Here is a 72,089-nt window from a genome sequence, read left to right as displayed (position 1 = left end):
GTGCCACCTCTCGGGGTTCCACACCCCTTCATCAAGGCAGGCCCTTGAGATCGTATTGGGCCATGCCTGCGCGATGGGGGAGTCGCGCAGGGCCAGCAGTTCCCTCCTGGAATACAAGCCTAGTTCACATCAGGAGGTCCAGCAGCAGAGTAGGGGAGGGGGGGAAGTCCTCGTGATGGTAATCCTAGTCAGGGGCTTAGATGGATCACAAGAAAGCAGCATAGTTCATTGTTCTTCTTAACCCCCATAAAGGGGGGGAAATTGCAGTCAGAGTCAGCCAAGCCCCCAACCGCGCAGGCCTCCAGGCACGCCAGACCCCAGTCGCACAAGCCTCCAGGTCCACTCCAGGCACTCACCGCCAGGCCCTGGGTCCTCCATCAGGCCGTGTCCCTCAGGCAAACTCATCCTTTGGGCCACGGCCCCCGCCCGGGCCGCCAGACCCGACCGCCAGGCCGCATCCTTCACCTGGGCTACCAGGCCGGACCGCCAGGCCGTCGAGCTGACTCCCTCGCATCTCCCACTGGGCCCTGTCCTCCGCCCGGGCCATTATTCCGCCCGGGCCGCTGTGCCGCAGCACCGGTGTGTCCTCCGGGCCGTTGTACGTTGTGCTGCTGGGTCGCTTCCCCCTGGGCCGCCGGGCTGCCAGATCGCCTAGGCCGTCAGGCCGTTAGGCCACCAGATCGCTTAGGCCGTCAGGCCGCTGGATCGCTTAGGCCGTCAGGCCGTCAGGCCGCCAGGCCGCAGATTTTCGTCAGGCCGTCAGATTTTTCGCTTAGGCCGTCAGGCCGCTGGATCGCCAGATCGCCGGATCGCCGGATCGCCGGATCACTTAGGCCGTCAGGCCGTCAGGCCGCTAGACCGCAGATTTTCGTCAGGCCGCCAGGCCGCTAGACCGCGAATTTCCACCGCGTTAGGCCTCTCTGAGCCGGGGCCGCCACCCACGGCTCCGCCCGTGGCTCCACCCAGCCTGAGCCAGGTGGTCACGCGGCTCGTCGCCAGCCTTCTTCGCTCGCCAGCCCTCTCCTCTCATTGAACCCAGGCCGGCAAGCACCTCCGACCTTCCGGAGGCTCCCCATCTCCGCCGAGGACCCCGCGGAGGCTACGGAGCCGAAACCGGTAGGTCTGCCATCAGCAAAATAACCTTTCATACTTTGCTGCTAGCTTCTAACAAAGGACGAAGTCAATGGAAAAGCCAGCAGTAAAATCATAAGTTGCAGTGACATGATGACTTGCTTAACAACTGTTTACCAGTGGAATTGCTGGTCCCAATTGTAGGGGTTGAGTGAGGTCTACCTATATAAAAGTTACTTTGTGTTCAATGACTTTGTAGTCATCTTAGTGACTATCCCAATTGTTTTTTGCGCAGTTATGGGCTACCACTGATTGGGTCACCTTGGCTCTAGTTACATTCAGTCAAACCCACACAGCTCCTTTGCCAATCATTCAGCTATAAGCATGAAATTTTTTTACAAACAGGTGGACAATGTAGGACATTGGAACAGGACTTAATTTTTACACCCAGATTTTTTCCCTCCACTTTAGGCCTACTTCTGACCCTTTTATGAGCTAGCAAAATAGTTTGTTTAGAAATGTTTGCATGTGTGCAGGGGGGAAAAAACAGAAAAGATCACACTTTGGTGAAACATGTAATCTGCACTCAGAACAAATTCTTGGCAGGCTTAAATTCTCAGAGTGGCAAGAAAGTGGGAAGAGCCAGAAACAGTTATTTAGGCCCCAGGAAACCAGCTGCAGCTGTTATTTATCCCAAGCAGGAGGTAGAAAGGACTCTCTTGAAGGAAGTGATGCAACCCAGCAACTAACGGAAGTCCGTCTAATTGAGTTGCAGCCAAGATGAGGTCAAGGGAGACAACCGGAACAATTCTTAAAGCTGCCAAATTCCCCATATGGTAATTTCTGGCTTTCTTGAAATTGCACAAGAAAGGGCAAAATCTTTCCTATGTTGTCCATATTTTCTGAGACATTGAGATTTCAGCTGCAGACCATCACCAAAGAACAAGCGACAAATAGATAGGACTAGGTATAGGATGAACTGCTCGGTTGTTTCATTGGAAGCCAATGTACTGTAACTGAAGTTGTTACAGAAGTTGCTAAAGATAAGAACTTTGTGAAGCTCAAAGACAAGTCTACACTACATGATACTCTAGCTAACCCCTCTGTTCAACTTTCTCAAACCTTAATTGCAATCAGTCAGTGTAAATGGATAAGTGAAGAAGATGTTTTACTATCAATTTTCTACACATAGAATTGTTTCTTGGAGATGTAAGATGCTACTAACTGAATGCTAGAAGAAAGAAAAGAAAAAAAGAAAAGAAAAGAAAAGAGAAAAGAAAAAGAAAGAAAGAAAGAAAGAAAGAAAGAAAGAAAGAAAGAAAGAAAGAAAGAAAGAAAGAAAGAAAGAAAGAAAGAAAGAAAGAAAAGATGCCTGCAGTTAGCAGAGCCATTTGTTCTTTCAATAAGCAAAGGCTGCACTGGAAATTGAAGCTAATTTTACTCCTGGCTCAGTTTCTGCACCAGACTAAACTCTGAAAGTACTGCTTTGCAACATGTTCCTCTCCAGCTATGGGGCAAGCAATTAGTGGAAATGCATTGATTGTCCTGTCACCTGGGATTCCTCCCCCCCCAAGCCTAAGCCCCCCATGTAAACTTGCTGCCATCTCCCCTGCATTTTCTCTGGCCATTCTGAGGAATGGCATAACTATTAGGACAAGGGTGCGGTGTCATTTTATACCTTCCCAGTGACCAGCAGAAGAGGATACACAATAACAACATGAAGGAATTGAACAGAATGATGGCGACTGTGGTACAGCAGCAGAAAGTTACTAACATGAAACTGTTTGTTACCTCTTTAAACAAATCATGAAAAAAGAATAGCTCTATATAGATGCATATATCAAAGATACAGAGACAAGTGAGACTGTTTTCCTAAATGTTTTGTGAGCAAAAATTAGACTTTTTTGTAGCCTTTCTGCTCAAAGTTTTCCTTTGTGCACACTGGACAGAGAACTTGTTGTATGCCTCAGGCTTATGAACAAGATAGCTGTTTTGGCACAGTGAAGTGGAAAGCAGAGCCCTTTGAAATGGCAGAGACCTTTGCCCACACCCTGAAGAAGGGCTACGAGTTATAATTCCCATCTCCATTCCAGCTGTGACCAGCCAATCTGTGGTTTTGTGGTTTTTTTGTCTGAGGTAACAGCTGCATACAAGCTAGAAAAAAACCCCTCTTGGGATCTCCTTTTCCCAGTCCAATTTTGCAACTGGACCTCCAGTAAAATCAGGGAAATCCAACACTGGATAATTAATGCTGATCTAGTAATTGTATCTATTGGTTAGATACAAGGAGATATAAAGAGACTGATTCCCATATTCTGTAATTTGCAGAACTTCTGAATATATAGAACTTCTTTCTTGTCTGCAATAAGGTATTGATTTGTGAGATTTCTGCTGTTAATTGTTTACCGAAAGCAGGTTCAATTTCTGATGCATCAAAATGCCTGGCATGAGGCCTGACAATAGGTGGAGGAGGCTGGCTAAATGGATCCTGCAATGTTTCTTATCTTGGACAGCTGCATCTAGACCTCTATTTTTCCTTCTGTCTCAACCACCACTTCCATCAGATCAGTCAAACATAGAAGAGTATCCTAGGTGGGAGTAGTCTATGATCAATCCATATCACTCTTCAGTACTAGCTTGGCCTAAAAAAATGGGCCTGCTACAAAAATTTCATGGTACGCTCAAAAATAATGCATTCAAATAATTACAGATGCATATTTGGATACAACCAGAAAATATAGATATTTAGTTTCTGGATTCTTGCAAAGTCAGCAGTTATACCACATGCTCTTAGTGCTCTAAACTAGGTTGGTCAGCCATGAAGTACTATCTTTTGCCTCCAATTTCTTCCTTTGGGTATTTTTTTAAAGCAGAAAAAATATATAATTTCAATACCTTCATTTAAATAGAGAATATTTCTGCTGTCAGCATCCAACTAGGAAGAATTTGGAGAGGTGGGGGAATCCCATATTAGAATGCCCTAAAAAGGAAAGAGAGCCCTGAATATTTTGTCCAAATTGTGAACATGATTCAAACCTGCCTAGTTTAGATCTTTCTGAATCACGTTGTTTCTTGTTGGCATCTTTGAGCAACAATTCCACTTGTGTCCTGTAACTTCCTGTATTTCCGATTCTCCCCATCTCCTTTAGTACACAAGCAAAGCAGTAGCATGAAAACAGGATCTGAGCTTTTTGAGAAGTCTCCTGCTGCTAATCTACTGTCTCAAGGTCATGAATAGCGATGATATTACAGTCATCTCTGTGGATGCCAGATGTTTGCAGATCCACACGGATGCCCTCAGTAATTTTGCAGAGGAGAAAAGATGGCTGAAATTTAAAGAATCAATGTCCAAATACTCTTCTACTTAGCAACGCAATAACAGGACAGAGCTGTGCCTGGAGAGAATTTTCCTCTCCGAGTACTGGAAAGCAGTAGAGCAGCAACTATAAAGTGCATACTGTTTGACTCTTCTTCATAGCTTCATAGCTCAACCTTATGGGAATACTAAAACTGCAGGAAAATCCATTGTCCATGCATGACGATACACTAGGCAACTCTCTTCTATGAATAATAGAAGTGGATGTGAAGCACAATTCTGTTCCCGTAAAAATATGGAATAAATTAATCTTAGAAACAAATAATATTTAACATTTGTGTTCTAGGGTTGGAACTTTACAACATAGGGTTGGTTTTTTTTTTTGCCCTAAAAGCAGAGACTGAAGAGAATAAATGTGGAAGTTTTGTTCCCCTGATAGGATGAATACTAACAATAATAACTAGTGTTCATTTTTCACTAATATATTAAACATGGACTTATTTTTAACATGCCTAAATTGTTCTTAGCATCTTTCATTCATCTTACCTTATTCTGAGCTTCAGCTTTGCTGACACAATCTTGATAGATCCAGGTATCTCTACAAGTATGTAGCTCTTTAGTAACTAATTTTGCTTTCGAACTCCTATTTGTGTTATCTTTTGTTTGGGAATCTTCATTAAGATTTTATTGTAGTCATATTGGTTTCTGCTTTCCTCCTTTTTCCTCTTATTAAAATGTTTGCTGTTGTCATTTTAATATTTTTTAAATTAACTTCTTTCCCAGTGTTGACTTCCTGCTCCCATTAATTTATTCTCCATACAATGCAACTTATGATTGTTGTGAGCTTATCAAAATTTGATTTTGTTCCTTTAAAGTTCAAGATGCAGACATGATAACATGGCTTCATTTTCCTTTAAAAATCAAGAACTTCAGCAATCATCACTTTTCTTCAATGTTTCTACTACCTCGACTTCCTCAACAATGTAAACTTTCCCCATTAATCCATGTGAAATCAAGGATGGCTGAGCCTTTTATATTTTTCCCCATCTCTGAAAGCAAGACAAATCAGAAATTTCTTCAAACTACCATGCTTGATAGTATTTGCTTCCCAATAATTTTTTATTCTTAAAGACCCCTAGCATTTTTACTTTATGCTTCTTTTTAAAAATTCCATTTTGCTTTTGGAAAGCATTATTTACAAGTTCTCCTTGACTAGATAGGCAATAATTAATGCAACATAATACACTTTTATTTGTTTGTTCATTTATTTATTAAGGAGCCCTGGTGGCACAGTGGGTAAAATGCAATATTGCAGGCTACCTTTGCCCACAGCCTGGAATTCGATCCTGATGGGACTCGAGGTCAGTCAAATGGGGACCCAGATTGTTGGAGGCAATATGCTGACTCTGGAAACTGCTTACAGAGGGCTGTAAAGCAGCAGCCCCCAACCTTTTGGGTACCAGGGACCGGTTCCACAGAGAGAGGTTCTTCCATGGATTGGAGGAGGTGTGCTTTCGTATACTGCCTGCATTCCACAGATGGGGCTTCGCTTGTTTGCATAGCCATGGCCCAGTGCCGGTTCACGGACCAGGGGGTTGGGAACCTCTGATATAAAGTACTATGGAATGGTATGTAAGTCCAAGTGCTATTGCTATTTTAACCAAATTGCTGTCTACGATATTACCATGTTCATTCACTTAGATTTCTAAGCAAGTTTCGGTGCTTAGAACATGCAATACAATTTCTCCTTTCTTTGTCTTACTTCTGTTCTAGTTGAACAAATTGTATATAGAATTGGAATATTCCTGTAGTGAGATGTATCCCAGCAGATCTCACTTAAGCACCTATTCCAATAGTTCAAGTTAATTTTATGTATTTACTAGATAGATAGATGATAGATAGATAGATAGATAGATAGATAGATAGATAGATAGATAGATAGATAGATAGATAGATAGATAGATAGATTATAGTCAGACAGACAGATAGTAGATGATAGATAGATACGCAGGCAGGCAGATACCAAAGCCCAAGTAATTTTATGAAATTTATATGATTGGTTGCATAGTCATCCAGATGTTTAGACTGGATCTGGCATTTTTATCCACCCATTGAGTCTTTCCCAAGGATCTGGGAGAGGCAGATGTTATTTGATGGTGTTAAAGGTGTTGTTGCAGAATGTAAGCTGTTCCAAGTAAAGCTGCCTTTTGCAAGTGACTGATGGTGACAACTATGATGTCAAAGCTGTGCATTATATGATATATACATACATACATACATACATACTGTACGTACATACATACATACATACATACATACATACATACATACATATATAGTATAAACCTATTATTCAATTAATGGGCTAATAGATCCAGTTACAGCAGTGTTCTCACTTTATATGAGATAGTCCTGAGTTTTCTCCTTCAACTCTCACAGGCTTCGGTTTAAAGCCATCATGATCCAGGTCACCATGGTTTGCCCAATCACTTTTCCAATCTTTGCCTATCTTTGTAAGATGTAAGCATCTCACACCAGCAGACCATCATAAAAATAACTAAGACTGTACTCCGATATATCTCCTCTGGACCATTTGTTTATTCAATCATTCATTTGCAGCATTCTACTTTCTCTTTCTGATCCTCTTCCATAGGATGAAATAAATAATGAGAACAACACCTGAGCATAAGGGTTTAAGCTTCCTTTCTAGGTGTTCAAATCCATGAGGCTATGTTTGTAAGTATTCTATATCCACATATGAACTGTAAAGAAGGGATAATTGTCAGTTGACTTATGTCCTAAAAGTTGTGTCACATTCCCAATCCTTGCTTTTGGAAGATAACACACTTCATGAGCCAATGGTTTCTCTCTTGGGTTCAGTTACAACATTGCTTTTATTTGATTTGATAAGGTAAACTGAATACAAATATCTGATTAGAGAGAGAATGTATTAAGGACTCTCGAAGTAAAGTCCTATTACCTCTCCTTGTTAGTTCACTCAGTATATTCACTCTTTAGGATCTGGCTGCCTTATATTCTAATACGCACCTATTTAAAATATTACTGTTTCACTCCTTATAGCTGATAAATTGTTCTTCATATTCCCTGTCCAGTTCTTTAATGAGCTACTATACTGCCTTAAAGAAACAAAAATGCATTATAATATTTTGGTCCACAGATACTACAGCAAAAAAGGCCCTGCTCCCTCTCTGAATACATGACCTCTGCCATCACTCCTTGATGGCACTAGCCACTATTTTGGAAAGACGAGGATCTCCAAGAATACAGCAGCAAGTTCATATCAGTCTTCTGAGACTTCATTGTTATGTGTAGGGCTTTAAGTTGTTTTAATGCCTCAGATAAGCTCATTAAAATATTATTCAACCGCACATCTTCAAAATAGTCTGTTACCTGATATTGGATGCATGAAATTGCACAGAACAGTAGCTGCTTGAATTGGTCCATTGCAATGATAATTACTTCTTTTTTTTTTGATAAAGGCAAAGGGGTCAATGCATGATGCAATCCAAAGCCTGGATATGAACATATCCTACTCCTTGACCTTCAAACAAAATAGCAAAACATACATGCTGTGGAAGAAACTTGGACATCTTATTTTTATGCACAGATTGTCTCTCACTAGTTTGGATGTGTGACTTATGAGTCAGCTAATAAAGGTGAAAAAACATTTTTCAGTTCTTTAAAATGAAAAATAGGCTAGTTGCTTGTCCTACTTAGCAAAAGCCCATCATCTCTATTTGAATAAAGCTCCACAAAGGAGGGAGAGAAGAGTTCCTTAATTTGCCCATCAATAGTTTCAAATGTATGCCAATATGCATAAATGAACACATTTTTTTACATTGAGCTCTAAGATAGCCATGTGTGTGTGTGTGTGTGTGTGTATTAACCAAATAAGAAAGAAAAACGAACACCAGGATATAATAAACCAGACTGTTTAATATAAACAAGCCTGTGGTTAAAAAGAGTCACTAAGCTTTCGTCAGGCCAAACTACCGACGTCATCAGAGTTGGAGTAAAAGGAGATCAGAAAGGCAGCTCATATAACCTCCTGCCTCTGCGCCCGGCTCCTTGAGCACGTCATTGGCCCGTTGATTGTATTAATCCGTACCGCGCAGAGTTGTTCCACATCAGGCAAACTGTCCTTGGCTCCGCTAGTTGTTTTACGATCCTCAACTGCTCTTTTAGAGCGTGTGCAAGAACTTGGAGGCCGGCTGTCAACCGGTCCCTGCACCCAGTCTCCCTCCCTCCCAGGGCCATTATCCTCCCCCACCCCCAAGGCCGTTGTCGTCTCCCCCGTAATTCCTCCGCCCCAGTCCTGCAAAAAGCAGCTGTTCCGGCATTCCTGCTCTGCGTCTTCCCCCTCCCTCCCCCTCCTTCCAGATCACCTCTGCCCGTCCGTCCCTGGCTTAGGGCCGTTTGGTCCATCCTCTCCGCCCATGGGAGTCATGGTCACCTCACCTGTAGAGCCATCGTCCCAATTTTGCAAGATGCTGTCCCATTGTTTCGGTCTCTGGTTTTTCCCTTTAATCAGGTCATCGTCCTCCTTAAGGATCGTGCCCATCTCATCCAACATTCTACTGCCCCAATCCTGCGAAGGAAGAGTGTCTTCTCAGCAGATCGTGACGCTGTCTTTCCCATCCCCTAAGAGTCTGATTAGCTGGCAAAAGATCTATATGCCGGTTGATGGGATTTTCATCAGAGAGCCAGGCTTCCTTGAGTAGGCGGCCACCCTTGGTAGTCTCATGAGCTATAACCTCTGCGTTAGCTAGATCGAACGTGTGGCCAAAGCTGGACATATGGGCCCACACTTGTGAGCGTTGCTCCTGCCTTCTAATAGCCAGTTCATGTTCATGGACCCTGGTCCTCAGCTTTTTAGTAGTTGATGGATGAGATGGGCACGATATCCCAAAACATGGAATGGCATGAGAACCGTATTTGTGTTTTCTGTATCTGTATTCTGTATTTGCTGTATTTGCTTGTTCAGCATTGGCAGAGCTGTCGATAACACCTTGCGGGTGTGGAGAAGGCTAAATTTATCTTTTACTGGAAGTAAATATATGCCTCGGATTCAGGCTGCCCCTCTCTCATGCTTCACCACTGTACTTGAAAGCAAAGTTCACCGGGCTCAGGACAAGGACTGGACACTTCCAGCTAGCCACAATAAATGAACTGCTACATGATTTTTTAAAAACTTCTTTCCATTCCCTCCTTCCTGCAGCTATTATAGATCTTTTCATTTTTACTGTATTAGATAATATTTTATTATCTTGGATGATTTTAATATAGCCAACAAACCAAAATGAAATGGAATTGAAAGCAAAATATGCAACCACTTTGCTCCTTCCTTCATGTGAGTTGCTATTAAATTAGTGCAGGTTTACAGAGTTCTTACATCCCATCATATGTGACAAGTGGCTCAGACAGGACTTGCTCCAAACTATGTTCTTGGTCCTACTTCTTAAGTGGTTTTATGGTAGATATTTTTAGGCAATCAGAGATTCCATTTGCTGGTGAGTACTATAGAACAGTGGTGGCGAACCTGTGGCACGCGTGCCAGAGGCGGCACTCGGAGCCCTCTCTGTGGGCACATGCACCGTCGCCCCAGCCCTGCCTTCTCCCACAGCCCCCTCCTCACCAGCAGCCCCCCGAAGGAGAGTCGCCCCCGGGCATGGCCCACATGAAGCAGCGCAGCCAAGGACATGGTAGCCGGGCAGCAGGGACAAGACTCCGCCCTTGCGCCCTGTCGCGCACAGATGATGCACAGGTGGAGGGCGTGGCCGCCATGGCGCTACTGGGCTACCTGGGTGATCTGTGGTGGGCCATGGAGGTGGTGAGCGGCCCAGTGGGCACGGCGGAGCAGGGACAGGGGTGGGGAGGCGGTTTGGGGGCACTCGGTCTCTAAAAGGTTCGCCATCACTGCTATAGAATATGTTTCAGATTAATGATGTTACCAGTGTTCTTTGTGAAAGGCTATTAGGAATATATACAATTTTTATATGAACAGAGTGGAGCTTTTTCTATCAGAATTGCAGAATTGATTAAGGGATGATGAAAGTACTGGTTCTCTGATAGAGGACTGAAGCAACTACTAGAGAATGGCCAAAGTATCACGAAACAACGTCAGAGCATTCACTGTTCGTTCCAAGGGAGTACTAAGTAGAAACACACTATTATCTGTAAAAATCTGTATCCTATGTGCATGAACAAAAGAAGTATAACTCAAATATGGATTCATTCAGAAATGGGATATAAACAAATAAAGCAGTGATTAAAGCCTGCACTGCAGGGCTGTTGTCATCAAAAATGTACTATTTTTGTATTATATGCTATTTTTCCTGTAGTTTTACTATGCATGTTTTTGTCTTAATTATATCTTTTTGACCTTAACATTCTGTATAAATATTGCCTCCCCTTTAAGAAAAAGTAATACAGTTTAGAGGCATCCTAATTCCAAATTATTGTGGGCAGCTCATACTTTAAAAGTAGGAACAATAAAAATAGGTCATACGTGTCTAGAAAGCAAACCAACTTTCTTTAATTAACCAACTGTCCCAATTTTGTATCAACCAGGAGAGTATGATTAACAAATTCTGGTAGAAATCAGGATGTGAAATCACAATCTCCCATAAAAAATAAAAGTATAAAAAAAGTGTGAGAGGTGTCAGCTAGTGCTTAGCTCTTTGACGAGCAAGAATGTGTATCAAAGATACATTGCTAAATGTAGATACATATATCATGCATGTAAAAAGCTGTAAGATGCTTGCAAGATTATGAGATTTCCTCCCGTGTGCAGAAATCTTGAAATTATTCCATCCTAGAAGGATGATGTATCAGGACAAGCCCACTCCCAAGAGTGCCTCCTCCTGGGAAAACCTAGTGTTACAATACTTCCAGGCTCCAACCTTTAAAAGCCCTTTGGTGCCTGTCTACCAAGACTTTCTCTACAATTTTCATCCTTGGCAGCTTAGCCTCCCCCAAACTAATCCATTAACAGCTCAAAGGAGGAGGAAAATAATGATGACAAATAAATCAGGTCTGTGAGGTTGATGAATGATCCCACTATAGATACCAGTATATGCAATTAGCTATAGGGATGACCAAGCATCCTGTTATAAATTAGTTATATATTAACCCCAAGAATGTATCAACAGTATTGGATCTGATAAGGTGCTTAACACTGTGTAGAATACAAGAAAATAAAAATGGAACTCATCCTTAAAGTCATATTAAGATAATGACTAAGATAAGTTTATTAAGATAATAACAGATGCTAACTTGGCCAGGCAGTGTCTAAATCTGATTAAATAAATATATATTCTATGATCACTTTAACCCTGATTTGGAGTTCTATGCCACCATTGTCTGGATGTACATAATACACAGCTACATACTGAGGTTTACAGCAGCTGTGTTTATCTAACACACCGAGCCAAAATCACCATATAGCACCCTATGCATGATTCAAGACATAGGGGTTTTTTTTGTTCAATAGCCTCATAAATGAGTTGCAGTTAAGACCAAACTTTATGTTCCTCAAGAAAAGTCTGAAGAGTCTCCCAATGCTTTGGTGTTTATTTTGAAATAAAAAGCTAGCTTAGACACTGTGATTAGGAGTGATAGAATAATGATGATACAAGCAAAAAGATCTGTGCTTCTACAAAGACAATCTAGCTTGGAAGAGAACACAGAGTTAGTCAGAAGGGCAAGGCAATAACTAGCATTTCTCCTACTTCATATTAGCAATGTCCTTTTGCTACTTTTTGTCACTAATAGTTTCTATATGAAATTCTTGTACAAGCTTGGGGAGGGGGCATAGAATCAGTAGCAATGGGTTTTTGCAGTTGGATAGATCAATTTTTCTAACCTGGGAGCCACCTTTGGCCAAAATGTACATCTGCAAAATGACTACTGTTTACTACCTCCTTCCATGCCCCATATAATTGTAGGGCTAAAGTGATGGTTTTTTTTATCCATTCTAACTCATTTTAAAGCATTACTATTATCATTTTCCACATGTAGTCGACCACCTAATTTAAGTTTGAAATTAGATTTATTTATTACTGATTAAACGTGTTGCATGCATAAGCTGAAAAGCTGGTCTTTAAAATTCTAAATATCTCCTTGTTTTAGTAGATAGAATATACTGCGCTACCAAGTGAAAGCTACAAATGTAAATCAGCTATCATGTAATAGTCACTAAACAGAGCTTATATATCTTCTGACTTCACTTCAACCTAATATCTGCAAGTTCAGGTATTACTATCAAGTATTATGTCATAGACTGATGTGACTTGTGACTCAGTTTTTAATGTTCACTTACAATCTCTTTTCAGATTAGTATATAGTATATAATTTTCATCTGTAGCCTTTTGGAAGCAGGACAGCCAATCTACTTTCTTTCCCCATACGTGGAACAGAGGTGCTAACATATAAAGAGGTTTATTTGGTTTTGGATTTTGGCAGCATATGGGTAGCCATTATGGTTTATAAATCAAATTTTAGTAGCTGTTATTACTTGTGCTTATTCTGTAAATCCTAATTAAAACAATTGCTTAGTAAACCATGTGAACCCACACTAATCACCACAATGAATAGATTTTATGGCCTGCTTTAGGACAAGCAAAGGGATTCAGCTGGAACTGCTGTGCCCAAAAACAATTTTGTCCCTACCTTTGCACACATTTCTTCCTCGTATCTCTTGACAACTCTTTGTCTAAAATTCAAATTTATAAACGTGGCAGGGAGGAGACTGCTGATAGATAATCTAGTCTTGGCAGGCCATGCTGATGACATTTTGAAGGCAAAACTGAGGTGACTATGCAATCAAAAGCTGCACTGTGGTGAAGTCCCTATCAGCATGTGAGACTCTAGGCAATACTGTCTAATGGAAAAAAGTGCACCTTCTTCATTGCATGAGTCAGGCCTGCCTTGCTTCCCTGACTAACACCTGGATAAGGGAGAGTGAGGCAAAAGCTCTTTCAGACACAATTTCTCCCTAGGCCATGAAAGTCTCTTTGGTTTCCTTTTTTGGCTTTGCTAAACTTGTTTAGCCCTCCAGACACTTCTAGAGGGACTATGTTAGTAGAAAGCTCCAAGAGAAAAGGATAATTTGCTTGATATTATTTAAAAGGACACAAGGATTACTCTACTCTTTCAAGTTTTTTAGAGGAGGTACAGATTGGACATATGCAGTGATATTGTGAGTAGCTGAATCTATTGCTTGTCACTCAAGAACAAATTAATTCTGTGCTACTTTTCAAATGTTTTCTCTCCTGCCATATATTATACAGCTTTAAAAGTCCATTGTGATTTTACAGATAAATTATAATGAAAGAGAAACAACTGTCATAAAATCCAGTTTGCAAGCATTCATAGCATACCAATAGCAATTTCACCACTTGTATGGGCCCCTCTGAGCCTGCCCTTAGGAATTTAAAACTTATTTCAACCCATTCCAAAATGGATACCCTCCAGAATGAATTACAACTCCTATCATTTCCAGACAGTCTTGGCACAAAGTTGGAGAAGGTTGGTTTACCTAATGCTGGGTTTGGACATTCATAAGTCTAATGAAATAGGCAGAGACAAAGCATTCTTATATTTGACAGATGTGACTTCAGCTTGTTTTAATAAACTTTAAAAGTTGAATATTGAGATCTGATAATCTATAGTCCTTTCTACCAAGCAATGGATGCGGTATCACCACTCCCTAAATCCTGGCCACATTTCAGGATAATCTGATTATTTGCTTTTGATGCACAAGGGGCTGAAGTTGCTGAACCTATGCATGTATAATTTAGCAGTGCAGGCCAAAAGCCAGATTGTTCTGCCCCTGGAGGGGATAATGGAAAGGGATGGAGGTATATTTTTAGTGAATTGGGATTGGGCCCAGGCTTGCCTGTTGATGTGGAATAGCTGCAGGCATTAAAAGAGGATGGACCATAGCTATGATGTCACCTAGGCAAGTCCCATCTCATGTTGTCATGGGAGCGGGTGGGAAAACAAAGCCAAGAATACTGCAAAACGGGGGGGGGGGGATCTAAGGCAATAACAAATCATGTCCAGAAGCCATCACATTCAGCGCATTCATAACTTTGTTTAGAACCCTACTTAGGCAAGAATTATTCTCAAATAGCTAGTATAAAGTGGAGATTAGTTATTAGTATGTCCAGTAAAGCTATAGGCAAAACTCCTAAGTTCACATATTCTACGTCTTTCCAGATATGTGTCAGAATTATGTTTCCAGTGTTCTGTCCTATTAAACATGCTGGTTGCAGTTGGGTACTATATGGGTTGTAGCATAGTGATATCTGAAGGGTCTTAAGTTATGTACTAATCTCCTACGCACGGTACTATAATTCAACTAAGCATATACTAAGGCTAAGCATATACTACTGAGACATCCAAAACCATTTCTTTTCCTTTCCTCTGTTGAATTCCAGGTTGTAAGCAAAAAGACAGAGGTAAGACCAGTGGCCTTTATATGGCTGTCTTAAATTAACAAAGAATTTGAAATAAAAGGTGGCTTCTATCTTACAGCTAGCCTTCTAATCTTTGATTCAGAGATGAATAAACACATAGCTCTATTGAAGAGGCGTTCCAATATGAAAAGCAGAAAGATAACACGAATTGGAAAAAAACATAGTGCCTCATTTCCTTAGCTTAAAAAAGAAACAAGGGAGGGGAATCCCTCAGAATTGTAGCCAAGGAGAATCATACAGTACTTGTATCTTAATCTTTGCACCACACATTTACTTAATGAGTAATAAAATATACTCAGCCGTTCTGTACCTGCAAGAGGTGCTCAGGAAGCAGAGCAATGACTGAAGCAGACATTAGTAAAGGCTGAATCATGACAACCTCACCATCTGTGCTCAGAGGCAAGGGGAATTCTGATATTCTGAAACCATAAATCAATCTACCTGCATGGTGAAAAGGAATATTACAGATTCTATTTTACACTATTAAGGGAATTACTTGAAAGAGAGTAAATTTGCTGGCTGGCTAGCTAGACAGCTAGTCAACCTTTGGTAGAAGGGTATTTCCTTTCTATTGCACATTATACCTTATGTCACAGATCTGGAAAAATGTACACAGCTGTCTGGGAATGTGACTTCACTCCTTCTGATATATCTCTTCTTTCCTTCCTTCCTCTTGGCGAGTTGCTTTATCCTCGTGCTGTGGGCATTTCTACGATTAGGTAAGGTTGTTTCCAGCCGTTCAGAAATGCCTCTGCAGTTCTCCACCAGTCCACAAGAGGAAAAGTACCTTGGTTGAAGTTTGTATTCCATGATGCCCATTTCTTTATGTCCAAAAATGTATTTTAACAAAACATAAGATTACTTTGGCCCACAAGGGCATGAAAAACAGGAAAGCAATTTCATCTGACATTGGGATTGATGCCAAAGGCTGTCCTTGATTGTATTGCAATTTTTCCTTCAACAACGATTACTCAAGCCAAAGAAATGGCAATCTGGTCTAAGTATACTATACATTTAGGAGGACATGAAAAAATCTGTCCGCTTTTAATAGGATGCTGGGGTTTTTTGAGATTTGTATTTGTGTTGAGTGGCATTTTGTTTTTAAAAGTTTTAGCAATTCTATTACATAAACTGAAATATAGGGCAGCCTTCCCTGTCACAAGGTTTCAACACCTCTGAAGGTCTGGCAAAGGCTGATGCACAAGGGGACAGTTGAGTAAACGGGTTTCATATTGTGCTCAGTCATATTTTCTTTGAAGCTTGGAGCTTGAATAAACCATAATAACTCAATTATCACATCATACAAAGGCATAAACCATGATTTACAAATCACAATAGTTAGGTTCATACAGCCCATTCAACCAAAACAAAACCATAATTTGGCTTACTGGCAAAACTACACTATACCTTAGGGTAGAATAGTGATACTATTTATCCAGATATTTATTTTTAAAATCTAAAACTATAACTCTCGGCATTCTTTTTAGTTATAGAGATGGGGGGGGGAATGGGTTAGTTTATAGTGGCAAAAAATCAGGAATCATCTGATAGCACCTTTTCCAACTAACAAATTTTATTAAAAGGAATAAGCTTTCATCTGATACATAGATGAATAATCCGTTTTTCCTTCAATCCCCCACAATCAGCCTGATACCAGTTTAAATCTTATATGTATGAAGAAAGCTGCAACTGATGAAAGCTTCTGCTTTTTAATAAAATCTGGTAATTGGGAAGATGCTATCAGACTCCTCCTCATTATAAGTTATTTTCCTGTGGCTGCTGGAAACTGAAGTTTGAAAAAACAGTAGAAGAAAAAAAGCACTAAGGATATATTGCCTATTAAGTTAAGCAGATTTTTCTTAAAAGAAGAAGACACTGCTCATCTAGCCTAGATAGGTCTAGATCAAAAATTCCTCAAGCTGTTATTTGCCTCCAACTCAAATATGCGCCGGCAACTCAGTTTGGAGTTTCACATGAGTAGATGCCATACTCAGTGGGTTGTTGGAATTGATTTCTTTAAAGCCACATCATTCATTCCAGACCACTCCTTGCATGATCAAAAAACAAATTTTATCACAGACACGATCATGTTTGATCAAGTCTTGCCTTTTTATGTTCCCATCCTAGCTAGGACCTTTTTTTTCCATGATCAAGAGGCCTCTTTCAACTTGCTGGAGCCTATCATTTTCCGCTGCTCTAGACTCAGTCCATGGTTAAAGGGAAAAATGGTTGAACATGAATGCAGAAATGAGGGAAGTGTGAAAATTAGCACCTACTTCTTGCATAGGCCCAGTTCTCCCCAGACTTTATCCAAAATAGGAGGGTTCTATGGCAACAAGGTCACCTGGGAAAAACCATCTTTCAGCACGTCACACACACACTTCTTTGTAGAAAGAGACAAATTTGCAAAGCAGGAGCAGAGCCAATGTGGTCTGTCATAACATGCTCAAACAGGAGGGTCCCTTTCCCACTCCATTTCTAATGCAAGCTTTCTTACAAAGACTCCTAATACCACTGAGAGTATCCAATGTTTCCTTTTTGGTCTTCGAATCTTTCCTAATTGTTATCTCTCTGCAGCTGTCTTTTAGGCAAGTTTTTAACATGTATTCTAAATGATATGCACATGAATATACAGATAGTATATTCAAAATACTGTTTCACTGTCAGCAAATGAAATCCCCAGAAAAGATGGATTCCGAAATATATGTAAGTTGTGCAGCAAAACTGGGATTATACAGATTTGTAACACTACATTTCAGATCTATTTTGAATGTATATCTGTCAATTGTTTGTCCTCCTAATCATCAAAGAATTCTAGCAATCTTTGGTGAAGTGTCAGTATTATAATAGTTGGGGGATCTCTGGTCTCCGTTAACATACAGTTCCTAAGATTCCCTGGGAAGAAGAGAGACACAAACAAAAACAAGTATAGGCAAAGAGAAATAATTTGTAAATTAATGCATAATACAGGATCAAATTTTTCTTGATCAGCTATATGCCAGGAGAGTGGTAAGTGGTATAAAGGTGTAATAGTGAACTGCCTTAGAATGGGGGACACCCTAGGGCAAATCCCTATTCATACAGTATCCATTAAATAGCTAATCTCTCTTTCTCATAATGAAGATATGCTGCACCTTAAGTTCTCAGAGGTATAGAGGAGATTGCATCATCTTTTTTCTCCCCTGAGCTATTTTAATCATTAGGGAAACAACAAAAGTAGATATAGGAAGGGAAAGGATTTTCAAACACAGTCCTTGTATCTATTTGTTCTCTGGCTTATTGTTAGTTAAATGAGTTTCTGTGTTTAAGAGACAAAGGAGAACTTCCTATTTTTCTCTTTCTGCAAGATGTAACAAGGTTTTACTGTCCTATGTATTGCTTAATAAATCTAACTGCTTCAAATATAATGGATAACATTCATTAGTAGCTGGGTGCAGCTCACATTCAAGGCAATTATATTATGGACATTTTATTTTTTTAACAGGCTGTTCTAAAATTTAATTATTCAGTATCAACCAATCAAATCATTATTATGGTGATATATCAGCATAAGTGATTCAATATTGTTTGTACTCTGGATATGCCCAGTTGCCCATCCTATAACAAGAGCTCCTGCTGAATTCCAATTTTCAGCAGAGTAGATATAAGTGCAATTAATAATCTCCCACATCTTTCTGAAATACCATCTCTGATATTATAGAGCTATACCAACATGGTGACGAGCACATTCTGTCTTTTAACTTCGTTTTCCATTGGAGAGAAAGACTCAGCAAGCTGGTACATTGAAAATTGCATGAGCAATGCAGAGTCCCAATGGCATGGGTTTGCTGTTTGTAGGGATGGTTCGCAAACCCAGAATACTGAGATTAATAAACATGCAAATAGGCTCAGTAAGTTGGGCCCATAGACTGGCATAACTCTTCAAAGAGGAAGTGGGTGCTAAACAGGTCCTGAGGGTTCCTTGGTGCTCTCTGAGCTTGGTTGTTTTCTTGCAGATATTGCATTACCTAGTTTGGGGAATGAAACTTCTACAATAAAACAACCAAGCTCAGACCAGCACCAAGGATTCCCCATTTCAACCCTCTGAGCTACAAATATTCTCCTTTATTGGTAAACAGTTCCTCCCTCTCACTGTGGAGTCTCTGACCATGTATCAATTCTCTGCATATGGCATCCTGCAGTCTATATTTCTTAGTCTGCTCTCAGGTCTGTCAGTCTATCAGAGCAGAAAACCATTTGTTTGGAACATAGGAGAGCCTAAAATGTCCAATTCTTTCAGTCCCTTTCTTGCTTTAAGGTTCTTCAGATTTCTCGTTTTACTTCTGTCTGTAAAATGGCACGAAGCCTTTCCATGATGAGTTTCTGCTGTGCATCATTTTCCTGGCTTCTTACAAATCATTGGGCTTTTTGTCCCAGGTCAAATCTCTTGCTGTTGCTGTTGCTGCTGCTTCCCCACCTTCCATCTTCACTCCCTCCTTTGGGCCCAGAGAGAATGGGTGTGAAAAATTCCTGGCCCAGCTTCAGAGAAGAAGCCTGTTCAGACAACAGCAGTCAGGAGTACACGTTGGGGCTGCTCTGAATTCCACTTCCAAGAGGCAGAAATGGGAACAGAGCCAAAAGGGACTTGTCAGCTGAAGAGGGAAGCACCCGACCACCTCCCCTAATTTCTTCAATGTCCATGCAGAGCCCCGGACTTTCAGCAAATGAGGTTCAAGAAGGAGCCATGGGAAAGGCTCGGAAGAAAACATAGAACAATTTATTGTGGAGAGCAGGCAGGAGTTGAAGTACAAAGATGGGAGGAATGAAGGGAGAGAAATAGATACATGCCTAGGAGGGGGTCTTCAGTGCATCCAGATGGCAAAGCCAGGTGTGAAATGAAGACATCACAGGCAACAAGGTTTGCATAAGATAAATGAATTCCTTATGTTTCGTCCCTGGATATGTGTCAATTGGCAGATGATTAAAATTATAGGACTCAGTTTCAATAATATTTACCCTGTTCAGGCTGATGCTATAATCCATGGTAACATGCTTAGTCCCATTTCTCTATCTGAACTAGAAGAGGCAGCCAGCTAAGCTGCCATTCTGAATATTTTTCTTATTCCTGTCAATAAAATAACTTAATTGGAGATGTAGGGAATAGATTTAGAGACTCCGTGACAGGAATAGAATTCAGACTGTATTGATCTGCTCCACAATTCAAAGGCTGGTATAAAAGGCATTAAAAGAATTCTGAACTGTAATACTTGCCATCAGAGAATTCTGAACTGAAGAATTAGTTTAGTTATCCAAAGTAACCAAAGCTTTCCATATGAAAATCAATTTGTGGCTAACCTCTATTTTCTTCATTTCAGCATGATTTTTAGGGAGCGTCGTTATGCTGCTGACCTTCTAATAGCTACTGGCATTGTTTATATTGCAATTGTCAGCATTTTAGTGATGGATACTGGCCAATTGAATCAGCTTTGATGGCCAAGGTAAGAACTGCTATCACAAGCCACTGTATTCTACTGATCTGTAGCAGATCAGTAGAATATAGTGGCTTGTGATAGCAGGTCTTACTTTGATAATCAAAGCTGATGCAATTGGCCAGTGTCCATCACTAAAATGCTGACAATTGCAATATAAATACTTAATATAGAAGGATCAAAAAAGTACATAGAACATTTTGAGATTACACTCTAAAGCTCTAGTGTAATACAAGCATTAAAAGAATGAAGAACATAGCATTGTCTGTAATCCATTATTGTAGCTTAACTTTCCTGATCCTAATATCCATGCTGTCTGGGAAACAGTAGTAGTCCAGCACATCTGAAGGACATTAAAAGTTGGAGAAAGCTGATGGAGATGGAAAGTTATGGGTCATAAAAGTAGTATTAGTTGTACTATATTTATTCAATATTCTTGACCTCCAATTCTAGTTGGTAAAAACCATTCAAACCTTACTCCCTTGGGGGGGAAATCCCATTGCATTTCAAGTATTTTCTAACTGGCTTTTTAGGTGCTTATAGAATTTTACATGTCTTTATGTCATGGAAAAAATCAAACATAATTCAAAGAAGAAGAGCCAGAGAGAGAAACTAGGACCAGGTATTTCAACTATGAGAAATGAACAATTTGTGGTACTATATTGGGTCTTGATTATTGTGTTTCTTTGTTGCTTTCTCAAACCAGATGACAGCTGTTACACAGAATTAATTTTTATCTTGAAGCAATAAGGGAGGACAATGTCTTCTCCCATCTATCTATATACAACTTCTATCAGTGGAACTGAATACAGTGTAAATATCCCTCCCCCTTCCCTTAAAAAAATGGAAAAGAGGATGGCATTGTTACATTTGAGAAATGCCTGTAACGGCTAGGAATCAATAAAAATGCCTTCCCTTTTCAAGAATTTTAGAAAGCAGTTTAGATTGTTAACCTGTGGAACCAATTAGATGATAACAGAATACATTCTTTGTCCTGTGAAAGTTGCTGATTCAATCTCTGATTATCTCCAGTTAAAAAATATTGGGTAACAGGAGATGGAAAAGGTCATTCTTTTCCCAGGACTTCCAGAGGTGCTGTCAATTATAATAGGTAATGATGGACTACATAAACAAATTAGGGGATGAGTTTACATGAACCTTTCTACACACCCAAAGTATATTCAATTTATGATTAAACAATCCATGAGACCTATGCTGAAATCCTTGTTCAAACATGATGCTCCATTGCAGCCTTGGGCAAGCCGCAGTCTATTTCAACAATTTTACACTAAAGTTATAAGAAGAATATGGGAAAACTCCAATTATGCCACCCAGAACTTATTTTGGGGAGGAAGAATGAAATGCAAACAGGATAGAAGCCTCTGTTTATGTGAGATAGGCAAGAGGCCAGGTAATAATTGTTAAGAAAAAGATCCCACCCAAGTGTTAAATTTTACAATGTAAAGTACAGGAAGTCCTCGATTTACGACCACAACTGAGCCCAAGTTGCTAAGTGAGGCAGTTGTAAATTTTGCCCCATTTCTTGCCACAGTTGTTAAGTAAATCACTGTAGCTGTTAAGTTAGTAATATGGTCGTTAAGTGAATCTGGCTTCCCCATTGTCAGAAAGTCGCAAAAATGATCACATGAGCCTGGAACACTGAAACCGTCATAAATATGAACCAGTTGCCAAACATTTGAATTTCAGTCAAGTGACTATAGGGATGCTGCAACAGTCAAGGGTGAAAAAGGTCATAAGCCACTTTTTTCAGTGACATTGTAACTTCGAACAGTCACTAAATGAACTGTTCCAGTACTGAGCGTAGCCCAGGTGTTTATTACAGCCATATGGCCAGAAACAGTAAAATATCCAATTGTAGGCTACTTATATAGATACATATATAAAAATGCACTGAGCATGTTCTAATGATGAATAAGAACACATATAATAAAATTAATTTTAAAAAGTATTATTAAAAAAGATGAATGTATCCAAACAAATGATAGTCCAATGTCCTTAACTTATAGCTATTTGTTTAGCAACCATTTCATCTATATTATAGCCAAAAGGCCGGCCCTATTAATTGTTAACCAGCAAAATAAAATTCCTCATTGCTAGTTGATACAGTCCTATTAAAGTTTGGATATATTCCACCAACATGTAATAAACAATGGCATCTGGACTTTTTGCAATCTCCTATAAGTTATTAAGTTATTAAACAGATTTTACTGCACAGAGGGTACAGAAATGTATTCCTTCTTTTTGATAAAAGCAGAAAATAAAACAGATCCAAATACCTTGTAAATTTTGATAGAATTCAAACTAACATCTTTAGATCTAACTACCTCTATAAAATCATAATATACTAAATCTAAAAATAATATTTTCAAATAAATGAACTGTTGTAAGTCAAGGACTACCTATATACCTATTGTACATTATACCTATTCAGCCTTGGATGGCCTTCCATAGTCTGCCAATTATAGATGCATTAAATCACAGTTCTTATCAGCTCCGGACAATATAGCCATTGGGAAAAGGAACAAGGGGAGAAGAGAAGAAAGGAGATCAAGTGCCAACATCTGATGCAATATAAGGGGCTGTATAATTTTTTTCAGTCTGAGGGCTAACTACTGTTTTTCTGTGAGGTTTTTGGGGCTGTACTTTGAATCAAGTAAAGGAATAATCAAGGCCAAGGGAAAGAAAATGAAATTCAATGTAGAGAAAAGTAAGCTTTTACATTTAGGCAAGAAAACCAAATGCAAAATATAGAACTGGGTATGGCTAGTCTAACAAAGAGAAGGATTAGGGGTGACATGATAGCAGTGTTCCAATATTTAGAATAGAATAGAATAGAATAGAATAGAATAGAATAGAATAGAATAGAATAGAATAGAATAGAATAGAATAGAACCTTGGAGGTCTTCTAGTCCAGCCCCCTGCTCAAGCAGGAGAACCTATACCATCTCAGACAAGTGACTGTCTAGCCCAGGGGTAGGCAACCTTGGCTCTTTTATGACTCTTGGACTTCAACTCCCAGAATTCCTGAGCCAGCCATGCGGGCTGAGGAATTCTGGGAGTTGAAGTCCATGAGTCATAAAAGAGCCAAGGTTGCCTACCTTTGGTCTAGCCTCTTCTTAAAAATCTCCAGTGATGGAGCACCTATGATTTCTGAGGGCAAGCTATTCCACTGGTTAATTGTCCTCACTGTCAGGAAGTTTTTCCTTAATTCCCTCTTTGATCAGTTTCCAACCATTGTTTCTTGTCCTGCCCTCTGGTGCTTTGGTGAATAACATGACCCCCTCTTCTTTGTGGTAGCCCCTCAAATACTGCTATCATGCCTCCCCTATTTCTTCTTTTCTTTAGACTAGCCAAACCCAAGTCCTGCAGCCGCTCTTCGTATATTTTAGTCTCCAGGCTTCTGGGATGTTGGCTATTCCTGCCAGTTTGGTGTCATCTGTAAAACTGATGAGTTCCCCTTCAATTCCCTCATCTAAAGTCATTGATGAAGATATTGAAGAGTACTGGGCCTAAGACGGAACCTTGTGGTACCCCAATGCTTACTTCTCTTTATGTGGATGTAGTGCCATTGAGGACTACTCATTGAGTATGGTTTGCCAGCCAGCTACAGATCCATCTGGTGGTGATGTTGTCTATTCCACCTTTTTCTAACTTACCAAGGAGTAGGTTGTGGTCTACTTTATCAAATGCCTTACTGAAATCTAAGTATACTAAGTCCACAGTATTTCGCTGGTCTATTAGTTTAGTCACTTTGTCGAAGAATGAAATAAGATTGGTTTGGCATGATCTGTTTTTAACAAACCCGTGCTGGCTACTAGTTATAACTTTGTTTTCTTCTAGTTGTTCGCAGATCTGTTTTTTGATAATCTTTCTAGGATCTTCCCAGGTATTGATGTTAAACTGATTGGTCTGTAGTTTCCTGGGTCCATTTTTTCCCATTTCTTGAGGATTGGGACCACATCAGCCCTTTTCCAATCCTCAGGTACTTCCCCAGTGCCCCAGGATTTTTTAAAGATGTGGTGCAATGGTTCTGAGATAACATCTGCCAGCTCCTTCAGAACTCTGGGATGTAATCTGTTAGGCCCCGGTGATTTATATTCATCAAGGTCAGATAGGTGTTCTCTTACCATTTTCTTGCTTATTTTAATTTTTGTTTCTAATTTGTCTTTTGTAGTGTTTTTTTTTTGTATGTTGGGCTATAGTTTCTTTTTCTGTGAAGACTGATGCAAAGTATGAGTTAAGCAGCTCTGCTTTCTCCCTGTTGCCTGTTATTTTCTTGCCATCTTCTCTCTTTAGTGGACCTGCAGTTTCCTTGACTTTTTTCTTGTTGTTAATATGTTGGAAGAAACTTTTTTATTATCCATCATTTCTGTTGCAAGTCTTTGTTCGTTCTGAGCCTTTGCTTTTCTGACTTCATCTTTGCATGTTCTGGCTGTCTGCTGATAATCAGCCTTAGTTATGTGCCCCTCTTTCCATTTTTTGTATTTGACTTTTTTGTATTTCAGTTTGTCAGAGATCTTTGTGCAGCCATCCTGGTTTCTTCTTGAATTTCTTGGTTTTTCTTTCAGTGATATTGTGCTGGTCTGGGCTTTTATGATCACATTTTTGGGGGTTGCCACATAGAAGAGGAGGTCAACCTATTTTCCAAAGCACTTCAAGACAGGACTAGTAGCAATGGATGGAAACTAGTCAGGGAGAGAACCAACCTAGAACTAAGAAGAAATTTCCTGACAGTTATAACAATTAATCATTGAAACAACTTGCCTCCATAAGTTATGGGTGCTCCAACACTGGAGGTTTTTAAGAAGAAATTGGACAACCATTTGTATGAAATGGTATGGGGTTTCTTGCTTGAGCAAGTGGTTGGACTAGAAGACCTCCAAGGTCCCTTCCAACTCTGTTATTCTGTTAACTCTAAGCAAATTTATTTTATTTAAATTTAAAATGCTAAATTGCTTAATTCTCATGTGTTTAATAGCTGTCATTTATGTTTTGGTGCTATTTTTAGTAGAACATTGCCTGCTCTCAAAGCTATAAGGATCCACCTGTGCTCTGGGACCTTAGATTGTGCACTTCTGCTCTATTATCTCAGGAATATCATTTGATCTGAGCAGTGGGGCCTTCTTTCAATGTATATTCTTGGCATCTGAACTCCCAAGATAAGAAAAAACTGGATTGAAATGTTCTTTCTGGGAAGAAACTGCAACTCTTCCTTAACTAATGAATGATAGTAGATTGGTCTCCTGCTGGAAGCCTTCCTCTCAGCAGCTTTGAAGTCATGGAATATGTTATCTCATAGCACTTCCAGAAAATCCCCTTCCACCACCAAAACTTAAGTGGGCTGTATCTTGACAGTATTTTGAGGGAAGTTAAGCTTTCAAGACGGGGTGACTATATTTAGTTGTGTACCTTAAAATCTGCCAATGATGGCAATGAAACTCGTGATTCTTCTTCACTGGGAGGAGAAGAACCACTTCCCATAAAATATCACATGAAACAGTGGCTTTTTCTAGGAAGCCCAATGAACTCATAGTTCAACAGTTCTGCTGACAGAGCCCTATGCATGCTTCTGTGGTCTCTTCTGTTAAAAGATATAGGAACTTGTGATCATGTAGGATGTACCTTGCTTTGACTCCTAACCCTTTTCTTACATCTCTTACTCTTCTGTTAGAGTCTTTACTTCTTTGTTACAGTTTATGTTAGGGCAAAATAAACACATAAAATTATAATGGTCACCATGAATGTAGATTCCCACCTGCCTGTTCTTGCTATACATCAAAACAGCATTTTGGGACTGTTGCCAGCACAGGGGAAAATATTCTCTGCTTTGAATACTCTGCTGCATTTCATTGTAGGGAAACATGTCTGCTACAATGGGTTCTTGTGTGCTATAGCAGGAATTTGATCTCCTATGATCACTGGTGGGTACCCTCTATAAACCTTTTGTGCCTGGCTGGCTGACTGCCTGCTTCTGAAGGGACCTCAGCTAACTGATGAACATCTAAACATTTTTCTACCATTTTACTGGTGGATAGAGGATTTTTTTGTTTGCTTACCAGTTCATTAGTGGAAGGATGCATGGTAGATTTTTTTTTAATCAAGTGAAATTAATAAATATTCTGTTTCCCCTTGTATTTCAAATTACTGGATTAATAATAAAACTGTGGTCTGTTTGTTTTTAAACCGGTCCACTGTTAGACACATTAGATATCTAGTACAAGGAGGTGACACCACAGGGGGTTCATGCACAAATTATATCAATGGAAACCACACATCCTCAAGGATCTGCCCACAGGAAGGAAAGCAATTGGTGCTTGCTTTCTCAGCTTGTGTGAGAAGGGCAAAATGCAGGGGAATGCACCAGTTGGGACCATGGATAGTCCCTCCTATCATACCATGACTAATGCAGAGAAAGGGGTTGAAATTCACAAAGGGGTTTCTTAAACTGGCTTTATTGCCAACCAGCCTACACATGGGAATCAGGCAGTTGAAAATGGCAATATTAAAAAAAATTCCAAGCTGCAGATTTTTTGAAATGTTCTGAGATTTAAAAAAAATTTATTTAGTTATTATCTTGATGTAAAGGGCTGACAATAAAACATTCTCAATATGTGTAGCATTTTAAAGATTTGAAGGGGGAAGATCCCTCACAAGGGAGCACCAAAAAGCTTGCACTCTAAAATTTGAGCCTGTAACTGAGTTCTTACATTGTGCCAAACCTAAAGTATTTTGATTTGTTTTTATTATCAGGTTGTGCACGCCAAGTCACTACAAATGAGCAACTATGGATTAAAGCTTAGCATATTATACAAATTCAGCAATTGTTCTTTATTCAATTAATCAAAGATTAAGTTATGCTTATTTGTGAACCCATTCAATGACAGGGAATGAAGAGAAAATGGAAGAATATGTAAACAGTGGTATAAAGATTTAATCATAAATTCTGTGAAAGGTTACTATTTTAAAAATATAGCAATGCATTTCCTACAATGGCTTGGTTTAGGTGGCACAAGCAATGACTACATATAGGTAACTATAACTGTCTACTGGTTTGGATGTAACATTTTGCAGTTGATCTGAGTAGGGATAGAAATCCAGAGAAATCATTTAACTTTATTCCAACCATGTGCTTGTAAACTTTCACCTCAAGCCCTCTTGGATACAAGTTCCATCCCACCTCCATTTCCTGCTTTTAAATAGATTGAAGATTTTGTTATTTGGGACAAACATGACTTCTCCTATCTCTGCAGGAAGATAATATGAGAATTTGTTTCTGTGGAAATTCTCCAAATCCCAGAAACTCTTGTAACCAGGATGAAATTTGGCACTTAAAATCAGAACTCATAAATGTGACTGAAGAGTCAGAATACAGAAAACAGACCAACAGAGTTGGAAGAACCTTGGAGGTCTTCTAGTCCAAACTCCTGCTCAACAAGAGAACCAGTGATGGCGAACCTTTTTGAGACTGAGTGCCCAAACTGCAATCCAAAACCCACTTATTTATCGCAAAGTGCCAGGGCTGCATCAGCATTGTGGTGCCCTCAGGGGGGGTGAGGAGAGCATGGCCCACTGGGTGGGCGTAGCTGCAGTGGTCACGGCAGACTGGGTGAGCATGGCTGTGGCCAGTCCCTTGCCATCTCCGGGGGGGGTCAACGCCACTTGCTCGCTCACTTCCTGCCCTGTTGCTTCCAAACGCCACATACTCGCTACTCTGGCGAACTCTGCTGGGGCAACGGCATGTGTGCCCACAGAGAGGGCTCTGAGTGCCGCCTCTGGCACGCGTGCCATAGGTTCGCCACCACTGACCTATACCATTCTAGACAAATGGTTGTCCAATCTCTTCTTAGAAACCTCAGTGATGCAGCACCCGCAACTTCTGGAGGCAAGCTTTTTCCACTGATTAATTGTTCTCACTGGATCTCTAGACAATAATCCTATTTTCTTTCTAGTCACCTTTTCCAGAAGTGTGAGCCTTTTACTGGAAAAGTTGAGTAAATGATAATTTCAATCAAAGGGATACTGCCAGAAAGCCTAACCTAATCCATCTTAAATCAGTACTTTTATAGGGAAATTATTTTGCCATAATGTATTTTGCAACCTTGTTCCAATTCAAAGCACTTTATAGTTTTTAATGACATTTTTTAATTCTAAAATATTATAGGACTATCCTCCCAAATGTACCATCTTCCTTTTTTTTGTACAAAGTTTTATTAGTTTATAATATACGATACAGTCTAAATACAAAGTAAATAGCGGAAAAGATGGGAAAGGAAAAAGGGAGTAAAGAAGTGAGGTAAGGGAGAAAAAAAAAGAAAAAAAGGCATTGACTTCCGACTTCCTTTGGTGCAATAGATTATCAACTTCAAACCTCAACTTTTTACAAAATAATATAAACTAGCCATTTCAATAACATCAAATCTATCTAATTTAGCGGTGGCGAACCTATGGGACGGGTGCCAGAGGTGGCACTCAGAGCCCTCTCTGTGGGTACACGTGCCGTCGCCCCAGTCCTAGGCCTTCAGCTGGGTTTTATAAAACCTTTTCGCTTTAGGCCTCTGTCATGTGCAAAAAAAAAAAGGTTCAATCAATCAGTCAATTTCAACTTCTCATGGGGAAAAAAAAGATCTTGCAAAGTTGGAATTGATTGATTGAACTTTTTAGTCCCACCCAGTCTGCCGTTACCACCACAGCCACACCCAGCCAATGGGCCACACCCAGCCAATGGGCCACACCCAACCAATGGGCCACACCCACCCGGCACCCAACGACGCATGTGGGTTTTGGGTTGCAGTTTGGGCACTCAATCTCTAAAAGGTTTGCCATCACTGATAATTGGTAAAGCCAACTATCAAAATTTCATTTTTTTCCCCATCTCAAGCACAAAATCTAGAAGCGGTTTCCACGTGGCAATAAAAATATTCATATTTTTTTCTTTAATCAGTACAGACAGTTAGCCATCTCTGCTGGCTCCATCAATTTTTGTAACCATTCCTTTGTTGTAGGAATTGATGTAGTCTTCCATTTCTGAGCGTAAAGTAATCTTGCTGTTGTCAAGATATATAACATCAAAGTTCCATATTTTTTTCCAGGTCTGTGTCCATTAGCCCCAAGAGAAAAGTCTCTGGTTTCCTTTCTATATTTAGTTTAAGAATTTTCTGTATTAACATATGAATCCTACTCCAATATTTTCTTTCTTTATCACACATCCACCCTAAATGATAAAACATCAACGCTTTACCTTTACATTTCCAACATTCATTTGAAATACCTTTATACATTTTTGATAACTTGTCTGGTGTTAAGTACCAGCAGTACATCATCTTGTAAAAGTTTTCTTTTAGATTATAATTTAATATAAATTTTAATCCTTTATTCCACATATTTTCCCATTGTTCAAGCATTATATTATACCCAAAATTCCTCGCCCACTGAATCATACAATGTTTTAGTTGTTCATTTTCCAGATATAAATTCAATAATATTTTGTAAACTTTAGCAATAATATGTTCATTACTACCGCACAGTAGCCTTTCTAATTCATTTTTCCCTTTTGTTGGGATAAGCTTGAGGGGGTGACACATACCGGAAACAAAGATTTTGACCGAATTCCATAGATAAAGCCAAGGAGATTTTGAGCAGATATAAATTAATTTCAGAACTAGGTGATAAGATGGAGATGGATAAGTCTTCAAAAGTAGACCAGCTTCCAAAAACGGACATTGAAGAAGAGATGACTGAGTTGTCCATACAGGAATCTGATGTTTCATTTAAAGATGGAAAGTAAACTTATTACATGGAATATCAACAGGGCTAATGCCCCATCTAAACGTAAAAAAGTATTTCATTATTTGAGAAAACTTAATGCTGATATAATCTGTCTTCAAGAAACACATACTAAAAAACAAGACAACAAATACCTAGCAGATGTACCATCTTCCAAATGGGTAGGGAGTACTGGGCATCTGTGCTCCCCAACCAACTTCAACCAAGCCAAGAAATGAGTTTTGTGAATGCCATGGAAAAAGGAGCCCCAGGCAAGAGTGGTAACTGAAAGTTGAATATATGGGACTCTTTCCCGAGAAATTTGCTCTTTTCACCAATTTACATAGGCTTAATATAGTGAGATAGATATAGTAGATAGACAGTACATATATGCCTATGTATATACATACATACATACATACATACATACATACATACATACAATACACATACAAAAACATTTATTTTATTACTCCCTGAATTATTTTCTTTGCCATTCCTTTGCCACCCCAGATTAGATGTTCCTGAACCGCTGTTGCTTAGGATCTACATTGTAGGAGAATCAACAGCTCCATTTTCTTATATATGCACACAGTATTTCATTTAAAATAAAAATAGAAACAGAAGTAGAGACGTACACCATTTTCACTTCTCAAGATTTTTTTTCCTTCTCAGCATTTTTTCAGTACTGTTTAGTAAGAAGTCTAATGAATCTTTCTCAGTGTTCATTTTAATGGGAAAACAGACACAATAATAAAAGAAGGTAATGAGCAAGAAAGATAAGGAGAGGCCTCTGTCCCGTGCACAGGGACAGGAGAAAAATCATGAGAATTTTTTAACTTTACTGCAAACTGGTTGTGAAAGACAGAACGTGCAAACCTTGAACAAATCATTCAAGTATGTTATGATATAAAACAGGGTCATAATGCCTCTTTCATCCCTACTATTCAGGGATTTTAAAAAAAATCACATTATTACAATTTTATGGTGACTCATCTGAGGCCTCCAACTGCTGCTGTCATAAACCAATAAATAACAGTTAAAACTGACTGGGATGCAGCAATATGAAACTTGCCTGAATCACAAATCAAACCAAGCTTCCATTTAAAAAAGAAGAAAAAGAAACAATTTGAAATGTACACTTTCAGGTTCAATCTCCAGCACCAAAACGGCAAAAACTAGAGAATGGAGACAGGAATAATAAAATACATTTTAGGAGATATGGAGTTGAAGCTCTGACACATAGATCTGCAGGATAAAGACTACACCTTCATCCCTACTGGGCATATTAATATGTTACTTTCTCATGTTAAGCATACTTGAAGCGCCCCCATTTGTCAGCCTGATCAAAGGGAGAGGCCCACTTCTGTATAGAAGTGTCAGGTGGGTCACTTGTGAAGCTAATTGTGTGCATAGAGAATGTCAAAACCCAACCTCCTTCAACACCCCAGGCAGCTCTGAACATCACTAACTGTTCCATAACTGCTTTCCAGCTCAAATCTGAAAGCTAACAATAAGCAAATTGGGAACACAAGGTTTCTTAGGAAGATCTATTATTATAATGCTTACTGGGAAAATACCATTGCATCAGAATTTTAGGGCCAGGGCCAGGATCCCACTCAACAGAATGACCAGGAAAGCATCCAACACAACAGGATGACAAATACTGCATTTTGAAGTGAGTGAAATAATGTACATCAGCTGAAAATGAACCATTTCTATGTTTACATTAATTCATTTTAGAGCCTAAATTTACCTAGTAGCTCTGCAGGTGAAGTAGAATAGAAAGTTTTACCTGTTCTCTGAATTTTTTTAAATACTGTATAACTCTCTCTAGAGCTACAGAGGAGCCAATCTGTCTGCTTTGGTTTTTCTTCATGTTTCATTATTGTGAAGAGAAAAGACAAGAGACTGCTATGCTGTCTCATCAAGTGGAGGGTGGGGTGGGGATGGGGTCCTGGGAGGGATGAGTGAAGAACACCAGAAGTATATGCCAAGAATATATAATCCCAGCATGAAGGCCACTCCTGCTACCCTGTTAAAACAAGCCAGCACCTATATTGGTCAACAGAAATGTAAAAGGATGTTGGAGGCAGATCACTTCACTAAAAATAGCAAAGGCTTCATTTGTACTGTGTGGGAGAAGGCAATGGCAAACCACTCCTGTATTTTTTTTACCAAAAAATATTCAGCTTCCCAAACAATTAGCTAAGTGGCAGATTGTATAAGTATATGGAGGAAGATTTTTGAAAATCCTATAAGAATCAAAAGTACTGAAAGCATTTTCCTTTCCCAGTTTAGCTGGGAGGAGGCCTACCAAAGGCTCCTTCAACTATCTGTAAAGGACATATATTATCCAGTCTTACATACAATTTCTAGAAAGCAGCTCTACCGTTAATGATCTATGGGTTTTTTTAAAGCTATCCTTACCAAGGACTGTAAAAAGAAGTACAGGCATCTCTGATTGTTCAGGACATGTCACAAGGATGCAGCAGAGATTCCTGCTTATATATATCCAGTGCTTTTTTTGTTAAAAAAAAAAAAAAAAAAAAGGTGCCGGAACTCACACACGTCATACAACCCACCTTGCCTACCCTACAAGGTTCCATCCAAAAAAGGTGCCGGAACTCTGTTCTGGGCGTTCTATGACAAAAAAAGCCCTATATATATCCATTGGAGCTTTTCATAAGTGGATTTAGTTAACGTAATATCTTCACATTAGTCAAATTAACATGGTGTCAGGATATGTGTTTGTGGTCTCATTCACCTGGAAATTTAACTTTAAAGGCTTTGCTTTTATTCATTTATCACATTTTTAAACCGCCCCTTCCTTCACAGGGAACGGCTTCTTCTGAATATGTTATTTCCAACATGTATATATGTAATATGATTTGCATGTCACACTAAACTTGGTTGTTTTATTCACTCACAGTAGAATCAACAGTGTGTTCACCCTTAAGCCAACTTTATGGCTTAACATAACATGTAAACTAATTATCATTACTACGGCCCTGCAAGCATTTTTTAAAATACTGTTTTCTCAAAAGATTAAGATAATCACTGGGGTTCTTATATGAGGTTGTTAAAAAGACAAGATCAACTTGGACATATCAATACATCCTGGAAAATTACAGAAGTGGTTTAGTCTGTGTCTCCCAAACTTTTTGAAAAACTCTCTAGCTTTATAGCCTGAGATTTTCTTGTGTTCTCTCACTAACCAGGTTTCTGAGATCAGCCTAGGATGGTTAAATGCTGCCTCCTGCTGCAAACGCAACTATTCCCAATCTGGCAACTCCAGATCAGTGATTTGGCAACTTTAAGATGTGTGGATTTCAGCATGCTCTCTGAGAATTAGGAGAGTTGAAGTACACACAGCTTCAAGTTGTCATGTTTGAAAAACTGTTCCAGATGAACTGGGACTGCACCTTCCATAGTTTCAAAAGTCAGGTGAATATCAGATTGATATTCTGTCATGTATGAAGCATACCAGGGTGGAGCTGCATCCCTCAACCAACTTTGGAAAGCTGTGGTAAGAAAAATGAAGAGACCCTGCTCCCCTCAAGATTTTTTTGAGGAAAACTGGCTCCAGACACAATGTAAAGAAAGAGCAGATGAAGCAGCTCTTGTTTCTGAATAAATATGTAATATAGGCAAAGCCACCAATCATGCAATTTGACCTTCAAATGCCATCCTTTTTTTTCTTACTCAAAAACATTCATACCATAGAAGCATACAAAGAAAAGAATTCTATATAAAGGTGAGGTCTAAAAGTACTGCATATTTTAAAATGTGTCTTCTGTTTCCCTTGTCTAAAATTCTGATCTCAGATACTTTGAAAGAAATCATTTTTGCTGACAACCAAGCCTTTTCCAGATTGAACCCATGGCAAAGGCCGGCTCTGTGACATCACTCAACTGTTACTGGTTGCTCTGGAAATGGTGTCCTAAACACAGGATGCAGCCTTCATTTCTGCAGCAATAGAAAGGCAAAGATATCATTCCATAGATCTAAGAGAGCAAAGAGAGATCACCACCTACTGGTCCTTTCACTCAGCAACAGTACTGGTGTCTTCTAGGACATCTTCTGCAGGTACACTGCTAAGTCAACTTTCTCAGCCAATTGATCCTGCCAAATATGCTGGACATGTTTCTCTTAAACTAGCCAGCTTTGCTTTTGGGTTTCAGTTGCAGTTTCTATTTTGCAAATTCTGCAGAAAAGCTAAAACCAGAAACCCATTGAATGTGCAAGGACAAATTTAATGTGTTCGGTGGCAGTTCAGATCTTAAGCTGGTTAGTTATGTATACATTTCACATATTCATATGCTTTTGTCAAAGATTTCAAGAGAGTGCATTCTACCTTGTGCACTGATTTTGCAGTTTGTTGTCCTGAAGGTCAACCCTCCAACCCATCCTGTGTCTAGATTGAGACATTGACCTAGATACACTGTACATTTAAGAAACAAAGTTCCCTCTTGAGGTGAGAAGAAAGCTTATGGTGTTTGCTCAATCTCATTTTTGGACTAATGCCATAGACTGAACATTAGGTTATAAAATTAGGCTCAGGGTGCCACATAAACAGAAGCAGTGACTATAATGGTTGAGGAACTGGGCTGGCACAGTGGAGATCCCAGTTCAAGTCCACCATAGTCATGGAAATTCACTGGATGATTCTGAGCCAGTCACATACTTCCAAGAAGTTGGTGTGGGGTAAAATGAGAGGAAAGAGCATTATGTATTCCACCTCCAACTTCTGAAGGAAAAGCAGAATATACACCTAATAAATGATATGGCTTGCAAGGCTCCCTGTTAGTGGGTCAGCTTTTTCATGTGTCAATTGCTGGGGATGGGGAGACAGTGCAAAGAGGAAGATAGCACAGACCCCCCCCCCCAAGTTAGCTAGCTGCCCAAAGTTAAGGTGAAAGATTGCACTAATCCTAACAAATGCTTGTTTAAAAAGTTGGTTTATCAAGTATAATTGGTATAAGTCTACCAATGTAGTTTTTTTTAGGTTTTAAAGATTTAAATATTTAAATTTTATTCATGACTTCCACGTCAAACTGCTTTGTTCCATTTTTTCAACACATCAAGCAATTTTAATTCAAAAGCTCCATTAAATTATTGCTTAGGACTATATCACCCCCAAAACATTCTGACCATGCTACTTCCTTACGGTAGCTTAGCAAATGCAAAACTTCCCTCCTGCAGAAATAAAGTATATTGACTAACTTTAAATGATGATTATGAAATTAATAGATGGGAAATACATTTTAGCATCCACTGTATTTTGTACAGATTGGAGGTGATGCCTATACTGCAAATTCATAATAGTGCTACCAGTATTTCAGGGACTTTATGAACATGAATGGATGGATGGATGGATTTTCAATATGATCTCAGTCTGTAGTTTAAGACAGGGGTCCCCAATCTCCGGTCCATGGACCAGCACCAGGCTGCGGTATGCCAGAAACTGGGTCATGCAAACAAGCAAAACCCCATCAGCGGGATGCAGGCAGTACGCAAAACCACACCCCCTCCGGTTCACGGAAAAACCTCTCTCCATGGAACCGGTCCCTGGTGCCCCAAAGGTTGGGGGCCACTGGTTTAAGATATCTTGCGCCAGTGCTTTAAAACTGCCATGGAAATTTTGAAGGGACCTAGATTGGAGTTCAGGCTTTCCTGGCAGGTCTCTGGCAGTATGTGGCTTAAGATTATTGATGCAACTGTGAGATTTGCATTTGCTTCTGCCATATAAAAACAATGTGATGAATGGTTTTCCAGTGATCATCCTATCTCAATTGTAAACTCGTAGTATAATAAATATTTTTATGAACCTCAGTCACTCCTATATTCCTCTTTTAAGCTGAGGATGATAGGACTATTAAGAGCTGGTCAATAATTGGCAATATAACTATTGAATTAAGAGCAAATACTTTGTTTGGCATTTATACATTCACTTGCATATATTCAACCAACTTGTTCTTCTGCATCCCTTCTATAGAAAGGGATGTTTATATCACACCTTTTCAGAATCACTGCATCATGCTGGTGGGAAGTTCCTTTGGTTTATTCATATTTCCCATCCACTGTATATTCCATTATTCCAGCCCTTCAGCATCAGTCTTTCCAATCATAATGAGTACAGTAATCATCATTCAGTGGTGAATGCTTGCCATTTCTTTTAGTATTACCCATGATCCCAGAGAACTGTGATATATACTGTCATCTGAGCAACATCTAAGTCCTGTTAACAGAATAATAGATATGAAGATTCTGATTAAACTAAGAGTGTAGGTCTTATATCTATACAGAACATGAGCCAACATTCACTCTCTTTGCTGGAAAAATTATCTGATGCTTTTGACTAATTGATGGTATCTCCTTTAGCAATAAATGACCTAAAACGTACCTGTATCTGTACCTGTTGATCAAACCTCTATATTGGCCTGAAGGTATTTTGACTTACTCATCTTTACTATTTCACCTTCTTGTTGTTGGACTACCTTGCATGATCTTCAGACATACCACAAAGATTAAATTGGTATGAGGTCAGGGCTTTAATTTAACCAGTCTAGAGCAAATGTATGGATTACTGTTGTGTTGCAGCTGCACAACTTATTTTAACTTCAACTCACAAGACACTTTGGCATCCTCCAGTAGAATTTTGCTGGTAGAATCAGAATTCTTCTCTCAATGATTTATGATCTGAGACTACAAAGCTGCTTTCAAATCACGGTAACAGTATTCTCATCATCATGCTTCATGGTTGTTGGGACGGATTTCATTTCCTCCAATTTGCCAATGCCATAAAGTTTTATTTTAATCTGTCCACAGAATGCTATCTTGAAAGGCTACTGAATCTTTAAGATGGCCGTTAGCAAACATGAGGCAGGCAACACTAATGACAAGCATGTTTTTCGCCTTATTCCTCCCCGCCACATTTCATTCTTGTTCATTCTTCTTAAAATGTTGACTGTAGAAAATGCAAATATGCCTTGCAGATTCTTTGCTGTTATTCTAGAATACTTTGTGACATCCCATTTTTTTTTATTTTTGGGAGTGATTTTTGTTGGATAACCACTCCTGGGAAGAATGTGTAGACTGAGTGACAGCCATTTTTAGTAATTGCTTTATCTCTTTCCAGCGTCATACTGACCTTTTCTGAGTTCCTCAGAGAATCTAATGCCACATTAATATGCCTGTTAAGGGCAGGCTTGGCAAGTAAGAAAAGACATCTTTGTCATGTCATCTCAATGATTTGGAACACCTACACCCAACCCCCTTAGAGAGAACTGGCTTATCCAATGGCTTCAGTATTATTTTTCCAAACAATGATTTATTGAGCTCAACAAGACAGGACACGTTTTATGTGTTGTAAGAATAGTTTTCATGGTATAAATGAGGGAGCTCAAATTATCCTACTTTGGACACATTATGCGGAAGACCTAGCTCTCTGGAGGCTGTAACGCTGGGAAAGATAGGACAATCATTATCAAAGTGGAGGAGCTCCATTATAACAGGGATAAATGCACCCTTGAAAGACCAGAAATACTAAGTTAGGGGCATCTAGTTGCTAAGAGTCATGACTTGATGGCACATAATAAATCAAGATAAATGGTAGTCTGGTTATTTTCTCTAAAATGCGTATTTTCTACATCTATACTATGCTAGGGATGTGCTGAATGGAAAATGTTTGGTTTCAAGCATAAAACATGCTTTAAGAAATCCATTAGAAACACAAAGTCAGGTTTTTCTGAACTTTGGCTTAAAGAAAATCCAGAAGGGTATTGTAGGTATCTAGCATAAAGTGGTCCACTTCATTTTTTTCCCAACTGTACTCCCAGCATCCTCCCTTTTCCTAATGTGCCCCCTAAAAGTGTTCAAATTCCAAGTACAGCCTATTTATTTATTTATTTATTTGTATCCTGTCTTTATTCTTACAAATGGCTCAAGACAGCAAACATGTCCAACACATTCTTCCTTCTTTTTCCCCACAACCATCCTGGGCAGAGAAGTCCACTGTGGGGCTGACAGTTAAGGGGGGGGGGTTTCTGATGGCAGAAACCTAAGGATTTTAAGAGGAAAGTTGAACAGAGGCGGTTAGCTTCTGTGTCTTTCCCCTAAAGGAAGAATCCACTAATGGGTTAGAAGGAAAAATATTTCCCCTGGATCAAACCTGTCAGAAGTCAGAATTTGGGAGTCACAATTGTCACGTCCTCATGGGCGAACAGACTTAAGTTGAAACTGGGAGGTACCAGGCAAGGACGGGCGTGACAACTTTGACAACCTAGTCTGATTGGGCAGGACTGAAATAACCCATTGGTGGATTCTTCATCCATCATGCTGGAGAATGACTAGCCCAGTTACCCAGCTGACTTTCATGGCTAAGGTAGGACTCACTCATAGTTGCCTGCTTTCTAGCCTGGTGCCTTAACCACTTGACCAAACTGGTTCTCAATTGGCCACCTGTCCCTTCTCACCTGGATCCTCCTATTTTCTTCCTTTGAACTGCCACCCACCCACCCCAAAACAGGTCTGACCATAACATGCATATTTTAATCTCATTCATTTCAAATACAGATCCCAATCCACAATCCTGCTGAAGCTAATGATCTCATTGTTTCATTTACTAGTTTATATGTGGAAAATTTCACATTTCCAGTTGCAGAACTTTTAAGGCTGGAAGGAAAAACCCTCTCTCAACTACAGCCATGTTTTAATTTGGCAAGAATGCAATAATTATTCGTCCTTTTTTTTCTTTTTACTTTTTCCTGACATGCCATTACTATCCACCCTACAACCTTTGATTTCCTGGTGATCTCCTTTCAAAGCGTCAAGAGCTTTTAGAGATCAAGGCTGCAAAGTGATTTCTAAGTTATCAACTCTAGTTACAGATTCATATCAATCTTTGTAGTTGCTGGATTGTTTTTAAAACTTAAGTTGCCACATGCAAAAATAAGTCATTTCAGGTTTTGGCATCTTTTCAAGGAATCACCAATATTTTGGAACACAAAATGGAGATCAGTACACCTCACTCTAATTTGGGTACTGCTGAAGCATAATGCGTCACCATGAGAATGTCTTGGTTCAACGACTCACAGCTTCTGCAATCACATTAAGAACAAAATATGCCAGGGGGATTGTCTTTGCCTCCACTGATTCTTTCTGGAGAAATTTCTTTACAATATCATACATTAAATATCTGCTTCATATATCTCCCTTAATGAAATGCAATAGATTATTTCAGGTATAAAACCTGTCAAAATCAATTGCAAATATTTCCACTCGGGAGTCTTTTCTAAACACTGGAAAGCCAAATAAATCTTAATTAATTTAGATCAATGGCTTTCAGAATCAGCTATCAACTACTCTATTATTTTTTATTTGACAGTACAACTATTGAACATATAGATCAATACTCGATATTAAGCAATCTGCTATGAAAGCCTAATTAAACACTGATAAATAGCAACAATTCTATAAGCACAAGGAAAAGAAAGGCTTTGATTTGTAGCTTTATTATAAACTACAAATGAAAATCACAATATGCCAGATATTAAGCAGTCTCCTCTTTGGCAATACGGTCTTTCTTGAGTGGTCCCTGAAAAGAGAAAAAAAAATCTCAATTTACATAGTAAATACAATACCAGTTAAGGATACTTTAGGTGGGGTTTTTCCTTTTTGGAAGACAGAAAATACTCCATTGAACAGCAATTAGTGAGACACTGTTGCCACCTACTGGACACCTGATGTAGCAGTGTTTGAAGTTTAGTCATGTGGCTAGTGAACTACATTGGGGTCACCCCCAACCTATGGTCTGTGGCCTGGGAACAGGCTCTTGGCCAGCGGGCCACGGAAATGGCTGGCCGGTGCATACATGTATGGGCCTGCATTCCCGCCCCCTCGTGCCTGCAGCCCAGTTTGCGCACACGAACGAGAATGCTAGTTGCGGCAGGTGTCTGCAGCCTGTTTGCGCATGCGCCACTAGCCCGGGTGGTTTGCACTGCCTTTTTGCGCATGCATGAACGGACCCACTAGCTGTCATGGGGGTGCGCAGCTGTTAGTGCATGCGCACAGTGCCAGCGCATGTGCAAATGGGGCTGTGTGTGGTCCCATGCACCAATTTTGAAGCTGCTCTCCTTCCCTCCGGTCCGCGAGCCTGGAAAAGTTGGAGACCTCTGAACTACATCTAATGTATTTTGGTTTTGGAGATTTTTAAACATGCTGGATGGAGTCCTGTAAAAACAACTTCAGCAACTACATTTATAAAGCAAAGTTTAATATATTTACACCTCCAATAGTTAAAATATTGGAGGTGTAAATGTGTTAAACTTGTCAAGGATGGGAAACAGAATAAATTTGCTTTGGGAATTAAACCAAATCAATTCCCATTTAAGATCTCAAACTTGTGTAGGTTCCTCTAAATAAATCTGTGGTAAGAGTTTTAAAGGCAAACTCTTAAAAATGTAACTAATTTTTAATTTTGAAATGGGCATGCAAAGTATACATACAGCTCTCAATTCTTAAGATTATGAAAACTATGGGAAAAGTTCAACGAAAAAGTAGCCAACAAATAGACTTTGTCTCCCCCATAAAGCCTTTGCAAATCCAAAAATGAAAAACCTAAATCAAGTATAACTATATAGAGTTGAGTTTTCAGGTATGGAGCCATTTCCTTCCTCTTGTCAAAATTTAAGTTATGCACTATCATACAGAAATGGTAAGAAATCCATATGGGCATCTATTCCAGATAATCTTCATTAGAGTAACAATATAGCTTCCAATTTATATTAAATCTTTATCAATGATGAAAGCAGAATTTAAGTCACAACTCATCTAAATAACGAATTTTATACAAGCCTTGATTATTGTCTCAACAGTTACTCTATTACTTCTGTACACTATGGAATGAATTATGCTGTAGATACAGTAAGCAAAAAAAAGACAAAGTAAAACCATTATTTAAGATAACACATTGAAAAGAAATAATTCTTACCATGAAAGCTTTCTTCTCTTCTGCTGTCTGGAAACGGCCATGGCCAAATTTGGAAGTGGTATCAATAAACTTCAGGGCAATCTTCTCCAGGGCCCGACGTTTGGTCTGCACAAGCAAGGACTACATAGGAAAGTGGAAAGGGTTAGGAAAAAAACTGATTAACAGTCAATTTGTAAATCTCATTAGCCCCTATTCAAAACTTTTACTTTTACAGCAAACCTACAGCTTCCACTGAACACATCAGCCCTCTAGATCTTAAAAGAGCTCTCCAATTCTTGGCTACAACTTCCAGAATTCTAGATAGCATAGCTCCTGGATGTACATTACAGGAAACACAGGAATCCAGATTAGAAAGAACTGGATAATATGCTACACATGCAAACTGTTTAGTAACTGCTTGATGCTATTTGAGTGCTCCACTAAATCCTGGTTGAAGAGGAATAAATTCAGACATAAACTTACAAGAAGTGAGCAACCTCAGTGCTTTCATGCTTAAATCAGGGGTTGTTTTTTTGTTGCAGACATGATTAGAATTAAACTATGTAAGTCAGTTACTATCTGTCTAGGTTGTTTCTGCAGATGGTAAATACTTGTTGGAAAAATCTGACTTTCTGGACAAGGAAGCAGAGGAACTTCAGCGTCAACCACCAATGCCTCTGAAACACTCACCTTGCGTAGAGTGAGAACTCTCTTCTTGGTCCCAACAACACATCCTTTCAACATAATGAAATCATTGGTAACTTCACCATAATGGACAAATCCACCCTGTGTGGTAAGGAAGCAATATTTTAAGTTAAGCCAGTTTCCCTTATTTTAGAATCTATTCTGGGATTCTAACAAAAACTCAAATGATTAGGGTTTTTTTCAAGGCAAAGGTTCCTCCAGAGTAGGTAATGATCAAACAAAAACTACCAAGACACATTCTAAGGAAAAGGGATAATAAAAACTATTATAATACAGATACAACAGTACTGAACACCATTCTGCTTCATTAAAACATGGTTACCCTATCGTTACTACTTAAGTTTGCTTAATTTCCAACTTTTAAACACAACTCACCAGAGGGTTAATGCTCTTGTCAGATTGATCATATTCTGTTGAAGCATTGTTTTTTATTAGCTTGCCATCTTTGATCTGGTAACCTTGTCCAATCTTGTAGATCTAAAAAAATACACAGCAAAGGAGGTTCATTAATACTGAAATAGTTTCTGAAGAACAGTACATACTCATTATTTGTTACCCTGCCATGTAGGTAAAAGACTATACTTTTTGCTCCAAGTATTCTGTGTGCCTGTCAGCAAATGCTGATAACTGCAAATTAAAATGCAGCTGAAAGTTGTATTATCATTTGTGGACTTCTGATTAACATCCATTGGATTTTTTTCCTGCCAATTGCCAGACAAGATTTGACACTAACCAAACATTTTACACACATGTACATAGTTACAATATGTAGAATTAAATTTCTTCTACAGCAATTTAACAGTGACATTGCACTGCAACTCTTCAATTAACGTCAGCTGTCCTATGCTTTTCAAAATTATGAATCCAAACCAACTGAATATGCCAGTATTCTCCCCAAACCAAACAGAAGCTTTTAAAGTAGAAGTAATAGTATTTCAACTCATACTAACAATGATTACAGCCAATGCCAAGGGACTGTGGGAATAATGCTTCAACCTGGGTGGGTACCAACTCAAGGCTGCAAATTGTTAAAGCACACCCCTTACCTTTTTATTGATTTCTGTACGATGATGGTACCCCTTCTGACCAGCACGAGCCACAGAGAAGGCCACACGAGCAGGATGCCATGCACCAATGCAAGCTACTTTACGTAGACCCCTATGAGTTTTGCGGGGCAATTTTTTTGTATGCCATCGGCTAGTGACTCCTAAAAAGAACACAGAACTTGTCAAGTTACTCTGTTATTAGTTCTTTGAGGAGAAAATACTAAAAACAAAAGTAAACTACCCAGGAAGCCTCTGCAGTTATCTTCTACTGACCACCCTGTTTCCTTTTTATCCTTCATTATGATGATGCTCTCAGAAGGAAGGCAGCATGGAATAAACTCCTCATGGGTCTCAGGCACTGTGCCCAGTGCATATATTCCATGTCCTCATCACCGAGCGGTAGTTTATTGCAGATCAGTTTGCTCTCCTTGCCACAAAGTCAAAAGTTACCCCTACATAATTAGTTACCTACATAATTAGGTAAAACTATAGTAAGGCTGGTTTTTCAAAAGTAAAAGTTACCTTTATATCCCTTGCCCTTAGTGACTCCAATGACATCTATCATTTCATCCTGGCCAAAGACGGTGGACACAGGCACCTGCTGTTCCAGCTTTCCTCGGGCCCATTCCACCTTCTCAGCTACGGTGCCACCATTCACCTGGATCTCCATCAGGTGAGATTTCTTTTGCCGGAGTGGAAGCATGCGCATCTGAGGGACCAACAGAAGCAATATTATTCAGTTTGTACAAGATGCTTTATTTTATTCATCTGTGAATTTTTCCTGCCATCAGATTAACATCTTCAATGAAATCATCCAAAAATGGAACAATGTTTGTTCTCATAATAGGCCACACTCAAAGCCCTGTGTGCTAAAAAGCAAAAATAAAAAAGAACTAGCATTCCCAACTACTTTTTCTTTCTAAAATTGATAAACAGTTTGATTATAAGCAAAACCCAGATGATTAACAGGCAGAACAAGTAACAAATACACCATGTGAAATACTCAATAAAATTGAAACCCTTCAGGGAAGTCAAATAAAATTTTACAATGAAGTGTCCATTAAGACAATTTAGTTCCTATAGAGTAGATGGCAACTGTACTTTACAAAGTGTTTACTAATATTAGAAGTTAAGCAGTTTACAATTTAAAAATAATTCCTTGGATAAGATTTCAGTGTCTGTAAATCTATGTGTAGAAGGAACACAGGTTAACTACTCACCTGAGTATGGGCAATAACCCTGATGACCTGGCAATACTTCTTCATGCTGTTGAAGTCTTTCTCCAGCTGTTTCTTGCCTTCTTCATCCTGCCACTTCTTGCAGTATTTGGTAAAGGCCTTCTTCTTGGACTTATGCCTTCAAGGAGCAGAGCACAGAGGGGGATTGGCACAGTCCTTCATCAGCCCACCCAGGGAGGTGGCTGAGTGGAAGAAACCGCCAGGGGGTTGAATAGGCTCATTGCCATTGCTTCTAAGGAGTCTTCCACTGGCAAGCGGAGCCTGGAGCTCATCAGACAGTGGCCAAACTGCCAATGCTGAGCGGAGCTGCCACAAATGCCAAAGAACATTAGTATGTACAGAAATAATCTTGCCTTACATGCCAGGTTCACTTTAACATGAACTTCTTGTATGTATAAGTGGGAGCTGCACTTCATACGCAAGACTCCAAATGTGCTAGTGAAAATAATTTCCTGGATTATCACTCATTTGCCAATTATATCATATGTCAGAAATTCTTGAATTATACCACCCCGATGATAGAAACTACACTCAGTACACTCGACAATCAGCAACAAACGCCAAAAGCGATTCCTTATGTCCGCCCGTCGAGAAAATCATCATGTGTAGTGCAGATACTGAAAGTTTCATTTCTAAATCTCAAAGGGAACAAATCCTCCAGTATAGCTTTCAATGCTCTAGTTCCAGACTGAGATTGTGTAATCCCTACCAGAAGTCCCATATAGCCAAATCTAATAACCTTTGTACTTTCCCACATAGGAAAATTCAGTTATCGTACCAGTTCTTGTAGAAACGACGCTTGCACTCATCACTGATGTGCTCCGCAAACACAGTCTTGAAGGTGCGAAGGCCACGGGGAGTTTGCACATAGCCAACAATCCCAACGATGACCATAGGCGGGGCTTCCACCACAGTAACTGCTTCCACAACTTCTTTCTTGTTCACCTCTGTGAATCAGATGTTACATAAGTTTTCCTTAAAAGCACCAAGTTTTGTTTTCTTATAACGGAAAATGCAAAAGGTACACCCAGAAATAATCTAATCCTTCAGTTCTGTTAAGTTAATTTTTTTTATTTATAAAATTTTGTAGGCCGCCCATTTTAACTCAAATTAAATTCCTTAGTGCAAACTATCATGGGGAACCCAAAGGGGATTAAAAGATGTTTTCTTATACCTATACAAAAGCCAAACCATTACACAATCAGAAAGAGAAGACAGAACACATCAGACTTCCCAACTGTACTCCAACTGCAGTCTGACTGGCTAAGCAACTTAATTACAGTCTCCATTAGAAATACGAGTCATTTTGATGCTATATCTTAATAATATACATCTTAAGCACTAGCGGCAAACACCAGTTTCACTCCCCTCTCCCCCATTTCCCATCCACAGAGTAAAGGAATACTTACTGGACCCAACTCTATCAACTTCTCGGACAATGTGGGTCATGCCTGCCTTGTATCCAAGAAATGCAGTGAGATGGATAGGCTGGCTAGGATTATCTTTAGGAAAGCTCTTCACTTTTCCTCGATGGCGAGAACTACGTTTGCGTGGCAGAAAGCCCAAAGAGCCATGCCTGGGAGCTGAAAATTTGCGATGTGACTAGGAAAAAAAAAATTCTCTTGAAACAAACCTCCGCTGAACAAGAAAGAAGGTTGTTATTACACTCATTAAAATCCTTCCCCTAAAATAATTTAAGATTTAAGGTATAAATACAAGCATTACACTCCCAGGACTGTTACTACCCCATAAGTTTATACATATTACTTGAAAAGAATCACTTCTATTATTTTTTATTAGGTATATGTCTTGAGAAAAAGGCCAAGCTGGCTTTACTATATTTTCCCCTATACCAACTATGCCCTTTTAAATTTATTTATTTATTTTATTTATTTAATTAAATTTTTACCCCGCCCTTCTCCTTGCGGACTCAGGGCGGCTGACAGCCTGATAAAAACAGATACAAAAATACCCCAAAACTATCATTAAAAACAGAATTAAAATAAAATATTAGATTTGGCCATTTTTAATTTAAAATTGTTTTTAAAACCCCGCTAAAAATTCCCCTTAGGCCAGTCCTGCATTAAGGGAGTCTGGAATAGTTTACTTTTGGTGGGCAAGAATTGCATAGATCTGTTTTTCTCATCTCTATGAAGAGAGTATGTGGATAGCTTTAGAAAGAATCGTAATCACATTCAAAATCGAGATTCCCCTCCATGTGCTACAATTCTATTGTAAGAAAAACAGATAAATCTACAGGGTTTTTACATATTTAATCCTTCTAAAGGACAGTGAGTTAACTCTTGGGCAAGTAACTGGGGCTTTGGTCAGGCAAACGATATCCCACCACGGTACAGCATTGCAAATAATATTCATACAACTGAAAGAAAACCTTATTCTCCACTAATCCCATCCGTTAATGGACGGATTCAGTAAACACAGAAATAACCTTATTTAAAGGCTTTAAGTCCTGCGACTTACTTTCCACGTGGCCCTGGGAAATAAGCTAGGCCCTAATTCGAATAGCTGCATTATATCCTGAATAACTAGGCCAGGTTCCTCAAACAGCCCAGCCGGCCTCTATAAAGGAATGTCGTAATTTAAATCCTCAATTCTGTGTGTTTAAAGGGAGAAAGAACTAGTTGTTTGACAGTAGGCCAATTCTTAGAAGCTTAATAGGCCCAGGTCTCTCATCCAATGACATAGGAATTCCCAAAATACTTATCCGGGTACCTTTGGTCAAATATGAGTAAGGAAACCCTGGCTTTTTACACTTGAGAGACACCCTCGAAGCGATGGCAGTAGATTACATATCGCACCACCCCACTCAACCACCTACCATTTTCTCTCCGAGCCGACGCAGAAGGGAAGACAAAGGGCGCGCATGCGCTATTTATCTCCTTTTCGCGGGGACTTACGCCGAAACGCCTTTCTGGTCTTTTGCGCACGCGCCTTTTAAATCATTCGTACGCGTGCGTAAGAAATATCGCGAGGAGGGTAGAAGGAAGTGATACCGTTGATTGTGGGGCGGAACTACGGGTGCTGAAAGAGCTTCAATGACGTCAGGAGACGGGCTTGCAAAGCGAAGGACCAGTTAGGAATGTAATTCGTATCAAAGCCGACGGAATCAATCTCTTAGAAAATGATGTCTTGCTCTTAATCGTGCGGTGGGGGCCCTCCAAGACAGTCTCAGTGTCTCATGTGGTCCCTTGGGAAAATTAATTGTCCACCCCGATCTAGCTCAACAAAAAGTTCCAAGACCCAGCCCAAACCTGCAAGCTCAGACTTATTTGGAAGGCTCTCTTTGATGGCCTTCTACGTTACTAGCATTTTAGTATTCAAAGATATACAACTTCTGGACTTGCTTTCATTAGCTATCTAGAAGCAGAGTACAGCCCTCTAAACGTACACAATTTTTAAAATCTAAACATCTTGTGTAAGCTCTTGATTATTTCAAAGTCTCCCTCTTATACTAAAGGGCACTCGCCAAAATCTGTGTGAAGCATGCTTTTTAAAAATAAAATGTAGGCAGTTTTACAGCAAGAAGTTCCACAGAGATATGGAATCTGTAATGCCTAGGAAAGCTACGTGGATTGTATGTGCTCTGTAATATGTTAAAAAAGAATAGCAATGAAAATTAGCATTAACTTCTCTTGGTAACTTCTATAACCAAATAACAAACTAGAGGTCAAGGTTATTTAAGGCAGTTCCATATGGGTACACACACACACACACTGGGACATGGAATGTAATTTGTCATGCTCATTTTTTAAAGTAGTAAATTTTAAAAAAATTGGAAACAATCCAAGATTTCTTGAAGGACTGGGCACAAATGTTCACAGAGAACAAGACGGGAGAGTGAAAATACTGTTAAGATGAAGAAGGCTAATAAGAAAAACTGAGGAATCCCCTCTTTCTGATTCTGATTATTACCTGTCACACTAGGTCTGACAAAAGAGGAACGTTTCTGATTCTGCCTGCTAACCAATCTCATCTGGTGCAACCCAGGAAGAGAGCTTTTTCTGTTGTGCCTGCCCTTTGGAATATCATTTCCCCTGAGTCTAGATTTGCCCTGACCCCATCTGCCTTTCATAAGACCTTAAAGACTTGGTTTTATCATCAGGCCTGGAGAGTCAGGAGATGGGGTTGAGTCTTTATATTGCGTTATGTTGACCTGTGATTAATGGGTCTGTTTTCTAGGTGTGGGAATTTTTCTCCCTGTTTTTTATGCTTTTATATTTTCTTTTACATTATTAGTTTCCTAGGATCATGACTTTGAGATGGGTAGCCACTTAAATTGAAATAATACATTTATAAAAAATCAAAATTAAATACTTCCTGTCAATATTCTGTTGACTATCATACAAGCTAGAGTTCATTTTAACTTTTTACTAGAATAAAATTTTCGAAGTCCCCATTGTACCTTCTAACTATATCTTCTTCATTCTCAGCTTCCTACCCACCCATATCTTCCCCCTTTATAGAGGTGAAGAAAAATAATGCATCTGAATCATGTACAATAGTTATTTTTAAGACTGATGTCATAAAATGCCTGGAGTTCAACCTGGCAGGCCTACTACATCATGCCCATATTTGGCTCTCTTTCTGATGTAATTGCTTGTTGGTGAGATATCTAGTTACGTAGAAGGAATCTCAAAACAGATGCAAAGGGAAGGGAAGAAATTTGTGCTGGAGTGAGTGTGGCCTTACATATCAGGTGCCCAATTTAACAACATGTTGGGCAATAAAAGTTGTGCAGTTTACCAACCATTTGGAAAGCAAACTATGACTCAGAGAGCAGAACAGACCCTACGGCTTCCCCAAGCCCAGCTCAGGGTACTTTGCTTCTTGATATATTCTTTTTTTGTAAAACTGTACAAGACACTGCTGCATCCTCTAGCCACAATAGGGAAGCTAATCTTCTATTGGATCACTGTCCATGTGACTGGGATTGTCATTCTGTGTCACTTCAGCCAAAAGATGTCAAGAACATTGCGTTGCATTCTGCTTAGGAAGCTCTGGAAAGATGTGCTAGCCCCTACAGTTCGGATCATGTGGTGTTTCCAGGCAGTAATAAAGAACTTATGCTTTTATTGGGCCGATGCATTACAATATTATGCTGCCAAATGGACTCTAGGATTGCTGTTTGTACTCCTGAAACAAAGAATGTTGCCAGGTGCTTCATCTACAGAGCAACAACTTTATCACTCTGTGCACAATTGTCCCAAGGAAAACAGTGAATTTTATCAGATAATGTTACGGCCAGTCATGAAGCAAATTGTGACCTCTCTCTTCCTAGGATTCTTGGATGGAGTTCAGGAAGCTGCCTGCTTGTCAATAGGAATATTGAAATATGCATTGACCCACCTTTTTAACTACATCAAGCCCATACAGCATTCAGTCCACAAAGAGGACATTTTAGGTGATATTACCTGCGTCCTTCCACGCATCCGTGTTCCCTTGTGTGCCCGTTTTCAGGGCTCTGCTACCTCTATTCTTAAAGACATACCCCAGAATTTTTATGTGCTAAAATTTGTTGTGGCCACAGAGCACATAGTCAGTGGACCAGGCAAGTATGGTTTAGATACCACCAATATTCCCCTGCATGAAAGATTCCAGAACAACAGAATGAAGAACGGGTTTTCATCTGTGCAAAAAACAGATACAACCGTGAAGCGAATGAAGGTGGCTTGCATGGTCTTCATTGCACTCTACCTTTCCATCTTCTCCAGTGTTATAAAGATTATCAAATAAAAGCAGTCAAGATGTACAGGTTGTTATATGCTGGCATATTTTTTTAATGCCTTGGCCTTGAAAAAATGTTCCCGGTTATATGGGAATGTATGTATGCTTTTAGCACACAACTGCAAAAATTCCCCATGTATTTTGCTAATATAGCACGGTAGGAACAAATAACTAGATTTTAGACTTCTCTAAAATTTTCAAGAGGGATATGAGGGCAAAAATGGTGCTTTAAGAATTAAACTTCTAGATATTTCCGTTCTTAATGGCATATTAATATGGAGTAATTAAAATTTTAAATAAAAATTGTTTACATGCAAAAGTAGTTCACAAATCACAAATGAATATATAGGATTTTTGGGTTTCAGTTTGCTGTATTGTTCGAACTGAATTGCTTGATAGTTTTTAAAGCGTGATGTATTGGCTAGCATGAAGTGTGAGCATTGTGTTTTGTGGATTGTTAAGCAAATCATAATTTATTGGCTATACAAGCACAGACCTAGACAGGATTTATACACTGCATTAACCTATAATATAGCTTATTTGCAGCTTATGTGAATTCCAGCTTTCTCCCCCTCCAAATCCCAACTGACAGTTCATACTTTTTTGTAAGGTTACTTATGTGATTAATATTCTAACTGAATATTTAACATGTTTTAAGTTTAGACGAGTGTGCAAAATGGGGAAAATCAAGTTTAGAATGAAACGTGAATGAAGCAGTCAGAGCAATAGGGTATCCTACATTATAAAATAAAATTGTTCCAACATCATCACATTATCTTCCTTATAATAAAATCCTGTGTACAAAGCTGATGTGGCATTTATCAGCAGTATCTCTAATTGTTATTCAGTATAAATGTCACCCATTGATTTAAACAGATTTTTTTTTCTATAAGTCATTGCATATTATTCTGGCTAAATAGATCGGTGTAAAACTGAATATGTATTGAGAACAGAATTGATTAATTAATTCAAGACTATCAGGATTTTCTGTTTTACAACCATTTTTTCCAGCCTAAGTTCACAATTCCACTACTCAACATTGTTATAATGCACATTTATACATTTAATAACAATAACAGTAACATTAACAATAACAATAATAATAAAGTTGGAAGGGACCTTGGAGGTCATCTAGTCCAATCCCGTGCTCAGGCAGAAAACCCTATACCATTTCAGACAAATGGTTGTCCAGTCTCTTTTTAAAAACTTCCAGTGTTGGAGCATTTACAGATTCTGGAGGCAGGTTGTTCCACTGATTAATTGTTCTCCTTACTTCTAGGTTGCTTCTCTCTTTGGATAGTTTCTAGGTTGCTTCGTGTCCTGCCTTCAGATTCTTTGGAGAATAGCCTGACTCCCTCTTCTATGTGATAACCCCTGAGATATTGGAACCCTGCTATCATGTCACCCCTCGTCCTTCTCTTCATTAGACTAGACATACCCAATTCCAGCAACCGTTCCTTATATGTGTTAGCCTCCATCTTGATAATCTTTGTTGCTCTTCTCTGTACTCTTTCTAGAGTCTCAACATCTTTTTTACACGGTGGTGTCCAAAACTGGATGTAGTATTCCAAGTGTGGCCTTACCAAGGCATTATAAAGTGATATTAACACTTCACGTGATCTTGATTCTATCCCTCTGTTAATGCAGCCTAGCACTGTGTTGGCTCTTTTGGCAGCTGCAGCACACTGCTGGCTCATATTTAAGTGATTGTCCACTAGGACTCCAAGATCCCTCTTACAGTTGCTACTATTGAGCAAGGTACCACCTATATTATACCTGTGCATTTGGTTTTTCTTGCCTAAATGTAGAACCTTACTTTTTTCACCATTGAATTTCATTTTGTTATATCGTGCCCAATGTTCAAGTCTGTCAAGACCCTTCTATATTAAGCCTATCTTCTGGAGTGTTGGCTATTCCTGCCAGCTTGGTGTCATCTGCAAATTCAATGAGTTCCCCATCTATCCCCTCATCCAAATCATCGATGAAGATGTTGAAGAGCACTGGGCCCAGAACAGCCCTGGGGCACCCCACTACACACTTCCCTCCATGTAGATGCGGTTCCATTGAGGACCACACGCTGAGTACAGCCGGTCAGACAGCTATGAATCCATCTGGTGGTAATGCTGTCTAACCCACATTTTTTTATCTTATCAAGTAGTAGATTATGGTCTACTTTATTAAATGTCTTACTGAAGTCCAAGTAAATTATATCCACAGCATTCCTCTGGTCCACTAATTTTGTTACCTGGTCAAAGAATGCAATAGGTTTTGTCTGGCATGATCTGTTTTTGACAAACCCATGTTGGCTTTTGGTAATGACTTTGTTTCCTCTAGGTTTCGCTGATTTGTTGATTATCTTTTCCAAGATAATCAGGCTGATAGGTCTGTAGTTTCCTGGATGCGTTTTTTCCCCTTTTTTGAAGATGGGAACTACATCAGCTCTTTTCCAGTCCTCTGCTAGCTCCCCAGTGCTCCAGGATTTATGGTACAGTACTACAAGTTGACTGGAAATGCAGGAGGATATTAGGCTGAGGAATATTGCTTTATAATGAACACAGTTTTGATATCTATGGCAAAGATTAAGGACGTTATTTTCATTAATACTCATATACTTGGTGTAATATATTGTTATTTGCCAAATGCAGGTCAACAACCTTTTTAGGTCAGTATGTACAGCATGGATTTAACAAAATTTACATATTGCATAAAGTCATACTAGTGTTTTGGAGGTCTAGCATGTTATGAACCCAGTCAACTGACTTTCTGAACAAATAGCAGGGAACTAAATTATGGCTTTTAAATTTGAGTGATCTCAGATTATTTTGTGGAGACTCTTAAAAATGATTTATGTGAACAAATTTTTCTGTATAAATAGGCATTATTTCAAAAAAGAGTAGGCTGATCCACAATTGCTAATTTCTATCGTATAAGTCTAACAACATAATCCTGAATATCCTGATCCTGTAATTAAATGTTAAATTCACAGCACAGGTCTACTTTGGAAAAAAATCTTAATTAACTCCTTATTTACCTATTTGTTATTAATAAGACTTGGATCAGTGCCTCCAGTTGTTAAATAGGAAAATATTTCAGAGTATGGCTCAGCCTTACTGATGTTGGAACACATATTATGAATAAGCCCGGCACCTTCTACTGGTCCAGATAAAGCTTTATCTAGAGTAGATGTGGTTAAAAGCAATTATAATGAAAAATAGAGGGGCAAAGTATGTACAAATTAACAGTCCTATTTGACAGGCAGCAACTGTTTTTTTCCTATAGTTATAGAACAATACATTTAACAGAGTTCATAATCAAATAAAACTATGCTTAAAAAGCTAATCACAGTTTAGATTGTTCTATATGTTTATTCGTTTTCAAAATGAGATAGGTAAGAGTGATAGACCGTTTCTCGCAAGGTTCTAACACTGCTATTGCTTTGTAAATCAAATAGTGACTGAATGACAAATCAAGCTATTTTGTTTAGTTTTGCAACTTGGCAAGTTTTGTAACTTTCTCAGCACTTTTATCTAGAAAACATTATCTGGTTTTTAATGAAAAATGATTTAGAAAATCTGATACTCCAAAGCCACCAGAGAGTTTCCTAATGGTGTAACATTTATTTATTTGCATTTTCATGGCTGTTCCCAACAATCCTGATAAATATCTTCAGAGTGTGTAAACGGGACACATATTGTCATCTGCAGTAACTTAAATTATCTATTCCTTTCCCCTAATACTTAAGATTTGCCCAAAAATGTTTTTCATGATTGTTCCAGAGCTATTGAAATTCCAGGTATCAAAAGAGTTTTAGCTAAATAAATTCTCATTATTTTAAAGGCTTGTGGAGGGTTGCAAATGAACTATTTCCCTCTAATAATAAAAGATAAAACCCATTTCAATTTAATGCTGCATGACCAATTGGCTAACTGGTTTTTCAGGGCCATTCTAATTCCTCAGCAAATAACTGCTGAACTGAATGACGAAAACAAAATTATGCAAAACATTGCTGAGCTAAGTTCAGCCTGTTCTGCCGTTACGTATGGCTACGTATGGCTACATATTGGCCGGTCTCTGCCATCACCGATGTTGAAAATGAACAAATATACATACTGACAGTATATTTCTAGAAATGATTTTACTAGTTTTGTTGCCATTGTTATTTTAAGTTTGGTAAAAGGTATCTGCTATTTTCCTGACAACTGTTTAGTGACTGCCTTGCCATCTAAAAATTCTGCAAGTAGCAAGAGTTAAAAATCTCTAACACTGCAATTCTGGGGACTTATTACGAAATAAGCCCCACTGAATTCTGCAGGAGTTATTTTGGATCAAATTAAAGGTAAAGAGATGACAAAAATGAAGAGGCAACTCTTCCCAAAGTTCTCTCAGTAAATGTAACCTAAAACTGGATATCCCAAAGGTGCTTTTTCAAAAGGCAACTGGAAATGTCTTTTCCTTGAAGACATTTTCCTTCTCATCCAAGAAGCTTCAGTTCAGAACTGAAGAAGCTTCTTGAATGAGAAGCAAAACATCTTCAAGGAAAAACAAAGAAATGCCAGTTGCCTTTTGAAAAAGCACCTTTGGGACAACTATGACCTGGATGACTGAGAAGCTCCATAGACTACAGCTGGATACTTTTCTTAGGAATACCTAAAGTGACACAAAATTACTAAACTTGACACATCAAGTTCTCCTCCACGATTTCTGAAGCCAAGCTGTTCCACTGGTTAATTGTCCTCACTGTTAGGAAGTTTCTCCTTAATTCCAGGTTGCTTCTCTCTTTGGTCAGTTTCCAACTGTTGTTTCTTGTCCTGCCTTCTGGAGCTTTGGAGAATAATTTGACCCCCTCTTCTTTGTGGCAGCCCCTCAAATACTGGAATATTGTTATCCTACCATTTCTTCTTTTCTTTAGACTAGCCAAACCCAATTCCTGCAGCTGTTCTTCATATGTTTTAGTCTCCAGCCTTTGATCATCTTAGTTGCTCTTCTCTGAACTTTCTTCAAAGTCTCAACATCTTTTTTGTAGTATGGTGACCAAAATTGGTTGCAGTATTCCAGGTATGATCTTACTAGGGTATACATAAATATGGTGAGAAAAACAAATCTTTTTTTTTTAACCAGATGGATGGCATAGAAAACAAAGCTGTTATAGAATCTGGTAGCCCTGCTAGAAAACCTCCTCCTGGAAGGGAGCAACAGAAACAGACCGTGAAATGAGTATGTAGGGTCTCTAACAATGCTTCGAGCTCTAAACACATAGCACTTATAAACAGTGTCCTGAATAACAGGAAATGGGCTTCATATAATCTTCTCAGCTGTCCTTACCACTCTCTGTATGGACCTTCTATATGAGGCACTGCTACTGCCAAACCAAACAGTGATGCAGTTTGTTAAGATGCTCTCAACCATGCCTCTGTAAAAAGTGGCCAGGACAGGAGAAAGATGTACTCCCCTCACTAAGGATGATGTGTGGAGAGACCAAGTCAGATTGTTAGTTATCTGCACCTCCATATACTTAATACTGTTGACCACCTCCACAGCTGCAGCCTTCATACAGAGTGGAGCAGAGGTTCCCAACCAGGGGTGCTCGCACTCCCTGGGGGTGTGAGACAATATTCCAGGGGGTGCGAAAACTTGGGTTTTCAAAATTATACTGTAAACGCATAATTCGTTGCTGTTATTTTGAACTTTTGTTAAGGGGTGCAAGAATATATCAGAAGTGTTCTACGGTATAGAAAAGGTTGGGAACCATTGGAGTGGAGTATGGCTAAGCCGGCTTTCTAAAATCTACAATGATCTCCTTTGTTGTATTAACATTCAGAACCAGGTTACTTTTATTGCGCCAGTCCACCAGAGCCTATAAGCATCCTAATTGTCATCCCGGATAAGACCCATCACTACCGTGTCATCTGCATACTTCACAATATGATTCATAGCAGATTTGGCACAGCAGTCATGGGTCATCAAGGTGATCAGTAACAGATTCTAGAATCTAGACACAGCCCTGTGGGGAACTTGTACTCAAAGAAATGGAGATGGGGTTGGAAACCTTTCTTCCAATTTGCACAACCTGGGGCCTATCAATAAGGAAATCAACTATCCAGTTACATAAAGGAGTATTAAAACCTAACAGGCCCCGTTTGTTCACCAATTCTGAGGAATGATTGTGTTGAATGCCAAACTAAAATCAACAAACAGCATTCGCATATGACTATTCTTTTCCTCTAGCTACGCCAAGCTAAGATGAAGCACACAGGAAAGTGCATCATCTATAGAGCGGTTCTTCCTATAGGCCAGGGGTGTCAAACTCGCAATGTCCCCTAACGTGTCACGACATATCGTGACTTTTTTTTTCCATTGCTGGCAATGGGCTGGGCGTGGTTTCACCATGATGCATCTGGCCGGGTTGACACTTCTGTGATAGGCAAACTGTAATGAGTCAAATGTAGGGGGAAGACATGAAAACAATATAGTCCTTTTCCAATCTCTGAAAATATTTCATCATAATGGAAGCGTGTGCAACTGGATGGTAATCATTAAGGCATATGATTATAGATTTTTTTAGGGCACTGGTACAATGATTGCAGTCTTAAAACATGACGGCACCACGGTCTGATGCAACGAATGATTGAAGATGTCTGTAAGAACAACGGCCAATAAGCTAATTGCTGTAAAAAACGGTACACAAGGAAAGAGTAAGGAAGTTCCATTTAACCCAGGAGGTCTCTAATCTTGTGTCTTCTGTATCTTGTTTTTGTAAGATATAAGAAGAGCACATGTTTAATTATCACCTTCACGAAGGCCAGCACAGACCTAGTCCTCTCTATCCAAAAGAAAGCCCTTGCGCTCACTGGGTTACGTATCGGAGGACTGCAGTCCGTTCCTAAAGTACGGTAGGCTCCGGACCCGAACCCGCCTCGTTAAAAGCAGACCGCATTCCCTGGAAAGGCCTTCGCGGCCGAGGGAAGCGGAGCTCCGCAGCGTCCTTCCCACCTTCCCCCCGCCTCCCAAGTTGCTAGGACGGAGGGCGCACGTAAGCGCGCGCCGTCACTAGGACTCGCGGCCGCCCCTCGGCTGCTGCGAATCGGGAGCGCGCCTGGCTTCCTTCGGCAGTCCCGTGTACCGCGTACGCGGGTTGCTTTTCCCACCCAGCCTTAGTCGTCGCCCGCGAGTTTCTTCTCTTGGTTCAGCTAGGCAAGCGGGGCAGGGAGCAAGAAGGGAGGGCGGGGCTGTCAGGCAGAACTAACTCCCAACCAGAACCTCCCGACCTCGCACGCGCTTCACTTCGGCGCCGTTCCCTCCGCTGACACCGCCGCCGCCTCTTTCTGCGGGCTGCGCTCTGGTTGCTGGAAGGCGCAGCCCGGTTTTCTGCCCTCTCGCTGAGCATCCCTGGCGCAGTAAACTTTTCTCGCCGAGGGAACAGCTCAGAGGGAAGGCAGCTCGGCGGGTCTGGCCAGCGGGGCTGCTCCGAGGATGGAACCGGGCGCGTACGGAGCTGGCAAAGCCGGAGGCGCCTTTGACCCCCAGACCTTCATCCGGCAACCTCACACCATCCTCCGGATAGTTTCTTGGGTAAGGAGGCGCTCCTGGAGGCCGCCAGGTTGTGAAGGAAGGCTGAGCTTTCCGGATCGAGGGGGCTAGCCCAGCGCGTTCAAAGCCTTCCCGGACGCTGGAAAATTCTCCGCCAAATGTGGCGCAGGCGGCTCGTTTGAGGAGAGACGGGCTGGGAGCGGTTGGGGTGCAAATGTAAGCCAACCTGACCGGAAGATTTAAAAGGGAGCAGCTCGATCAGGAGCCGTTGACATTTGGTGGGCTTTAAGCCGCGTGTGCCCTTTTTTCATGTGGGCGGCGCGAAGCACATTATGGAGGCGATTAGGGCTGCCCGGTGGGGCTGGCTTGGATTGCAAAGGCCCCGGTCTGGCTCGATCACCTTCCTCTTTGAAGAGCCTATAGGGCAAAAGCGAAGCTCTGGGGCGAGCGGCAGAATAAGACGGCATTTGGTGACCTTTAAGATGGGGAGGGAGGTGGGATCACCTTCCAGCTTGGGCCGCTGCCTCCTTTTCGGCTTTCTGTCGTTTCTGCGGTGCAGCCCCCAGCAAGGGTTGTTTTGGCGGCTGCAATGTTTGTAAACGGATACTATGTGTTGTGCAGACTCAAAAAGCAAGTGGTAAGAAGGATGAAACATAGTACAAAGATTCGGTCCCCCTCTTTTTCCGATCGCCAGGAAATGAGGCTTAATGATTTTGTATTTGGGAAAGAAAATGGCAAAACTTGGTTTTTTTTGTTTTTGTTTTTGAATGTTGGGATCTGTCCTTTGCCTTTCTCAAAAACTTTTTTTTTAAAAGAAGTGATTCAACTGGTTTCCCCCACCCTTCATGCTGACACCACTATTAATTTTGATCAAAATAAGGAAAGTTTTAGGTAAGAAGGAGCTGTCTTATGGATAAAGAAAGTTGGACTGGGGAATTAAAAGAATAATGGTGAATTTTCTGTCCTCTCTGAAGCCCCACACTCAATGTTTTAGTTTTCTTTTTCGAGATTTGCCAGGAGGGTTGGGGATAAGGAACTGAGGAGGGGGAATATATGAGGGGTGAAAATGTGTGTGATTCTCTAAATCCTCTCTCAATTCCCTTGGCTTCAATTTAAATATTCCTCTCCCCTCTATCTATCTATCTATCTATCTATCTATCTATCTATCTATCTATCTATCTATCTATCTATCTATCTATCTATCTATCATCTATCTATCTACACAAACACATATATTTACACACACAGAGCATTTTTTATGTAAGAGCCTGTAAATGTAATGGGGAAAGTGATGGAGATATAGCCAGCCAGTCCAAGGAGAAAAAATCCTTCCTGTACATATTTTTTTTTCTTTTGGAACGGCTGAATCAGGGAGGTCATTCCATCTTGTGACACTTTGCCATGGCTGCTGTGCACCTATAGTGTTTGCAAAAAGGTCATTTAGATTAGGAGAGCAAACTGCAAACAGAAATCTAGAAAGAGCTTTTGTCTCCTGTGAGTGTCACAAGGAGAGAAAAGGAGGACAGTGTGACATGGAAGAAATTACAGAAATGGAATGGCTTCCTCACCCTCCCCCAACTGATCAAGGAAGGCAGACTGAGCTGAGGTTGATGTAGATATGGCTTAGGGCCTGGAAATCTGAGAGACCACTTATCTCCAATTGTTTCTGCCTATGTTCCAGCAGAATGGATGTGTTCCAGGTCTCCTCCATTAAACACTGTCATATTGTGGGATCTAGGCGGGTATGATTTCTCTGTGCAGCCCTATCCTCTGGAACAGCGCCCCCTAGAGTTGAAGATCTTCTCTTTTAGGGTCCAGAAAGCTTTAAAAATTTGGCTTTAGTCTCGGGTGAGGGGTTGATGTTTTTCATTGTTTAATGGCCCCTGTTTTGTTGATTTTGTTAGTATTCTGTTGATTTAATGTTTTTCTATTTTTTAATGCTTTTTAGTTTTGTACTCCACCCAGAGTCTGTTGGGGTTGGGCAGCCAATAAATTCAAATAAATATTTAGTGTAGCCTTTTACTTGACATCCATTCAGATCTTCAAGAGGAAGCCAAACAGTAGGAGCATATGTGTTTCCTGTCTAATCCATTCCTTATGGGAGTTTTCCCATTTTTCCTAGAGATAACAAGGACTGGGGCCTCTTGTCTGCAAAACCTCTCCTCTGCTATTATTGTAATTATGTGGCTTAGCTTAAGAATGCAGCAGCTAAAAAGGCCAGGGCAGTTGGCCTGCATTAACGTTAGCCTTGCCTCCACATCACAGGAGATAGTAGTTGCTGTACTCAGCAGTGAGTAGATTGCACTTGGAGTATTGTGTCCAGTTTTGGGTGCTGCATTTTAAAAGGGCCACAGAGGTACTGGAGTAAGTTCAGAGAACTGAGGGGTGTTTAAGCTACAAATGATGACTAAGGGAGAAATGACAATGTTCTACAATATGTAAAACCTGTTTGCACATGAATGTGGAAAATACTGAAAGGGGGGGTTATGAATGAAATCCTAGCAAATTTCTATAATTAATGTGGCTAGTAGGACTGTCTCTATCCAGAGAGGTTTTACAGTACAGCATGTTTACTGTTCTCATTATAAGGGGGAAGGCAGTTGGCTCCCAGCTGCTGCTGAAATTCAGCATGAAGTGATAGCAAGAACCTTGTTGCATGAATGCTTGAAACCTGCATGAGGCAAAGTGACAGAGAGCCCGGGTGACAACACAGCTGTGGTCAATTACAATTCACAGAATTGACACCATGCGTCCTGAGATGGATGTTTCTGTTCTTGAGAATCCAGGACAGAACATTCTTTGATTTAAAGCTGTAGCTTCATTTCATTACTACAGGGCTTCGCTAAGCCAAGGAGAAGAGTTTTTGCAGCATGTTGCTTTCTGTTTCAGAGTGCTACTTGCTGACTTCTTCATGAAATGAACTCCCAGTTGCAGAAAGTTGCTTAGCATCCTTTTTAAATTTTCCCCTTGGATGTGTCCATGTTTCCCCAGAGTCATTAACTGCATATTGTACCTTGACCTTGGAAGTGACTTTGATAGGTCTCTATTTCTTGTTATAATACTTGAGTTGATAAACAAAGGATTATAGAATAGCAGTAACATTTCCAGACCATTCTCTGTATCTTTATCTGGGATGAAGTCCTCCTGAGTTTGTGAGCTTATCCAAATTACATGCTTATAGGACAAACATTTCATAAATTGGAGCACAAGCTTAAAGGAGCAAATTGGCTACTGAAATACAACTTTTTTCCTTCTTGTTTGGATTTTTTTTATTCCTTTGTGGCAATAGAATTCTTCCCCTATCCATTTCAGCTACCGTGCACTTTGTCACCAATTTATAATCAGTGCAAATTTAAGCATATTTACCGATATCTTAATAAGTTTAATACAACTTGCTTCCACCCCTATTTTAGAATTATATCAATGTCATGAAAAATTACTGGTGTAAACATTACATGGTCAGAAGAGGTGACAGCTGCCCATTCAGAATTGTTGAACAAATAAAGTGCAAAATATTAATCCTATTATATTTTTACAATATTGAAGGGGGCTTTATAATAGTGATGGGCTACATAGAATTTGTATCCTGTGTATTGTTTCTAGAGTTTGCAGATTCTTTTATTTATTTCTCTGCATTTCTAGTGTTGTGAACTAAAACATTTAAAACTAATGAATGCTGAGAATGAGTTTATTTATAACAGAGTACAAAAAATGTTGCCTGAAACCATGGGAAATCAGTTAGCATTCCTTTTATGTGGCCAAACCTAACAGAATGATGGGAGCCAAATACTTGGTTCCTTTTTGTGGTGGTAGCTGTGGTGGAGCTGGGAAGGGATTACCTTTTTAATGTTTCAGAAAAATATATCCTAATATTCTATTAGTAACAGATAGACTTGGACTAAATGCAGGAGCCAGAAGAAGACAGTCTTGGTTAGTACAAAGTAGTCAGTTTTCCAGAGCAGTTCACTATCTTGACTGCAGTTATTATAATAATAAGCAGAAGATAAAAAAATTAAGTCTGATAATGATTAAAAACCAACCTATATGTGGCCTATTAGATGATGGACCTTACAGTTGTATGTATTAAACTGACAGCTAAACTGTACTAAACTGACAACATGTTTGCTATATACCAGGGCTTTTTTGAAAGATTTAAATTTAAATTCAAGAATGATTTTCTGTGATGTTGGAATTTTGCCAATTATTCAGTTGTGAAACATACACTAGTCCCAGAGGAATAACTTTGTTGTGCTAAATTAAGTAGCTAAAAACATCATTGATTTGGATAAGAACACTTTAGGTGTGTTTAGTAAACATAACTAGGAACAGGCAGCAAAATATATAATATAATGATATTCTCTGCAAAATTGCCAGCTTTATTCATTGTTTGAAAAAGTTTAAAAGCTGATTTTTGCTCTGCAAGCTATACATAGAAATTGGCCAGGCTGATGTTATTGTTGGTTTGCAGTTTTTGTCTCTGCAGATGCTGTTAGGTTGCCGTTAGGAAGCTTCGGCAAAGAGGTATGATTGATAACAGTTCCTTTGTGACTTATAATTGAAAGCCACATTTAGAAACCCTACTGAAATTAGTGGCTCTTCCAAACAAGTATATGTTGAGATGACATTCACTATTCATGAGATTTATAGCTACATTCTAGATACAGAGCAGAAACAATAATACTTACCTGCATATAGACCATGGAGATCTCAGACCCTTCTCATTCATTTTAAATATATTTTGGAGAATGGTGGGACCAAGACATTGAATAGAGTCTCTGGGAAAAGGTTGAAAATATATGAGAAACTGAGAAAATCTTAGGAGGCAAAACAGATCCTCTGCTCCAAGAATTCACTCTCTGATAAATACTTTTTGCTAAAAGTCTCCATTAAGGTTTAAAGTTTAATTTCTGTGTATAACTTAGTCTACTTTATTGACTAATATTCTCATTATGATTTAATATGTATTTTTTAAAATCTCTGAAAGCGCACTGTTTGTATGAGCTTTCTACCATTGGATTCTATGGGCCACAAAGCTTTCTTGATTATTAGCCATTCAATGCTATCTTGGGTTTTGCTCAGGATCTTCAAATTTTAAACTTTTTCTGTGTTTTTTTCACCCCAAGGAGAAGGGGGCTTCTCTGACGCTGCTGCTTTAGCAGCTCTATAATTCTATGAGTTTTATCCCTGAATGTTTTACAGCTTTACCCTTTAAATGCCAAAAGTACTTTTGTATTCTTCTGAATTATCTTTGCATGGTTTTTAATATCATAATAGAGCAGTAACAGCATGATCTCTCTAGTCACATGCTCTGAAAGATTTAAGGTCAAGAAGTGAAGCTACAAAATTTATTACTGTTATTATTTTGCTGTAACTACTGTAAAGCAGTCATGATTTCCCTCTGTGTCCCAGATGCTGGGGTTGGGGGAAAGGGTGTCAGGTAAAAGGACCCTCCCTGACAGACGATGGCAACACAACCTACCCACAAGATGTACCATAGCAGGAAGGCAGGCCCAGTGGGAAGAAGGGGGACATTCCAGAGGACTTCTGGGAAGGAAGTGGAGACTTCAACCTTTCACCTTATGGGCATAATCTTCTGCTGCTAAAGCATTCTTTCTTCAGCTTTTATTTTTAAATTAGTGGTATACCTGTAAAAAGATGCCATAAGAGACAAAACTCTAGTATTGTTTGTATCTTTAGGGGAAAGCAAAGCCTGTTTCCTATTATTTCAGATCAATTTGAGTATTGGAATTATATTTAGGCTGAACCACAACTAAAAATTTGAATCGTCTGAGCAATTTTTGTTTACAATCACTACTTTGTTCATTTTTAATCCCTGAAATAGGCTAATAGTAGTTATAGTTTTGGAAATTGACAGTCCCATTTTCCAGGCCTTCGATCTATTTAGCTAAGTGTAGAATGCAGTATATGGCTTGGATTCTCTGAGAGATTCATATTAAATGTTTGCTGTAATAAGATATGTCTGTGGCATGTTCAGGTTTCTTAGATTCCCTGGAGAGCTGTTCATCTTACATTTAGAAAGTGAACATAGCACTTGTATGCAACTTTTTAAAGCACCTTTATCATCCAGTTCTTTTTTTAAAATATATTTTATTAATTTTTTTTAACATAATCACCATTAATATTTGGTAAACAGTGTGTTGTCCGGGTTTATATTTTCAAACAATCAATAATAATTAGTTTCTATAATTCCATACTCCACATAGTTTTCCTTGATTTTTTCTTCTTCCAATAATATTATCTTTTATCAACCTTAAATTAGGGAATGTGTTCATTCCAAAAGGTAAGTTTGTTAGCAATTTTTCCAGTAGAAATTTCTCTTCAACACCTTGTGGGATGAAGAAATTCAACAGATTATTGGCACACTACACAATGAGATTTTTTTTCTCCTTATTGCCAAAAAACCAGTTTATATGTCAAATGCCGGTCATGCTGCTGTTAAAAGAAAGTATTGGGAGGGAGAAGGTTGGCAACATACCTTGACGTGCCACCTGCCATAACCCACCATTCTTACTTTATGTCTTTTTTCTGAGTACTATGTAAACTGTACTGTCTATCATGCATATACTGTATATTTTATGAAAGTTCTTTCCTTGACAATTCTTATTCCTACTATCAATTTAAAAGTTCTAAGACAGGAATTGGGGCATGTGAGAGTAGGGAAATGAATAGCAGGGGGAAAAAGCATGGTGATTACATGATGATTAAAAATGTAAAAGAAAGCTCTGTTTCTCAAAGATTTCCAGAACAGGATTTTAAAGAATCAGGAAGTAGGAAGGGACTGTTTAATCTGCTAATTTCAACCCCCTGCTTAGTTGCAAGACTCCAAATTACAGTAAAGCCTCAACAGATGAAAACATGCAGTAAAGGGGGATTCGTGAATTCTCCTGGTAACTGACTTTTTTGGGGGGGTTAGGAAGGTTTTTTTCAACATTCAGTTTGAATCTACGGTACATTCCTGTCATTTTTACTTTGTGTCGTGACTTCTGGAATAAGAAAAAAACAAGTCCTAATCTCTTAAATTATATCCTTTCAGATATTTGAAGAGGGCTTTCATATGTCCCTCGTTCGTCCTTTCTTACAGTTAAACAGTCCAGTCCCTTCAATTTCCCTTCAAGGACCTTTTAGCCTCTAGTTCTTTGATCGTGTACATTGATCTTTTGTGAATCTTTTCTAATTTCTCAATATATACTTTTAAGAGTGTAGTTCCAAGAACCAGACAAGATAGAACCTGATCAGTGCAGAATAAAATAGAACAAATACTTCTAATTTGGAAATTATACTTCTATTGATGTAAGCTGAAATTGCATTTGTTTGTTTTACATCCTCTTCACGCTGCTGATTTGCAAGCTACTCTTCTAAAGTATTTTTCTTAACTATTGTTACCTAGACATGTATCACTATATCTGTATAGTGACTGGTTTGAGTTTTATCTTCTGGAATAAAAATTATCCTATCCAATTTTGAATAATATGCAAATTTGATTTGCATTCCACGCACTTCTTATCCAAATCATTTATGCTGTTCTGTGACCATATTTAAAGATTGATTGATTGATTGACATACAATCATTAAATGAAAATGTGAAATGTAGAGGTAGAGGTAAAGGATCACACAGGACAAAGTCTTCTATCTAAGAAATAGGCGAGCACCTAGAAGCAGGGGGCGGGGGGGGGAATTTTCAAAAGGGCTGGTAAGGCTGATACCTTAGTTAGGCTTTAAGCAGTGTGCAGAAACACCTTAAATTGTGCCAAGTAGACAAATGGCAACTAGTAAAGACCTCTTAGTGCAAATATTGTATGTTTCCTGTATTTTTGGCTGTCATGTTTTGCACCAACTGCAATTTCTGGACACTCTTTAGGGCAGTCCCAGGTTAAGTGAATTGCAATAGTCAACCTATAATATAAGCAAGGCATGGAGAAAACCTATCTCTTATTTAAAAGCACTGAAATATGATATGTATGAGATATCCAAGCTATATGTTAAATTGTGCAGAACTGAATATAAGTGTGCTATAGACAAATAATACAGAGGCATCACTTTTCAAGCAAATAGGCATGCACTGGATTTATTCTCAGGAATGGCAGAGAAAGCATGTCTGTGGAAAAATGAAAATTGCATGTTGCATGAAGCTGAAATGTCAAAGAAGACTGGAGCTGGTAGCAGTCCTGTAAAATATAAATACTGTATATGACAGCAAAGGTACCAAGTTATACACAATATTAAAAGTGAAAAGTGCTATAAACATCTTGACTTTTCTAGGCAGTGGTTCTGTCTATAGTTATCCATTGTGAATAGGATTTACTCCTTAATGGGCTTGTAGAAAGTTGGTTTTATTAAATTCAGAAGCAGTGTAAGATATTGTAAATATTTATAAGAATAGGTTTTATGAATAGATCTCATATGAAAAAGACTCAGAATAATTTGTGCCCCATTTAAATAACCACTTCTCACAAAAAAGTTGCAAGTCCAAATGGAAAGAGATTCCTTCAATTATAGGTAGTTTTCAACTTATGACAACAATTGGGACCAGAATTTCTGTTGCTAAGCAAGCCAGTTGTTAACCTTATAGCACTCAATTTTATCACTTTTTTTGCTACAGTTGTTAAGTAAATCATTGAATTTGTTAAGCGAATCATATCATTATTAAGTGGAAGGCATGAAAGACCAGGACCACACATGAAGTTCCAAATTAAACTGATTTATAGCTCATGCATATGCACAGGAATCTACTCAACTAATGATTAGCACTATTTTGGAGCCAGATAAGGGATAATGGAGTTCAAGAGGGATTGGACTTAATCCATTTGTGGCTATGTAGAGACTCTAGTCTAGGCTGATTCCTCTTTTGACTCTGCCCCCTGTTTCTGTCACTTCTTTTCTATTAACTGAACCTGGTTTCTCCTATTGATTTGCTTGTTGGAAACTGGCTGAGATGGTTTCAAATGGTGATGATATGACCCCAAGATGTTGCAACCATCATAAATACATGTCAGCTGCCAAGCACCAAAATGATGATCATGTGATTATGGGAATGCTACAATGGTTGCAAGAGTAAGAATTCATTATCAGTTATGTTTTTGTGACTTCGTATGATGACTAAATGAATGAGGACTACACACTATCTGTACAGTATAACAACTGGCAACACAGCAGTGGTCTCAATAAGTGTCAAGTACAGTATTCAGAGCATCAGTAAAACATTTGAGGTTTTCCATAACATCTTTGGGGGAAAAAACTAGAACTTTTCAGGTGTACTGTGACTTCTCTCTTTTCCCAATCCTAGAAGTTCCTTTTTTAAGAGAGGTGTGTGTGTGTGTGTGTGTGTGTGTTTGTGTGAGATGGTCATCTTTCTTTGCAATAAATATGATAAATGGTCAAAATGTGGAAGCATTGTGTTAGGTGCAGGTTTCATTCTTCTTCAAGTAAATCCACTGAAACAATGGGAGCTTAAGGCTACTTTAGTCATATCTAAATAATTTCCCTTGAGTTTTAGTTGGTCTGCTTTAAATATAGCTGAACTTGGATTTAGAAAACAATAGATTTGAAAGACTATGTTGTCCAACTTCTTGGGGTTCAGTTCAAGAATCCTAATTATGATGGAGATCTGTTTAGCAAATTCAGCTTGAATCTCATTTCATTTCAACAAGAACACAATAAAACTTAATTTAAAAAAGTCTGCTTTATTCTTTCTGAGATCAATTCAGTTATAAACCTGGTGAGAAATATGATGTGACTAAAAAAGTGAAAGGTGGTTTAGCAGCATTTCTGTGAGGGGAAGGATTCATAATAAGTAAAATGCTAGAAATAAAAAGAATTCAATGCACAGTGGGTGGTTTCAAAAATTAAGTAGTACATTGGTCAAGGAGAATGGCAACTTTCTTTGTCTGGTGCTCAAGAGGGATCTGGGGGCTGAGATGCCAACACATCATATGATATTTAGGAGAGCTTAATAGACCACTGGAAATGGGTATCATGCTGCAGGCATCACATGGCAGTCAAGAGATCTATTGTGTAAGCTATCTGCTCAATTTACTTTGCAACATTGGGGATAAGGAAGATGAGGGTAGTTTTTTTTTATTATTACTGACTGACTTTATGGAGAAAATATCCAGTGAAAATAACAAGGTTCAAAATCACAGGAGTGCTGAGAAAATATTTTTAGTGATTAATCTAGTGCTGTTCAGGTCTCTATGCCTTGCCTTCTCTCTCATTCTTTCTTCATTTTCTTGGAAATGCTTTGCCTACAGCCATATGTTTGTCTGTCTGTCCTCTGTATCTATAAATAGAAGTGACCTGAAACATTACAAAACAGTTGTTAATTCTGATTTTTCTGCTATGTCTCTATATCTACATGCTATACAATTTATTTCAGATGGAAATGTAATCAGCTCCTGGATTTAAAGAAATGGTCCTAAATTATGGCACACACTGATAAGTACATGAAATTTGTCAGAAGCTTCCCAAACTTTAACTGGGATTTTTTCTTCCATAGCTAATAAGGCTCTTTATTATCCCTGCACTATAACATGAATTAGACTTTTTTTTAGTTTTATTAGTAAGAGTTTAGTATGGAAGTGATTCAAAAGAAAAAGTATACTGACGTTTTTAATGGCTGCTCCATGGTTAGAGGTTGTCTAATGCAGTATTTTTCAACCTTGGCCTGCTTAAAATGTGTGACTTCCAGCATGTTTTAAAATCTTTTAAAAATATTGCTATCGCATTTAAAAAGCGTATCGTCATTTTTAGGCCATAACAGTTTATTTTAAAATATTTTAAATAAAAATAATAAAGGAATTATAAATACTCATGGTTATGCTAAACGGTTCTATAAAGTGCAATGCACCATTTCTTAGGTGACCCTTGTTCAAGGTAGTCACTACAGAGCATAAACATTATGTGGCACTGGCCAAGTTGTCTGCAGGCCACCTGTTCTTGTTCATTTTGCCTTTCAGTCTTAGGTCCTTAATAGGTCACGTTTTGCAAATATCAGCACAAATATGTTTAATATCTACAGGAATTTCTGCTTTTTTCTGTGGCAAGTTATACACCGTGAAATTAATTGTCATCGGAACTAAAACTCCTAAGTACAATTTAGGAGAGGGCTTAAAATATACTTGTTACAATTTTAAAGATTTACATTTTGTTTTTAGAGCTGTTTTACATTTTAAAATGTAAAATATTTTAAATGTACAGCTTTTAGAATGTATTATTTAGAAAAAATTATGTGGCTACTCATCTTGGATGCATAACTCTGGGTGGTTCAGAACAAACCACAAAAATAGATTTTAAAAAGCTAATGTTTAAGTATAATACATCAATAGAAGCATCATAATATACTGCCAATGCAACTATGATTGTATGTTATTGATATATTCCTCGAAGTCACCTTGACCTATCAGAATGGGCAGTATATTTTTTTTAAAAAGCAAATTGATGAATTTGCACATAAGTAAACATCTGATTAAAGTAGAGATAGATGATTGAGGATGATGATTACTTTTGAACCCATTAGATTCCACTTGGAAAGAAAAATTAAGGAAACCATCATGCAGATTTAACCAAGGTATGATATGTATGTTAGTTTTCCAAAGGGAAATATTTGTAATTCTTGATTAATATAATTCTAGCCCACATAAACAACTACAGGATGTTTGGAAAATGAGCAGGCTTTCAAAACTTGCTGCCCTTCAGATGTGCTGTTTGGTAGATCTGTGTGCAAGGTTAAATTCTGCAGTTGACTACAGAAGTCTGAATGGAATTATCTTACAGTGTGTCTATGGAGATTCTCAGTCATCCAGTCATGGTTCTTGAAAAAGCACCTTTGGGATATCTTACAGTGTATTTTGGAAACATGTTTGTTCCTTCCTTAGTGATCTCTGGTTTTCTTTTGATGAAATTCCTTGAATCACTCTGAAGAATACATTTGAAGATTTCTACTTTTAGCTAGTTCTTATTTTATTACTATCTTGACGTTATGTAAATATTATATAGCTGTAATAAAAACACCAGGAAAACCAGGAAAAAGATAAAGAAGTCTGAACAAATAGAATTAATGAATGGACAATGAAACAAAGTTATAATTGAACAAGTAAATGAAAAGTCAAGAATGCTAATGATTAGATATTATTTTTGAATGTTACTGATGTATTGTTTTCTTGATTTGAAAAAAAATAAGGAATTAAAAATGATATACATATGCAGTATTCTAAGTGTGGTCTTTATAAAGTCTTAGTAAGACCACCCTTAGAATACTGCATTCAGTTTTGGTCATCAAATTGTAAAAAAGATGTTGAGACTATGGAAAGAATGCAGAAAGAGCAACAAAGATGATTAGAGGGCTGGAGGGTAAAACATATGAATAACGGTTGTAGGAATTGGGTTTGTCTAGTATAGTGAAAAGAAGGACTAGGGGTGACATGATAGCAGTGTTCTAATATTTGAGGGGCTGCCACAAAGAAGAGGAGGTTAACCTATTTTTCAAAGTACTAGAAGGAAAGACAAGAAGCAATGGATGGGAACTAATCAAGGAGTGAAACAACCTAGAACTAAGGAGAAACAAGTAATGAAACAGCTTGCATTCAGAAGTTGTGGGTGCTTTATCACTGGAGGCCTACTTTCATTGATATGAATGGGATTTGGAAATGGTTATATTGTCTGAAACAACAATTACAGCAAGAATGGGTATATTGTTGTAAGACACAAAGGGCCAAGTTGGGGACAGTTTATCCTGCAATGGTAAAGCTCTGTTGATCTAGTTGCTAAGAATCAACACCAATTTGATGATCTATAATCAGTGTGCCTCATGTGAATTTTGTATGTATTTGTATAATAAATTATTTTAACTCTTTTCTCACCTTTCTGTATCCCAGCTTTTTTCCATTGTTGTGTTTGGCTGCATTGTGAATGAAGGCTATATCAACCATCCAAAGTCACCAGAAGAGTTCTGCATCTACAATCGCAACCAGAATGCCTGCAACTATGGTATCACCGTGGGAGTCCTTGCATTCCTCACCTGCCTTCTTTACTTAGCCCTAGATGTCTACTTCCCACAGATTAGCAGTGTCAAGGATCGCAAGAAAGCTGTGCTTTCAGACATTGGAGTATCTGGTGAGTTTCTGGTGAATGTATATGGGTTTCTATAGGGACAGTGTGTATTCCTGTTGGTGAATATGGATCCAGTCTTACATCTGTATACATGATTTAAATGGCTTTTTAATAATCAGAGATGGAGTTGTATTGTTTTGGAATCTGCTTTACTAAATAAACTGATCACCTATTGAAATTAAAATAATTTCTTTTGTTCTCTTGCATCATCTTCATTACCCTTTCTTCTATTTATCTGACTTCTTAATTTCACCAGTTTTACTCTTTTTAGTTTTTAAATTAACACATTTTTGCCAAATTAATTAACTGTAAATAGGAGGAATTGCCTTTGCTGTAATGGAGGATGATTGTCATTCAGGGTGTCCTCTGTCTATGGAGAATCTCTATGCAAATGAGAACTCTGGAAAATGAGGGGCCTGTATTGGTGGAGTCACGTGGTTGCTTTCCTTAACATCATTCAGAAATGCACAAATAAAGTAACCAGAAAGATTTTTGGCACCACTTTTTAAAAAAGAAAAATTATTCCTAGAAATACCCTGTTCAAAGGAGAGCTCTTGGATATAATGGAGAAAAGGAACACCCACTTTCAGAAATGTTATAATATTGTGATATGCTAGCTTTACAGCTAGTAAGTTTTTCTAATTATTAATTTTCCATCAAATAAATATTAATTCTAGAGCAAGCTAATTCCAAATTAAACTAAAAATCTTCAAGATGCCACTGCCATTTGTTTTGGCTCTAAAGGATACAGTAAGCCTTAAAATCTTCTCTACTTCTTATGAAACTGAAGACCAAATTAAAAGGAATTGGGGCTGGCTTATGCAGGCTGTAATCGGCTTAGGAGAGTTATCTGCCCATACAGAGAATATTCTGCAAGAGCATCAACCAGGAGCATTGAACCAGCAGCATCCATGGGTGAGTGGGTTTCAAAATGGGCAGGATAGTGAATACAAAATCTAAGGCCCAACAGGTACTGCTGTTCTGAACTATTAGAAATATTTTTGATTCAAGCTTTATTTTAATTCGTCTCATTGTTCTATTCAGCTATATCAAGTCTGATTCCAAAGCAAATTGATATATAAACCTTAATGCAGTCACAACTTATTTAAGTCACATTGATTTCAGTGAATTTCTACACTTGAATTACACATCTTTCTTAAAAACATATTTTTTCCTGAGATGCTGATTTGTTCTTATGGTTCTTCCAAGCATTATAATTTGCTACCATTAGTAATTGTCTCCAATTGTTTCTGCCTGTCTGGTTTGCTTGGGCATAGCAGACACACTGGAGATCTGCTCAATTAAATGTTGTTATCTCGTGGGATCAAAGGGGTGTGGAACAGCATTCCTCCACAGACACATAAGCCCCAAAACTTCAAGCCACCTGGAAGCTTCTTAAGACCTGGTCCTTTTCCCAGGCCTGAAGATAGGATGTTTGTGGAGCCCCAACAGTTTTTTAGAAGTGTTATTTATGTGGGTTTTGTCTGGGCAATCATGTTTCATTAAATGATGCATTTTTAAATCTTAAAGTTACGTAGAATATTTTTGGAGCCAGAGAGCCTAAAATCCAATAAATAAACCTGGCAAAGCG

General features: G+C 38.9%; 2 protein-coding genes and 2 non-coding genes across 6 annotated transcripts in view; 1 reads left to right on the top strand and 3 right to left on the bottom strand.

The window, feature by feature from the left end:
- Positions 1 to 39,639: 39,639 nt before the first annotated feature.
- On the bottom strand, positions 39,640 to 46,981 carry RPL3 (ribosomal protein L3). Its single transcript, XM_015816723.1, has 10 exons — positions 46,941 to 46,981; positions 45,511 to 45,703; positions 44,880 to 45,048; positions 44,084 to 44,219; positions 43,386 to 43,572; positions 42,864 to 43,024; positions 42,193 to 42,294; positions 41,803 to 41,898; positions 41,134 to 41,253; positions 39,640 to 39,738 (listed from the first exon to the last, which is right to left on the bottom strand). The coding sequence occupies exons 1-10, from the start codon at positions 46,941 to 46,943 to the stop codon at positions 39,694 to 39,696; spliced, it is 1,212 nt and encodes a 403-aa protein (XP_015672209.1). The 5' UTR covers positions 46,944 to 46,981; the 3' UTR covers positions 39,640 to 39,693.
- Positions 43,169 to 43,264, bottom strand: LOC114922608. Its single transcript, XR_003810448.1, has one exon. It is a non-coding gene; the product is annotated as a small nucleolar RNA U83B (small nucleolar RNA).
- LOC114922609 lies at positions 44,220 to 44,269 on the bottom strand. The gene has a single exon (XR_003810449.1). It is a non-coding gene; the product is annotated as a small nucleolar RNA U82P (small nucleolar RNA).
- Positions 46,982 to 57,224: 10,243 nt separating the features above from the next.
- Positions 57,225 to 72,089, top strand: part of LOC107288135 (TGF-beta-activated kinase 1 and MAP3K7-binding protein 1) — a 44,926-nt gene continuing 30,061 nt past the window's right edge. For all 3 annotated transcript variants that reach the window (XM_015816719.1, XM_015816720.1, XM_015816721.1), the window contains exons 1-2: positions 57,225 to 57,415; positions 70,264 to 70,501. In XM_015816719.1, the coding sequence (XP_015672205.1) occupies positions 57,317 to 57,415; positions 70,264 to 70,501 (337 nt within the window). In that variant the 5' untranslated portion in view covers positions 57,225 to 57,316. The remainder of the gene's footprint in view (positions 57,416 to 70,263; positions 70,502 to 72,089) is intronic.

Source organism: Protobothrops mucrosquamatus, unplaced genomic scaffold (genome assembly GCF_001527695.2).
Source record: "Protobothrops mucrosquamatus isolate PMUCROS unplaced genomic scaffold, P.Mucros_1.0 scaffold486, whole genome shotgun sequence".
In the NCBI taxonomy this organism is placed as follows: Eukaryota; Metazoa; Chordata; class Lepidosauria; order Squamata; family Viperidae; genus Protobothrops; species Protobothrops mucrosquamatus.
This window is presented reverse-complemented; position numbering and strand designations above follow the sequence as displayed.

Excerpts from the sequence above, each read along its gene's own strand:
- RPL3 (XM_015816723.1), bottom strand. Across the intron at positions 44,220-44,879 it reads CGTCGTTTCTACAAGAACTG|GCATAAGTCCAAGAAGAAGG; the intron begins GTACGATAACTG and ends TGCTCCTTGAAG. Across the intron at positions 41,899-42,192 it reads ACAAGAGCATTAACCCTCTG|GGTGGATTTGTCCATTATGG; the intron begins GTGAGTTGTGTT and ends CTTACCACACAG.